The sequence below is a fragment of the Stegostoma tigrinum genome, chromosome 14 (assembly GCF_030684315.1).
Source record: "Stegostoma tigrinum isolate sSteTig4 chromosome 14, sSteTig4.hap1, whole genome shotgun sequence".
Taxonomy (NCBI): Eukaryota; Metazoa; Chordata; class Chondrichthyes; order Orectolobiformes; family Stegostomatidae; genus Stegostoma; species Stegostoma tigrinum.
Window position 1 is genome coordinate 61,385,607 of NC_081367.1, and position 72,089 is coordinate 61,457,695.

A 72,089-nucleotide genomic window follows, 5' to 3' on the forward strand; every position below is an offset into this window, starting at 1 on the left:
TGTGATATAAATCTATTTATAGGTTTTTGCAAATTGTCATTACATGGAATAATATAAAAACAGATTGTTGCTTTCAAAAGAAGCAGTTGTTTCGAATGTTCACAATGCACTTTTTTTTATTGCTTTTATCGTTGTTTCTTGATGCTTCCGTACTTCTGAAGAATGAACCAATCTGCAGGCCATGGGAAAATGATGACTTGGTTGGATTGTTCAGGGGAGGTGACATACTTATTGGCGGAGTTTTTAGTGTGCATACCATTGTTGATCATCCAGATCTTTCCTTTCAACGCCAACCTGAAGTTGGAAAGTGCAGAAAGTCAGTGAAAACTTTTATTGTTCTTGAGCATGAAAAACGTTGCCGATTAATGTTGAGAAAAATGCGCTCTGTTAGCAATCGAATAGTCGTACACCATTACATCAGCCTTTCAATATGAAAAGTAGGCTTGTTATTTTGTTGCATCACAACTGATCCTGTTATTTTATAAGATAATAAAATGTGAGGCTGGATGAACACAGCAGGCCAAGCAGCATCTCAGGAGCACAAAAGCTGACATTTCGGGCCTAGACCTAGACCTAGGCCCGAAACGTCAGCTTTTGTGCTCCTGAGATGCTGCTTGGCCTGCTGTGTTCATCCAGCCTCACATTTTATTATCTTGGAATTCTCCAGCATCTGCAGTTCCCATTATCTCTGTTATTTTATAATCCTAATTTTGAGGTCTATATATTTATTGCACATTGTTCAGAGAACTAAGGAAGACTTGATTTAAAGGAAAAGTGGTTTAATTGTAGCCCATTGCAGCAACTGAAATTTGAACTGAAATAAAGCAGACAATTGCAAGTGCTGCAGATCTGAAAGAAAAAATAAACAGAAATTGCTGGCGAAGCGGAGGTAGGTCTGTCAGGAACTTTGGAGAGAAGGCAGAGTTAACTTTTCTGGACCAGTGACTCCAGACACAGAATGAAATGTTACCAGACCCAAAACCGTTCACTGCGTTTTTGCCAGATCTATCGGACCTGCTAAGTTTCACCAGAAATTTCTGATTTAGCTTTGAAATTACAACTGATCTGCAACATGTTAATGGTTATGCTCATTCAAAATACACAGGGTTAAAATCGGGACCTGTCGAGTCGTCATGTTTTTAACTAATTAACACTCTCTTTAATTAAATTGCAAGCATGAATGTTCACCTGATTTAGTAATTTCAATAATCCATAAACGTGAGTCCCATTTGTCAACTGTTATTAAGCGATTGGTTGTTGCATACTAAACTCAGACGGGCAAGAACGACAGGGAGAATTGTTTTATTTCGTGAACAATCTCCCCTGAAGATGTGCTGTGAGCGACAGTAATGCCCTTGCCAATTAAGTATCTTCCCCTGGGTTTGCTCAAATCATATTTCAATTTGATTGTAACAAGATTGCCGTGTTTGATACAAGGTATTGATATTGCTTAATGTTATTATAAAGGCAACTTCGTCCAAGAGACGATAAATATAAAATGTTCGTAGGAAGGATGATTTAATAGGATCCCGACAGTTTGGGAGCAATGTGGAAACATTTCGCTCATCGAGTCCACCCTGTTCCTTCGAAGACAAGCCCACAATCCCTACGCTGTGAAACTATAACCCTGCATTCCCCATGGCTAATCTACCCAGCCTCCACATCCTTGCACACTATGGGCAATTTAGCATGGCCAATTCACCTATGTTGCACATTTTTGGAGTGTGTGAGGAAACTGGAGCAGCCGGAAGAAATCCATGCAGACACGGGCGAATGTGCAAACATCACATATGCAGTTGCCCGAAGGTAGAAGTGAACTCCGGTCCCCTGGGCTGTGAAGTTGCAGTACCAATGGCAATGAAATAAAACTATATATTTTTAATGCTTTGAACAACGTTATAAAAGGAACAATCAACGCAAATTAATGTGTAAATCAGTTAATCCATCATCATGACAAATATTTGCTCAAATTTGTGAGAAAACATTGCTTTTGAAAGTCGTTCACGATCAAGGAATGGCATTTTATTGAGTAATTTATTGCCGTACATTTTAAGGGGCATTGAACGAAACTTTTAATGAAATAGTAACATTTTGAATGAAATGTTTTTAAAATATTACATTTTTCTCGAAGTGCATGAACAGTTTGAATGCTTTAATTCTCACATTTGATAATGGCGATAATGTTATCAAGCCTGTGAAATTATTTAACAGATCTATCTCTCTAAAAAAAAATTATCGTCACACGGATGTTTTTATTTTCTGCAGTTTTTGGGTCAGAGGTTTCCGTTTTGTGCTGACAATGATTTTCGCCATTGAAGAAATCAACAAGAACCCGAAGCTGCTTCCTAACTTTACGCTGGGATACCGGATTTATGATACTTGTGCCATGCTACCCTTCACTCTGAAAGCAAGTTTTGAGTTTCTAAACAGAGAAGAAGATACGTCTTCCAATTGCCGAAGGTCCTCTACAGTATCTGCCATTGTTGGTGAGTCTGGAACTTCGCAGTCTACAGCAATGGCCACGCTATTTGGTCCATTCAGCATTCCCATGGTAAGAAAAAAAATGTCAATTTTCTGTGATTATAAAGTGTGAAGCTGGATGAACACAGCAGGCCAAGCAGCATCTTAGGAGCACAAAAGCTGACGTTTCAGGCCGAGACCCTTCCTCAGAAAAGTGGGATAGGGAGAGGGTGGTGAAACAAATAGGGAGAGAGGGAGAGGCAGACCGAAGATGGAGAAAGGAGAAGATAGGTGGAGCGGAGAGTGTAAGTGGGGAGGTAGGGAGGGCATATGTCAGTCCGGGGAGGACGGACAGATCAAGGGGACCGTATGAGTCTAGTAGGTAGGAAATGGAGATGTGGCTTGAAGTGGGAGGAGGGGACAGGTGAGAGGAGGAACAGGTTAGGGAGGCGGGGGCGAGCTGGGCTGGTTTTGGGATGCAGTGGGATAGGGGAGATTTTGGTGCTTGTGAAATCCACATTGATACCAATGGGCTGCAGGCTTCCCAAGCACAGTATGAGTCGCTGTTCCTGCAACCTTCGGGTGGCATCATTATGGCACTGCAGGAGACCCAGGATGCACATGTCGTCAAAAGAATTGGGGGAGGGAGGTTTAAATGGTTCACAACTGGGAGATGCAGTTGTTTTGGTCTTTTTTTGTTTCAGGTCTCCAGCATCCGCAGTGCTTTGCTATGTTTTATGTTAGGAGCATAGAGACATCGGTGCAAATGTGCACAGATCAATGGAGGTGCCAGAAGAAGTGAAGAGAACATTTTATAAAACACATAATGTTCTCAGCTCCATTATTAGGGATACAGAGCATAAGAGCAAGAAGTTAATGTCGAACTTGTACAAGACACTTGTGGGATGGAGTATTGTGTACAGTTATGGGCATAACATTATGGGAAAGTTGTGAATGCATTGAAGGGAGTGCAGAAGCTGTTGAAGTAAATGTTTCCAGAAATTAGAAGCTTTAGTTATTGACTTGAAGAGATTGGGACTTTTGAAAGGAGATTTGATAATGGTTTTCATAATCATGAGGGCTGCATAGATGAGGTAGAGAAAATCTGCTTTTGCTCATAAAACATACAAAAATGAGTGAGAAATTACAGATTGACAGAACGATGATACAATGGCCTTAAGAGTTGTAATTTGTTCTTGTATTTGTTGAAAAGAGGTCATGAGACAAAAATGCAGAGCTGAAGCCAATAAAGGAAACAGCTGTGGAAACTTGTTTTTTAATTTTAATTGGAAAGAATAAAAAAAAAGCCTGCATGGGTGGAGTCTCGCGCCCATAGAAAGAATTTCTACTTAGCTTTCAGGAACAGCTGCTGCTGTTTTGGAGTTGGGATTGAATGCTGCAGTACACCCTCCCCTGCCACAGACTGTCTCAGAGGGTCCTCTTGATGTTACTTTTTTTAACTCCTGGGCTGCTGGAATTTCTCGACAGCCAATCTATTTTACTGGACTTGCTTTTCCCAAGGTCGTGTCTGTTGGATGCTGATGCATCAGAACACTTAGTGTTCAATAGATAAATAAACTATTATTTCGGTAAGGTTTCCATCAGAGCTAAGTTATTTCATTTTCTTCTTCCTTTTCTTGAATATTGATGAGAGTGTATGAACAGAGTTGTGTTTTTCTTCAAGACGGCTGGTTTGCTAAAATTGAAGAACACCCAGAACATAACCGGGTGCGTTTAAAATACGAAAAAGTTGCGATCTATGCGATCTTCAGAATATACTTTGAGGAGGTTTGGTCTTGTGCAAAGCAGAATTAGCCTGCAACAGAAGCAAAGATGTTTTGACCAAAATCTTTGTCGCACAACGAATGCAAAGGATATGGAATGCACTGCCCAGAAAAGTGGATGAGCTCGGCTCAATTGAGGCATTCAAAGGCCTATTTGATTAATATTTTCAGAGAAATAGAAGTTTGAGTAAAAAATAAGCTAGTAAAGATATTCTTTTTATGAGACTGTGGAGGTTCAGTGGGCTGAATGTCCCTCTACATTGCTGCAACTCTCCTCTGATTTGGTGACTTTGCTCCTTCCAGGGTTGAATCTGAATAAGTAGCACGTGTATTATGAGTATAATTAGTTAATTCATTTTCGGGCCAATTATTTAACATGAATTTCGAGAGTTCGCTGAGGAAAATATGACATACTTAAAATTTCATTTCCTTCAGGTCAGTTACTTTTCCACCTGCGCATGCCTGAGTAACAGGAAGGAATATCCATCGTTTTTCAGAACGATACCGAGTGACAAATTTCAGGCAAGAGCCTTAGCCCAACTGGTAAAGTACTTTGGTTGGACGTGGATCGGGACAATCAGGAATGATGATGATTATGGCAACTTTGGGATGCAAGCTTTCACCGAAACTGTCCAACAATTGGGCGTTTGCATTGCTTTCTCCGAGTCTATTCACAAAACCTACCACAGAGACAAGCTACTTCGAATCCTAGATACTGTTCGTAAATCTTCAACCAAGGTTATTGTGGCGTTCATTGCTGTTGTGGAAATGAAAACTTTAGTGAATGAGTTTGCACGACAGAATGTGACTGATATACAATGGATTGGAAGTGAGGCTTGGGTATCTTCACAATTTTTATCCCAGGAAAATAGTAGGCAGCTTGTGTCTGGCGCAATCGGTGTTGCAATTCGCCAGGTAGATATACCAGGACTAAGAGAATTTCTCATCGACGTCCATCCTTCCATGTATCCCAGCAACCGTTTAGTGAAAGAATTTTGGGAATCAACTTTTGGGTGTACACTGAGGGGCACAGGTAACACAACAGATGATGTGTCCTCCACTATGATGAAGGAATGCACTGGAAAAGAGAGTTTGTGGATGACGCGCAATGAACTTACTGATGTATCTCAGTACCGGGTTACTTACAATGTATATAAAGCTACATACGCGATAGCCCACGCTCTTCATGACATGTTGTTGTGTAAAACGAGCAAAAATCGATTTCTCCAAAAAGGTTGTGCAAATATCTCAAGTTTTCAACCCTTGCAGGTAATATGTTAATGTTGCTTCAGCTGCATCAAATTGAAAACTGTATTAAATAGTACGGTTTTTCTTCCCAGCTTATTTTAACGTCTGAATTCTTTGCTCTATTTTAAAGCTTCTGCATTACATGAAAACGGTGAATTTCACGACCAAGATTGGTGAAAATATATATTTTGATGATAATGGAGATCCAGTGGCCACCTATGACATCGTAAACTGGCAACAGAATGCAGCTGGTGGCGTGGACATTGTCGTTGTTGGGGTCTATGACGGCTCAGCCCCTCCAGGACAAGAAATTGTGATCAAGGATGAATTGATTTTATGGAGTGGAGGGCAGATGACGGTAGGCACAGTAGGAACGCATTCATTTCATAAGCCCTGTGGATGTGAAATATCATCCACACATCTTCCGGAGTGTAATGTGTTTGCGTCAATAGCCTGCTTTGGCGGATAAATTTCATTTTACAAGGAAAGCATATTTCGAAATATTTCAAGGGCATAAGATGGCCGCGTTTAGCAGTTGTGCCATGGGTAACTTGCCTTTCTGAAGCTAATCATATAGTTTAAGTGCGGAGAAGTTATCCTGGAGCAGCACAAAATACTATTTCGATCATAGCTAAAGCAGTGGTCTCTCATCCACATTGGAGGAAGGATATGATTACACTTGAGAGTGAGCAGAGGAGATCAATCTGGACGTTTCCTGAGCTGGAGATCTTTACTTATGAAGAGAGAATGGACAGACTAGCATTGTTTTCCTTAGAACTGAGGGGGCAGTGGGGAATGAGGGGTTGGGAGGGGGCGGCGGCGGGAAAATGATTGAGATAATAACATAATAAGGGGCCCATGCTTGTGAGACATTAAAGAATGTTCACTCTTCGTGGAGGGATGAATAACCAGGGAACAAAAATTTAAGATAATTGACAAGGAGGTCAGAGGGGATCTGACGACTTTTGTTTCACCGTGATGATGTTAGGAAGCTGGAGCACACTGCCTGCAACGTCAGTAGAGGAAGAGGGAGAAACCCTAATTACATTTCGGAAGTATTTAAATATGCACTCGTGAACGCAAAGCAAACAGGACGACGTGGCAAATGCTGGAAAGTGGCAGTAGAATCTCGAGGTGTCAGTGATTGGCCAGCGCAGATTCGATGGACTGAATAGCCTTCATCATCTTGGACAAGTTGTAATTCCTCGTCTCAGATGTTCAGTTTTTTTTTATCGTCTTCTGATTTTCCCACATCATTTGTGAATTAAAGACTTTCTCCATAATACAAAAGTAATAATGATCTCTCTGCACTGAGAGCACCTTAACCAGAACAGAACAGTCAAACGATGAAGTGATTTGGTCTGAATTTTGCTGTTTGCGAACGATAAGGTGCTTGGAGATGCGAAATAAATCAAACGTTTTCGAAGCAGCATTGACGGTCGCAGCTGAAACTGCAACGATTGAACCTCCAAAATAACTCGTGCAGAGAAAGTATTTATTATGTTGCTTAACATTTTTTAATGAAATGCACGACGAAATTGTGTTTCTTCAAAGCAGTGAGTTTTTTTTACACAGTTTTTGTTCTTCTGAACCTATCAATCATTACATCACCATTCAATGATGTTCACTTCTTCTCCAAGCTTCCATTTTTTTCTTTTGCACTCGTTTAAAGGTACTTTTTTTTGGAAACTGCACCTCAAGCTTTTGCAAGTGTCCGAATCTCATCTTCTGAAACTGACCAAGAGTGTTGTGCCTCTTACTCTCTGTCTCACCAACCTCATTTCTTTTCGTTTCTTGTCAGTTAGAACAGAGGATGTGAGGTGGAGGATTTCGCAATTACAAGAAATGATTACAACCTGATTGACTGTAAATGAGTATTGTTGAAGTTAAATGAATGAGGGCAGAATGCTGTGGGGCAGTGGTTGTGTCCCTAACTCTGAGCCAGAAGGTCTGTCTTCCAGTCCCAGTTATTCCAGAGGTATACCGTAAAATATCTACACAGTTGATTTTAAATATATAAACACATGGATGCAATGCTGAATCAAAATTAGCTATTCGAATATACGGTAGAAAATTGTGCACAGTTTACCGAACATTGTTTTGTAAAGATATCAAAGGAAGATACTTCGCCAGAATGACACAATTACATCGTAATGTCACGAAGCAGCTCAACTAGTGGTAGAAAGGCAGAAGACGCTCGAACATTCAACAGCTCTGACAACATCTGCGCAGCTGGGCCTAGAATTAATGTTTCGAGTGGAATATAAGTTGTCATGAAAATGGAGACGAGCAGTCGGAGTCGATTAAAATGTCAGCTCAATTCCTCCCTCCATAAAGTTTGTCAGGTGTCTGTAGCAATTTTTGTATTTATTTGAGATTTACCACACCTGCAGTAGCATGTTATGGGTCCCATAATGAGTTAAAAATACAATTATTTTCAGCACAAATGAGCTGACAGGGTTTGAAAATAGACTTGCAAGCTCGCTCAGCTAAACTATATTGGCAAGCGCGTATATTGTGGCAGATGGCCTGATAAAAAAAAAACTGCTGACAAGTTTAAAGGCCAGCGTCTCTGTTTGTAAATATTTGTGCCACGCTAATTCAGTTACCGAGTTTAAATTCCTCCACTGCCTGCCCACAGAAGGGTTTTCACTCGATACCTTTGCAATTCTTTGAAAGCTCCTAATAGCAAATTCAACGCACTTTTCTACATGATAAGGCATGTAAACACAGCTGAAGTCGTCCCTTTTTACATTCTAATCTTGCAGGTCTGGTAATGTTTAGTTAAATCACTCTGTGCAAGGCCAATGAAAGCATCGTGAGGTGCTTGTTTGCATGGGATGCGAGAAGTTAGCTAAAAATGTTCTTGTGAGAAACATTCTCACCAATACATTCTAAATTTCTAGATCTCACAGTGAATGTTTCATTAAACGTTTGAAAATGTATGAGCATCAACACTATCTCGAAAGTTTTAATTCGGTTTGGTGAACTGAATATTTTGTTATCGGGATACAGGGACAGGAGTTAGGCTTCCAGACACTCGAGTGTGTTCCACCAGCTAATCAGATCATGGCTGATGTGTGGTGTAACTTGCTACTCATAATTTTGCCCCGTATGCCTGAATAAATTTTCTGAACAAATGTAGATTTATCTCAAGTTTAAAGTGGATAGCTTCTAATAAATGTATGACCAGAGATGCTAAATAGATCACCAATGTCATGTTTCACCTATTCATTAAAAAAAGTCGAGTATCACATAGTAAATGAAAGAAATGACTTTTCTTTAACTTTATAATTAGGTTCCAAGAGGAATTTGCTCGGAAAGCTGTCCCAGAGGGACGAGGAAAGGAACAAGGAAAGGACAACCCCTTTGCTGCTTTGACTGCATAAAATGCGCTAATGGTGAAATTAGCAACGTCACTGGTAAGGAGCAACAAGAAAGATTGACTCATGGAATTGGTTGCTGAGAGAGGATTTCAGTACTTTAAAAGAGCTTTGTAGAATGCAAAGAAACGCTATGAATTGAATTATTTAGCAGAAACAGAAACGCTATGAATTGATTTATTTAGCATAAACACAGCAGTGTTTGTTTGAACTAAATTCATTTTTCCGTTCATTTTTATTTCATTCCGTTTAGATTCACCAGATTGCATTAAATGCCCTTGGGAGTTTCGGTCGAACTGGAGACGAGATGAATGCATATTAAAGGACATTGAGTTTCTTTCTTTTGGCGATCTGATGGGGATTATTTTGGTGACTTTGGCATTTCTCGGAACCTGCATCACAATCGGCGTATTTGTTTTGTTTTATGTTCACAGGAATACTCCAATTGTCAAAGCCAACAACTCGGAGTTGAGCTTTTTGCTGCTTTGCGCATTGACTCTGTGTTTTCTGTGCTCAGTGACATTCCTTGGAGAACCTTCCAGCTGGTCTTGTATATTGCGTCACACAGCATTTGGTGTCATTTTTGTTCTTTGCATTTCGTGTGTTTTGAGTAAAACAGTTGTTGTGGTGATGGCGTTTCATGCGGTCCTTCCCAGCAATAATATGATGAGATGGTTTGGCCCTACACAGCAGCGTCTGTCTGTGTGTGTCCTTACACTGGTACAATGTTTAACATGTGCAGTCTGGCTAAGAATGTCGCCTCCACATCCTTCAAAGAACAGTAATTATAGCAGCGAAATAATTGTTTTTGAATGCAATGTCGGTTCGCCCGTAGTCTTTTATTGTATCCTGGGTTATATTGGATTTCTGTCTTGTGTGTGTTTTGTGGTTGCTTTTCTAGCACGACAACTTCCAAACAATTTCAATGAAGCTAAACACATCACTTTTAGTATGCTTATCTTTTGTGCCGTGTGGATAACTTTTATTCCAGCGTATATCAGCTCCCCTGGTAAATATGCTGCAGCTGTGGAAGTCTTTGCAATTTTAGCATCGAGTTATGGCCTAGTTTTCTGTATTTTTGCTCCCAAATGTTACATTATCCTGTTGAGAAAAGACAGAAATACAAAGAAGCACATGATGGTTAAATGATTTCCAAGGATCATTAGTGGTTCCACCCAAGATTTGTAATTTCGCATCAGTAAATCAGAGTTTTTCGTTGCTCGTGTCTACTTTTATACTAGTTTAATGTCACGAATTTTAACACTAAAATGACCTGCATAATCCCTGGAAAATGTGGATCTTCTGACAAACGGTGAAATGAATTCTCAATATTTTGATTTCATGCATTAAAATCAGTTCATCAGATTGGAAATGCTCTCAGATCTTTCGCAGTGGAAATGAGCTTGGGACTGCAGCAGAGGGAGACGTGTGGGAAGCAGGATAGGGCCCAGATGGGAGACAATCACAGGGGTGGGTAATGCTGAACAGGACATGACTTATTCAATGTTAAATTTTGAGGCAAATGTTTCTTTTAAAAGAAATAAATGTAAGGTGTTGAAAATAAGTGGCCTTGAAGAATTTTGTTTTGCTGCCATTTCATTTCTATTCAAAACTGTTTTGTACCAGACAATATCTCTTTGCTTCTAGTTAAAGACCAGGATACCTCTTTAAAGCAGCATTATTTTTTCGTTAAAAATGTTTAGTTTTGCATTCTCAAGTTGTCTGATGATTTTTGATTGCAAACATAAATCTTTCTGTTCAGTATGATCTTAGATGGAAAATAATGTTTTTGCAATAGTGTACCGGAAGTGGTTTTGTGACTCCATATGTCACTTCAATCAGAATGTTGCCGTTCAAGAACGACTCTAAGGAGCTGATCGCAACCAACGAGGTTGACATTGTACAAAGGCAGTACTTGCGTTCTCGAATTTCAGTGTTTGGAGTCAGCCCTTAGCTGATATTCTCTTTGGTCGCTCAGCCACACTTTAAATCTGCAGTTGTAATGTTCATAGGTGAGAACAGAAATATCCAAACGTCCCGTGGAAGATAAAACTCTCAATCCGCTTCACTGATTATTTGTCCATTATCACATTTCAGTTTTGCAGATCTCACCCTGCAAAATGCCTGCCCTGTTTCCAACTTGAGAATATTGTCTAAACTTAAGTTTTAATTCACGTTTGCTACATTTGGTTTACATTTTCAGTACGTGTTAAGATGCGATTTGTTTCTCTTGCATAAGATTCGGTACTTCAGAAAGTCAGATGCGAGTAAAATGTATCGCATGTAGGCTGCAGCGATCGGAACATCATTGGCTGTCAAATATTCCTGGGCCTCTTGTGGTGGAGTTGTAATACTCCACATGTGGGCCAGGAGGTGTGTGTTCAAGTCTCACCTGTTCCAGATGTGTGCATTGATATCTCTGAACAGGTTAATTCAAAAATATCTTCAAACAGTCCTGGAGGTTGACAAGACAATCAAACGTAAACATGGAGTGGAGAGTTCAAATTTCAGCTAGTTGAGTGTTGCTATGTCTCAGATAGATATAAGACAATTGGGGGTCTTGCGACACAGTGGTATTTGCTTACCATCATATCAAATGGTCGAGGTTCAATTTCAGTTGTGTCGTAGAAAATCTGAACAAGTTGATTAAAATAAGTATAAAGGTAAGTTGAATCAGAGATAATGGGAACTGCAGATGCTGGAGAATCCGAGATAACAAAGTGTGGAGCTGGATGAACACAGCAGGCCAAGCAGCATTTCTTCTCCCAAGATGCCTCTTGGCCTGCTGTGTTCATCCTGCTCCACACTTTGTTATAAAGTTAAGTTGATTTGTTTGGAGCCAATGACTCTGTGGTACTATGGCTGGAGTAGCAATCCAAGCATTTATTTTTGCATCAAAACATTAACTCGAATTTCTTTCACACATGCTGCCTGACCCGTCAAGCTTTCCCAACAATTCTGTTTTCGTTTCTGATTTGCCAGTGTCACAGTTGTTTTTTTTCTGATTTTACTAAGAAAATGTGACAGGTCTGTGTGTTCCCCCACAGTCAATGCTGAAATTTAAATTGAACAAAACCTAGAATTAATAGTTGAATAATTAAATCACCTGGTTCACAAATGACTTTATGGAAAGGAAACTGTTGAGCAAGATATGGTTTATTCTTTACTTCACTTTGAAATGTCTCGGCAAACCATTCATTCACATCCATCAAAGATATAAAGGAATTACATCGCATATACCACCTTGCATCCACAAAAGCACCAAATAAGACAGTATCAAGAATTGTACTGCTTTCCCCTTGCTTACTTCTGGGGATGAAGCCCAACATTGCATCAGGTGACTCACAAACTAGCCCAGTGGAAGCCTATATAATTGGGCTCACAGATTCAATCATCAGACAGTTTCCTAAAAGTGCCACTACTGTTCTGGAGATAACAAAGTATGGAGCTGGATGAACACAGCAGGCCAAGCAGCATGTTCGGAGCACAAAAGCTGACGTTTTGGGCCTCGACTCTTCATCAGAAAAGGGGAATGGGACATGATTCTGAAATAAATAGCGACAGAGGGGGAGGTGGATCGAAGGTGGATAGAGGAGAAGATTGGTGGAGAGGAGACAGACAATTTAAAGGGTCGGGGATGGAGCCTGTAAAGGTCAGTACAGGTCGGGAGGGAGAGAGGCGATTGGTCAGTCCGGGGTGGGGGAGGATGGACAGGTCGAGTGGGCGGGATGAGGTTACAAGGTAGGAAATGGAGGAGCTGCTTGAGGTGGGAGGAGGGGATAGGTGAGAAGACGAACAGGTTAGGGAAACAGGGAAAAGCTGGGCTGGTTTTGGGATGCAGGTGAGTGGGAGAGGAGATTTTGAAGCTTATGAAATCGACATTGCTACGATTGGGCTATAGCATTCCAAAGCGGAATATGAGTTGCTGTTCCTGCAACCATTGTGTGGCAACATTATGGCACTGCAGGAGGTCCAGGATGGACATGTCATCCAAGGAATGCAAGGGGGAGTTGAAATGGTTCGCCACTGGGAGGTGCTGTTGTTTGTTGCGAACCAAGTGAAGGTGTTCTGCAAAGGGGCCCCCAAGCCTCCATTTGGTTTCCCCAATGTAGAAGAAGCAGCAATGGGTACATCAGATGCAGTATACCACGTTGGCTGATGTGCAGGTGAACAACTGCTTGATGTGGAAAGTCATCTTTCGGCCTGGGACGTCGGTTAGGGAGGAGGTGTGGGAGCAAGTTTAGCACTTCCTGCAGTTGTAGGGGAAAGTGCCGGGTGTGGTGGAATTGGAGGGGAGTGTGGAGCGGACAAGAGAGTCCCAGAAAGAGCAGTCGCTCTGGAAAGCAGACAAGGTGGGGATGAAAAAATATCTTTGGTGGAGGGGTCAGATTGTAGATGGTGGAAGTGTCAGAGGATTATGGGTTTTATCCGGATGTTGGTGAGGACGAGGGGGATTATCTTTTGGTGGTTATAGCAGGGATGGAGTGTGATGGATGAGTTGCTGTAAATGCGGGAGACATGGTCAAAGGCGTTCTCGACCACTGGCGGTTGGGGGGGGGGGTGGTGGTGGGGAAGTTATGGTCCTTCAAGAACAAGGACATCCGGGATGTATGGGAGTGAAATGCCTCATCTTGGGAGCAGATGCGGCAGAGGAAAAGGAATTGGGAATAGGGAATGGAATTTGTGCAGGAAGCTGAGTGGTAGGAAGCGTATCCTAGGTTTCTGTGGGAGTCGGTGGGCTTGAAATTGACATCGGTTTCGGGGTGGTTGCCTGAGATGGAGACAGAGCGGTCCAGCAAGGGGAGGGATGCGTTGGAGATGGCCCAGGTGAACGTAAGGTTGGGGTGGAAGGTTTTGGTGAATTGGATGATCTGTTTGAGCTCTTCTTGGGATCATGAGGTGGTGCCAATACAGCCATCAATATATCAGAGGAAGAGGTGGGCTTTAGGGCCAGTCTAGGCACTGAAGAGGGACTAATCCACGTAACCTACAAAGCGGCAGGCATAGCTTGGGCACATGTGGGTACCCATGCCATTCCCTTTGTCTGTAGGACTGACCTATCCCCTCCCTACCTCCCCACCTATACTCACCTCTACAGGCTCTATCCCCGCCCCTTTAACTTGTCTGTCTTCTCTCCACCTATCTTCTCCTCTCTCCACTTTCGATCTGCCTCACCCTCTCTCCCTATTTATTTCAGAACCCTCTCCCCATTCCCCTTTTCTGATGAAGGTGCTAAGCCTGAAACATCAAATTTTGTGCTCCTAAGATGCTGTTTGGCCTGCTGTGTTCATTCACCTCCACACTTTGTTATTTCAGATTCTCCAGCATCTGCATTTCCCATTATATTTGATACAACTTTAACATCACTGTTCTGGAGTATGTCATAATCTAATAGGTAGACAGAGTCAGCAGAGATGGTGACACACGGGTGTACAGTCGGGACAGTGTTGGCGTGGAAGGCCTGAACGTTAACTCCGTACCTCATAACATTGTATGTATTAGGATAAATATACTGAAAAATATCTTCTGCGGATTTAAACACATGTCCAACTGCACGTTGAGTAAAAGGGAGGCGCGGGAGTGATCAGCACCCCCTTAATGATCAGCATGGCCATCTATGTGGGTCCATAGGAGATTGGGGATATATTTTAATGAATATTTATCCTCATAAATTTCAACGAAATAAGGGAAACAAGTGCAAATGTTTTAGACTGCAACACATTATCAGAGAGAAGGTGTTTGCAGCCTTGAAGTGCCATCGGCTGGATAAATCTCCTGGGCCTGATCAAGTCCATCCTTGGGCCTTGTGGAAGACTGGGGAAAAAAAAACATTGCAGAGGCCCTTGGAGAGATTTTTGCTTCATCTTTAGCCACTGATGAAGGTCCAGAATTTGGCAGGTGGCTAATGTTGTTCCAGTATTTAAGAAAGGTAGCAAAGACAAGTGAGGCAACTACAGGCCAGTGAGCCTGACATCAATGGTAGGCAAATTATTGGACAGGATACTGAGGGACAGGGTCAGTCAACATTTCTAAGGTTTGAGAGTAGATTAATCATTCGGGTTGTGGATGAGTGGTTGGTCAGCTCGCCGAGCTGGTTTGTTGTTCTGCAGGTGTGTCAATACCCTGCTGGGTAACATCATCAATGCAGCCACCAATAAAGCAACTTGTATTTTCCCACCTGTTATTTAAAATCTGGTGTCCATTGAGCTGGAATTTCTCGCTTCCGGCTTTACTTCACAACGGAGCAGAGATGGGGTCAAGTTCTTTGTGATTATTGATGGCTTTCTTTGTGGACTACCAGGCTTCTCGGAATTCTCGTGCTTGTCTCTGTTTTGCTTGTCCCAGGATCTTGGTGCTGTCCCAAGTGAGTCGGTGTTTCTCCTTAACCAAGTGGACAGAGATTCGTGAGTGATAACGAGAACTGCAGATGCTGGAGAATCCAAGATAATAAAATGTGAGGCTGGATGAACACAGCAGGCCAAGCAGCATCTCAGGAGCACAAAAGCTGACGTTTCGGGCCTAGACCCTTCATCAGAGAGGGGGATGGGGTGAGGGTTCTGGAATAAATAGGGAGAGAGGAGGAGGCAGACCGAAGATGGAGAGAAAAGAAGATAGGTGGAGAGGAGAGTGTAGGTGGGGAGATAGGGAGGGGATAGGTCAGTCCAGGGAAGACGGACAGGTCAAGGAGGTGGAATGAGGTTAGTAGGTAGGAGATGGAGGTGCGGCTTAGGGTGGGAGGAAGGGATGGGTGAGAGGAAGAACAGGTTAGGGAGGCAGAGACAGGTTGGACTGGTTTTGGGATGCAGTGGGTGTCGGGGAAGAGCTGGGCTGGTTGTGTGGTGCAGTGGGGGGAGGGGAAGAACTGGGCTGGTTTTGGGATGCGGTGGGGGAAGGGGAGATTTTGAAGCTGGTGAAGTCCACATTGATACCATTGGGCTGCAGGGTTCCCAAGCAGAATATGAGTTACTGTTCCTGCAACCTTCGGGTAGCATCATTGTGGCACTGCAGGAGGGCCATGATGGACATGCCATCTAAAGAATGGGAGGGGGAGTGGAAATGGTTTGCGACTGGGAGGTGCAGTTGTTTATTGCAAACCGAGCAGAGGTGTTCTGCAAAGCGGTCCCCAAGCCTCCGCTTGGCTTCCCCAATGTAGAGGAAGCCACACTGAATACACTGGATGTAGTATACCTCATTGGCAGATGTGCAGGTGAACCTCTGCTTAATATGGAAAGTCATCTTGGGGCCTGGAATAGGGGTGAGGGAGGAGGTGTGGGGGTAAGTGTAGCATTTTCTGTGGTTGCGGGGAAGGTGCCGGGTGTGGTGGGGTTGGAGGGCAGTGTGGAGCGAACAAGGGAGTCATGGAGAGAGTGGTCTCTCCGGAAAGCAGACGAGGGTGGGGATGGAAAAATGTCTTGGGTGGTGTGGTCGGATTGTAGATGGCGGAAGTGTCGAAGGATGATGCGTTGTATCCGGAGGTTGGTGGGGTGGTGTGTGAGAACGATGGGGATCATCTTTGGGCGGTTGTGGCGGGGGTGGGGTGTGACGGATGTGTTGCGGGAAATGCAGGAGACGCGAGGCACATCCCAGATGTCCCAGTTTTTCAAGGACCGCAACTATCCCCCCACAGTTGTCGATAACGCCCTTGACCACGTCTCCCGCATTTCCCGCAACGCATCCGTCACACCCCGCCCCCGCCACAGCCGCCCAAAGACGATCCCCATCGTTCTCACACACCACCCCACCAACCTCCGGATACAACGCATCATCCTTCGACAGTTCCGCCATCTACAATCCGACCCCACCACCCAAGAAATTCTTCCATCCCCACCCTTGTCTGCTTTCCGGAGAGACCACTCTCTCCGTGACTCCCTTGTTCGCTCCACACTGTCCTCCAACCCCACCACACCTGGCACCTTCCCCGCAACCACAGAAAATGCTACACTTGCCCCCACACCTCCTCCCTCACCCCTATCCCAGGCCCCAAGATGACTTTCCATATTAAGCAGAGGTTCATCTGCACATCTGCCTATGTGGTATACTGCATCCACTGTACCCAGTGTGGCTTCCTCTACATTGGGGAAACCAAACGGAGGCTTGGGGACCGCTTTGCAGAACATCTCTGCTCGGTTCGCAATAAACAACTGCACCTCCCAGTCGCAAACCATTTCCACTCCCCATCCCATTCTTTAGATGACATGTCCATCATGGGCCTCCTGCAGTGCCACAATGATGCCACACGAAGGTTGCAGGAACAGCAACTCATATTGCGGTTGGGAACCCTGCAGCCCATTGGTATCAATGTGGACTTCACCAGCTTCAAAATCTCCCCTTCCCCCACCTCATCCCAAAACCAGCCCAGTTCTTCCCCTCCCCCCACTGCACCACACAACCAGCCCAGCTCTTCCCCTCCACCCACTGCATCCCAAAACCAGTCCAACCTGTCTCTGCCTCCATAACCTGTTCTTCCTCTCACCCATCCCTTCCTCCCACACTAAGCCGCACCTCCATCTCCTACCTACTAACCTCATTCCACCTCCTTGACCTGTCCGTCTTCCCTCGACTGACCTATCCCCTCCCTACCTCCCCACCTATACTCTCCTCCCCACCTACCTTCTTTTCTCTCCATCTTCGGTCTGCCTCCCCCTCTCTCCCGATTTATTCCAGAGCCCTCACCCCATCCCCCTTTTCTGATGAAGGGCCGAGGCCCGAAACGTCAGCTTTTGTGCTCCTGAGATGCTGCTTGGCCTGCTGTGTTCATCCAGCCTCACATTTTATTTTCAGAGATTAGTGAGTATTGGTCATGTCCTTTTGTAGCAAATTGCTGTTCGTGTACCCTTGTTGTTAATTTCTTTCCTTTTTGTAAGATGTCGTGTTTGTCACAGTCTCTGCAGGGAATCTTGGATTTGACATTGGTGAAGTCCGTAGTGGGTCGTGGGTCATTGGTTTGGGTGAGCAGTTGTTGTAAGGTTGATGTGGGTTTGTGTGCTACTCTGACGCCCAGTGGTTGTCGGAGTCTTGTGGTCTGTTCAGATGTGTTCCTGATGGAAGGAAGGGTGATACATGTTTTGGGGCTTGTATTATTTTCCAGGTGTCACTGGTGGAATAGCCAACTTCTGACCCAGTTTTTCGGGTATCTATTATCTTTGCATACCTGGAAGAGGTACTCTTCTTCCTCTTGGTGCAGCTCTTTGCTGCGTGCAGTGTGGTATTGCCCTTTTAAATAATGTTCTCACGCAATTTTGTTTGTGTGTTCGGGTGGTTGCTGTCGAAATTCAGTACTTGGTCAGTGTGTGTTGCTTTCCTGTGTGCCTTTGTTCGGAATTTTCCATTTGTCCTGTGTTCCACCATGACGTCCAGGAATGGGAGATGTTTGTTCTGCACCTCTTCCCCGTTGAATCTGATTCTGGTGAAGGTGTTGTTTATTAGTTCATATGTTTCATCCAGTTTGGTCCATTTAAAGATGACGAAGTATCTTCCAGGTAGCGTATGCATAGTTTTGGTTGGATCAGCGGATGGGTTGTACTTTCAAGTCTCTGCATCTCTGCTTCGGCTATTCACCCAGATATAGGTGATCCCATGGGTGTCCTGTTGCTCCAAACATATATTTGGCAGTTAAAGGTAGCGTGGATGGTGCAGCACAGGGCCAGTACCTTCATCTTGTTGTGGAGATGATGTCATGAGGGACTTGTTCTTGATTTACCCGAACCTAAGACACACTACCCACTACTACTGAAGGAATGACAATGTTTTTCCTAGTCAGGATGGTCAGTGACTTGGAGGGGAACTTGGAGGTGGTGGTATTCACACATGCATGTTGCCCTTGACCTTCCAGACGGAAGTAGTCGTGAGTTTAGAATGTGCTGTCTAAGGTTCTTTGGAGTATTTCTGCATTGTATATTGTCGATATTGTGCACTGCTGCCACTGACCGTCGGTGGTGGATGGAGTGAATGCTTGTGGATATAGTGCCAATCAAGCTGGCAGTTTTGTCCTGGATGGTGTCAAGCTTCTTGAGTGCTGTTGGGGCTGCAGTCATCCAGGCAAGTGGGGAGTATTCCATCACACTCCTGACTTGTGCCTTGTAGATGGCAGTCAGGCATTGAGGAGTCAGGAGGTGAGTTACTCGCAACAGTTTCCGAGCTTCTCACTTGCTTGTGTGGCCACTGTGTTAATGTGGCGAGTCCATTTGAGTTTCCCAACAATGGCAACCCCCAGGATGGTGATTGTGTGGGATTCAGCAATAGCAACACCTTTGGATGTCATGGGACAGTGGTTAGATTGTGTCTTGTTGGTAATGGCTAGAGCCTGACATTTGTGTGGTGTGCATGCCACTGGCCACTTGTCAGCCCACGCCTGGGTACTTTCAAGATCTTTTTGCATTTGAACATGTACAGCTTCAGTATCTGAGGAGTTACTAATGGTGCTGAGCATTGTGCAATCACCGCGTCTTCTGACCTTATGAGCCCCACTGCTGGCATTCTGATGGATGATTGGCCTCCTACAACCATGACCATCTTCCTATGTGCCAGGGGTGATTCCAAACACTGAAGTGTTTGCATCTTATATCCATTGATTTCAGTTTTGCTCGGGCTCCTGATGCCACACTCAGTCAAGTGTAGCCTTGATATCAAAGGCTGTCACTCACACCTCTCCTCTGAAATTCAGCTCTTTTGTCCATGTTTGAAACAAGGTTGTGAAGAGATCAGGTGCTGAGTGGCCTTGGCGGAACACAAACTGGGTGTCACTGAACAGGTTTTTGCTGTGCAGGTGCTGCTTGATCGCACTGTTAATGACATCTTCCATCAGTTTACTGATGATCGAGAGTAGACTGACGAGGTGGTAATTGGCTGGGTGAGTTTGTCCTGCTTTTTGTGTACAGGACAAACTCGGGAATTTATCCAGATTGTCAGTTAGATATTAGTGTTGTTACTATACTGGAGCAGCTTAGCTCAGGGAGAGGCAAGATCTGGAACACAAGTTTTCAGTACTATTGTCGGAATGTTGTCAGGGCCTGTGACCTTTGCAGTATCCAGCGTCTCCTGTTGTTTCTTGATATCACGTGGAGTGAATCGAATTGACTGAAGACGGGTATGTGTAATTCTGGGGAATACTGGAGGAGGTTCAGATGGATCATAAACTTGGTACTTCTGGCTGAAGATTGCTGCAAATGCTTCAGCCTTATCTTTTGCACTGGTGTGCTGGCCTCTTTCATCATTGAGGATGGGGATATTTGTGGAGCCTTCTCCTGGATGTGGCAGGACTGCAGAGCTTATTGGTGATCCATTGGTTGTGGGGTTGCTTAGCTCTGACTATCACTTGCTGCTTTCCCTGTTTGGCATGCATATTGTCTTGTCTGGTGGTATCACCAGGTTGATACCTCCTCTTCAGGCATGCCCGGTGCTACTCCAGGCATACCCTCCTGCAATCTCCTTTGAACCAGGGTTGATCTCCTACCTTGTAGGTCATCGTTGAGTGGGGGATATGCTTGGCCATGAGGTTACAGACTGCACTGGAGTACAATTCTTCTGCTGTTGACGGCCCCAGTGCCTTGTGGATGCCCTGTCTTGAGTTGCTAGAACTGTGTGAAGTCTGTCCCATTTAATATGGTGATAATGCCACACCACAGGATGGAGGTTGTTCTCAATGTAAAGGCAGGGCTTTGTTCCCACAAAAGTTATATAATAGTCGCTCTTACTGATACTGTCATGGATAGATACAAGTGCATCTGGCAGATTAGTAATGAGATATTATTGGGATAACAGCCCATTGATTATCTATATTCTCTATCAATTAATGTTTTTTATGTGCTTACACAGAGGTATGCAGACGCTGCCTTATGACTTCCTGCCTGATTAGAATTAGGTGTAAAACTTTGTAATTCCTTACCTTCCTACACAGGGGTTTGTGGAAACTGTCTCAAATAAGATTAGGTGGGCAGTGTTTGAAAAGGTGTGAGACTTCTGAGATCCTGTAAAGAATGTAACTTCTGTTTCTGCTAAAGGGGCCTGGGCATATCGTGGAAAATTACCAGGAGACAGAAAGAGTTCTTCAAGGAGGCAAAACTTTATTTGCAAGTAAAGGCTGTGATGATCAGAAAGTGGTTTTCCAATTGCCCCTGACCCTCGGGGTTTGTCATGTTATATACTTTTTCAGTTGCTCTGTTCCTCTAAGGTTATCAGCATGGCTAATTTTGTCACATTGGGTTATTTATCTAAAAGCATGCAATAAAACAATCGTGTTAGTCCATGCTATCTCTCTGAAGTTATCATCTTCTGAGTCATGTCCGCCACAATGGCCTTCTACCCTACCCCTAGTCTATTATACCATAACACTATGGCCTTCAACGATCACTTAATTTGACTACATTATACTATACACCACTATATGAATAGCTACGATTATGTGATCACGTGGTTTAACTGTCCTCCTAGTTATGTTATGCCACTATTACTTTAACAGTTGAAACAATATGGCTAACAATTGATATTACACAGCTACTCGACTTAATCAATGACACCTGCTGGCCTGTGTCCGGCCTGGTGTTTGATCTGGGCTATCAGAACGCTTCTCTGCTGTTGCCCTTTGATCTACTATAACCTGGCAACTAGCTGCTACTGCCCTTTGATCTATGTTATGCCAGCACTTTGCTGCTACTGCCCTTTGATCTGTACTAGCCTTGCAACTAGTTGCTACTGTCTTTTGATCTATACTAACATGCTGGTGTGTTACTTTACTTCTCATACATGCATGCCGGTCTGCTAGCAATTGCTGACCTGTTGAGCTATTTGAAATTTGTTATGCTACTTTATTTTCCATCAGCACTGACTTCTGTTCAAGCCAGCTTCAGCTGCTTGAAATTACATTCTGTCATTTGAAATTGCCTCCTGCCATTAGCAGTCACTTCAAGAACGACCGATACTGTTCCTCCTCTCTTTATGCTTTCAATGTAGGAAGTGTTTGTGTATCATGTCATTTTCCAATGCAGTGATTGTTTCATGTATCATGCCATTGTGAGATGCAAAATTGCTTTGTGTATTATGCACTCGATTAGCTATAAAAAGGGGGCACTGTCCATGGCTCAGGGAAAATCACTGACAAGACTCTGCACTCTGTGCTGGGGTGTGTACAATGATCCTCCACAGCTTGTAAGATAACATAGTGTGAAGCTGGATGAACACAGCAGGCCAAGCAGCATCTCAGGAGCACAAAAGCTGATGTTTCAGGCCTAGGCCCTTCATCAGAGAGGGGGATGGGGAGAGGGTTCTGGAATAAATCGGGAGAGAGGGGGAGGCAGACAGAAGATGGAGAGAAAAGAAGGTAGATGGAGAGGAGAGTATAGGTGGGGAGGTAGGGAGGAGATAGGTCAGTCCAGGGAAGGCGGACAGGTCAAGGAGGCGTGATGACGTTAGTAGGTGGGAAATGGAGGTGCAGCTTGAGGTGGGAGGACGGGATAGGTGAGAGGAAGAACAGGTTAGGGAAGCAGGCTGGGCTGGTTTTGGGATGTGGTGGGGGGGAGGGGACGAGCTGGGCTGGTTTGGGATGCAGTGGGGGAAGGGGAGATTTTAAGCTTGTGAAGTCCACATTGATACCATTGGGCTTCAGGGTTCCCAAGCGGAATATGAGTTGGTGTTCCTGCAATCTTCGGGTGGCATCAGTGTGGCACTGCAGAAGGCCCATGATGGACATGTCGTCGGAGGAATGGGAGGGGGAGTTAAAATGGTTCGCGACTGGGAGGTGCAGTTGTCAGCTCGTCGCCTCCTCCCACTGCATCCCAAAACCAGACCAGCCTGTCCCCACCTCCCTAACCTGTTCTTCCTCTCACCTATCCATTCCTCCCACGTCAAGCTGCACCTCCATTTCCTAGCTGCTAACCTCATCCCGCCTCCTTGACCTGTCCGTCTTCGCTGGACCGACCTATCCCCTCCCTACCTCCCCCCCGTGCTCTCCTCTCGACCTATCTTCTTTTCTCTCCATCTTCGGCCCACCTCCCCCTCTCTCCCTATTTATTCTAGAACCCTCACCCCATCCCCCTCTCTGATGAAGGGTCTAGGCCCGAATCGTCAGCTTTTGTTCTCCTGAAATGCTGTTTGGCCTGCTGTGTTCATCCAGCTTCACACTTTGTTATCTTGGATTCTCCAGCATCTGCAGTTCCCATTATTTCTTCTCCACAGCTTGCAGTTCCTTTGCAATAAAGGATTTGCGTTTTTCTGAACAGGTCAGTGTCTTGTTATTGCAGCAAATCCATGAGGGTCTCTGAAAACAAACCTAACAGTAACGATAAGTTCAAGTATGTTTTTCTCTCTTGTTGCCTCCTTTACCACCTTCTACAGACCAGGTTTAGTAGCTACGTCCTTTAAGTCTGGTCCAGCTTGATCAATTTTTCTGCGCATAGAAGATCATAGATCATCAAAGACTGATGCTGAGCCAGTCTTGGTAGTGGACATTGAAATCCACCAACTGGAATACAGTTTGTGCGCTGTGCAATCCAAAGTGCTTCCTCTGAGCATTGTTCAACATTGAAGAGTACTGTTTCATCAGGTGAGGGAGCGCGGCATGTGGTAATCAGCAGGACGTTTCCTTGCCCATTTTAAACCTGAAACCATGAGAACTTATGGAGTCCTGAGTCAACGTGGAGGACTTCTAGAGCAATACACCCCCTAATGTATACCACTGTGCCACCCCCCTCTGCTGGTTCTGTCCTGCTGGTGGGACAGGCCACATCGAGAGATGGTGATGGTGGTGTCTGGGACATTGTTGTCTCTTTGGTATGATTCTGTGTGTGCGACTATATCAGGCTGTTGCTTAACTAGGCTATGAGACAGCTCTCCCAATTTTGGTGCTAACCCCAGATGTTAGCAAAGAGCATTTCTCATGGTCGACAGGGTTGTTTCTGCTGTTTTTCTTTTCTGGTGCCTCGGCTGACGCCAGGTGATTTGTTTCGTTTCATTGCTTTGAGTCTTTGTAGCGATTGGTACATCTGAGTGGCTTGCTAAACCATTTCTGGGGGCAGGTGAGAATCAACCACATTGTTGTAGGTCTGGAGTCACATGTAGGCCAGACCAGGTGAGGGTGGCAGATTTCCTCCCTTGATGTGCATTAATGAACCTGATGAGTTTTTACCAACAATTGGCAATGATTTCATGGTGATCAGTGGATTCTTGGTTCCAGGCTTTTATTTTGAATTCCAATTCTACTATCTGCCATGGCAGGATTCGAACCTGGGACTCCAAACCAGTAGCTGGGTTTCAGTATTCATAGCCTTCTGAAAATATCACAAGGCCATTGCCTACCCTATAATCTACAATTTTGAATCTACAAAACCTCTGTGCCACCAACAAGGTACAAGTCAGGAGTAGAATACAATACTGCTCACTTGCTTGCATGAATGCACCTGCAAATACATGCAAGCAGCTTGACGCCAGTTAGAAGAAAGCATCTGGTTTGATTGTAACAACATCCAGAAATGTTCCGCCCTCCATTACCAATATACTGTAGCCGCATTTACAAGGTGCAGTGCGGGAATCCACGAAGGCTTGTTAAAGAGCAGTTGCCAAATTTGCAACTACAACCATCCAGAATGACAAAGTTAGCAGATATATGGGAACACAGTGCAATATGTCTCGAGGGAGCCACCCTCCTATTGCAAGTTTTTTTTTAACATCACATTAATCTATTGATAGCGGATTCACATATTGTCATTATGCAATCAGATTAATTGTCGGAAACCTCATCTGATTCATTAATGTCCTTCAAGGAACATGAAATCAGAACTGGGTGCTGTATGAAACAAGAGGCAATTTAGCCGTTAAAATGCATTACGGTCTGCCATGCGTCTTAAAATTACTTCTCCTTACTTCTGCATTGATGAAAAATGATGCACACAATCGGGGAATGATGACGTGTTTGGCTTGACTGAAGAAGGTGACATTATTCATGACGAAGTTTTCAGGAAGCACATGATTTTCGGTAGTTTGCACGTTTCCCTTCAAAGGCAATCAGAAACGCTATAATGCAATAGGTTCCAAGAGTTGTGATGTTTACTACCATTTCATATTTTGCGCAATGATACAGACAGTCGTCTTGACCGTGTTTTGCAACGTTCAATCGCTGGATAAACAGTCGATGAGGTTGATAAACATGACGCTATTATGATGTTTGTAACTTTAAGGCATCCATTGAGTGTTACTTGGAAGCTTATCGAATCGGGTGTAACATCCAAACAGTTTAGGAACAATCCGCGAGCCAGCCTTTTTAAGGCCGAACTAACGCGGTTAACGGGTTCAGTTGCAAGGAGTTACTTTCCGACCGGACGGCATGCTGAAGCAACTTTGAATTAAATTACACGCACTACTGTTGCAATAGCTTATTTATAGCAAGTGGGACACAAGGGCCTCGTTGATTTAGGCTTTTAGAAGTTATATCTCTTAACGGAAGACAGACATAAACAACTCCCAGATTTGCATTTTTTTCCAACAGAGCTCACTTGAGATTGCATTATCAGCGATCTTGATGCGTATTTCCAAACTAAGCATCTTTGCACCAGCTTTCAAGATTGTTACTGTGCAAATTCTAAGGAATTCGATGTTTTTGTCCCAACCATATTAAAACCATAAGCAAATTAAAACACTGCGGCGGATGTCACTCAATCCTCCATCGGTAAAGACGCTTTTAATGTTTATGAAGGTAAATATAGTTATTGTCTCAAAGACGATATTTGTCAGGCTACCGTGGACAAATGCAGTGCTTAATAAATAGTGAATTGTTATTCAATTGAACCATACGCTCCAATATCGAATTACACATTTTGACACTGCTCTCAAGTAGTCAAGATACATTCGCAGCGCATCAATTCATTCAAATATACAGAGACAACGTTTGAAGCAACTGTCGTTCTCGCATTATCCATGGCATTCGTTTTACGTGTATGTACCTGTATCTGTATAATTGGCTGCGACACTTCTATGTGTTAGGTACGGTCCTTCCGAAAAATGCTTCATATTTGGAAGCTGCACTGCGGGAACAGCAGGACACAGCCAATGCAAGATGACGGAAGCATTCAGCGCGCCAGGCATTGGAAGGAATTCATGTCACATTCAGACAAGAACATGTTTGCTTTCTAGGAGTTTTAATCGTGTGAAATGTGCGAAGTGAGGTGGCAAGTACTGCTGTGCAGGGTGTGCACTGGATTGGAAACTAATGCGTGAGACACACGGAGGGAGGAGTCAAACGTGATTCCCGAGGGCCTTGGGCGGCACGGACGCTCAGTGGTCAGCACTGCCGCCTCACAGCTCTCCGGCACCGCGTTTGATTATAGCCTCGGGCCACAGTCTCTGGGCAGCTCGCAAATTCTCCCTCAGAAATAGTAGGAATTGTCGATGCTGTAGTTTGAGATAACAAGGTGTAGAGTTGGATAGACACAGCACGTCAGGCATCATCAAAGGACCAGGAAAGCTGACGTTTCCCGTTTGGACCCTTCTTCAGAAACCTTCTTCAGATTTCTGAGGAAGGACCCAGACCCGAAACGTCAGCTTTCCTGTTACTATGATTTTGCATGGCCTGCTGTGTTCACCCAGTTCTCCACTTTGTTATCGCAAATTGTCCTCGCGTCGGCGTGGGTCTCTTTCGGGTGCTGCGGTTTCTTCCCACAGTGCAAAGGAGTGTCGGGTAGATGATTGGCTGTATTAAATTACAGGAGAAATGTGAGAAGGCCGTCAGTCTTGCTGTGCCATTCCATGAGATTATGGCTGACTTTTTCGTGGACTCATCACCTAACCGCAACCCTTAATTCCTTTACTGTTCAAAAATCTATCCATCGTAGCTGTAAAAACATTCAACGGGACAGCTTGAGCTGCTTCACTGGGCAGGGAATTCCACAGATTCACAGTCCTTTGAGTGAAGAAGTTCCTTCTCAACACAGTCCGAAATTTGCTCCCCCAATCTTGTGGCTTTGTCTCCAGTTCTCTGTTCACCCGCTCGGGGAGAAAACCTCCTTACTCGTACCTTAGTATGCCCTTCATAATGTACGTGTTTCTATAAACACCCCCAATCTTGAAAATTCCAGTAAGGAGAGCCCCAATATACTCAGTCTCTCCTCGTAAGCCAATGGTCTGAACTCCAGAATCAACCTAATGTATCTCTTCTGCACCCCCTCCTATGCCAGGACATCTCTTCTCAAGTGAGGAGACGAAATCTGAAAATAATATGCCAAGTGTGGCCTACACAGCACCCTAAACAGCTGCAGCACAACCTGCCTATTTTTAAAATTCCATCCTTCTCGCGATGAAGCACAATATCCTCTTTGCCTTCTTCATTACTTGATGCACCCCGAAAGCAAATTTTCATGGTTCATGCACTCCAGTATTGGCTAGGGTTATGCCTGCTAGGTGGCTTAGCAGTGTGAAATGGAGATTTTGCAGAAATTTGATGTTTCTGGGTGGGACATTCTTCAGATTGTAGGAGTGAACTGAACGGGCTGAATGGCCTGCTTTCATCCTGTAGGGCTTCTGTGATCTGAATTGTATCGACACTAAAAGAGAAGGGAGGGACAGAGATAAATTGTCCACTCCTTAAATTCTTTCCAAGGTTAAAATGGACCGTGAAACACTATTTCAAACTGACCAGCAATAAAATAACATGGTGAGGATCCAATCTTTTGAATGGAGGACATTTTCATAGAAAAATTCACAGGATATTGCATTCCTCACTGGCCAGCATTTGTTCTGAACTGCTCATAGGTTAGCTCAGAATTAGTCACATTGCAGTGGGTTTGGAGTTATGTGTCAGCCAGACCAGGTCAGGGGGCATTTTCTTTCCTTGAAGAGCATTAATGGATCAAATGTTCTATAATTGAAACATCTAAAATAATCAGAGGGTTAGTAGGGTGGATAGGGAGAGCCTTTTTCCTAGGATGGTGACGGCGAGCACGAGGGGGCATAGCTTTAAATTGAGGGGTGAAAGATTTAGGACAGATGTCAGAGGTGGTTTCTTTACTCAGAGAGTAGTAAGGGAGTGGAACACTTTGCCTGCAACGGCAGTAGATTCGCCAACTTTAGGTACATTTAAGTCGTCATTGGATAAGCATATGGATGTATATGGAATTGTGTAGGTTAGATGGACTTCAGATCGGTATGACAGGTCGGCACAACATCGAGGGACGAAGGACCTGTAATGTTCTGTGTTCGAAATGGGGTTTTCCGACAACCAACACTGGCTTCATAACCATTATTTGACTGTTTAATCCATAGCTTTTATGTATTGAATTCAAGTTCATTATCTGCCTTGGCAGGATTTGAACATAGCTTCCCAGAACATGATCTAGTTATCTTGATCAACAGCCTAACGACAAAACCATTAATTTTAGAACAGCAAAACTAAATGGGCTGGAAGAGAAACTTTAAAAAAAAACAAGAAAGCAAGAGGCAGAGATGAACAGAGGACCAAAGGTAGAAGTGATTTTCAATCCAAATATCTTCAAACCGAAGGTATTCCAGTATGTCTGTTTACAATAAAAGAGAAACGAACCTGAATAAAATTCACTTTTGTGCCCTGTGGACTTAAAAGATTGCTAATTAGACAACTTTGTTTTCAATATTACCACTAGTTTTGCCAAAGTGGTCTGATAATCCGTATGGGGAATTGTCACAGTCAGCTTAGCAACACTGCTGTGAATGAGGAGCACAGTATCATTCCTGGATTTTCAATAACAGATACGAGTTTCTGAGGAAGGGTCACGGGATCAAAAGGTTAACTGTGTTTTTTTGCCCTTCACAGATGCTGGCATACTGCAACTTTGTTTTTGTCCCTTGTGAGCATTGTACAGAAATGAGATTTCTGAGCAAACGCAGAATTTTTTTTTCAGATTTCTAGCATCCATAGCATTTTACTTCAATTCCTTTTTGTTGTCATTAACAGACTCCTGTTAATCGAAAATTCTTTTTAATGCAATTGTATTTACCTGATAATATCCTACTGCGCTGGAGATAAAATGGGGAGGCATTGTTCGAATAGTGCAAAGCTAAATTAGTAATCATGAACTCCAGGTTGTCAGGTTCGTTTTCGGAGACCCTCACGGACTTAATGCAAATAACAAGACACTGACCTGTTTAGAAAAAACACATATCCTATATTACAGAGCAAGTACAAGCTGAGGAGAATCACTGTACTCAACCCGGCACAGAGTGCAGCGTCTCGTAAGTAATTCTCCCCGAACAGCGGACAGTCCCCGCTTTTTATACTCTACTAAGTACATAATACATAAAGCAATTTCACATCTCACAATGACGTGATACATGAAACAGTTATTACAACAGACAAAGACAGGATAAAAAACAATTATTACCAGAAGAACACAAAAGACCAGAGTATAGTATCGATCGTTTTAAAGTGACTGCTAATGGCAGGAGGTGATTTCAAGTTGCTAACGAGACAGATTGTGATTTCAGGTTCCCGATGTATCTGGCTGGGAAAAAAAAATCAGTGCTCTGGCTCCTTTGCTAGAGACAGAAGTCACGTCCTTCAGAAGTCTCACACCTTTACAATGTTCCTCACTTAACCTTACTTGAGACAGTTTCCACATACCCTTGTGCAAGAAGAGAAAGATTTGCACAGTTTAACTCTAATTCTATTCAGACAGTAAGCTTAAGGCTGTGTCTGCATGCCAATGTGTGGGAAAATAAGGAGTTACAAAGTTTTACATCTAATTTGTAGTTGGGCAGGAAGTTTTAAGGCAATGTCTGCATACCTATGTGTAGGCAGATAAAGAGTATTAATATATAGAAGTATAGAAATCAATGGGATATTATCCCCATAGCATCTCCATGTAATGTTCTCGGGACCATGTATTCGAATTCCACAATGGAAAATTTCAAATCCCCCAAAATATCTGATGATGAACAGGGAAAAACAACAAACACCCATCTGCTTCACTAATGTGCGTTAAATGAAGAAAACTGCAACTCTTTTACTCAAAAAAAGGATTGAACTGTGGATGTTGCAAATCAGGAGCAAAAGAAGAAGTTGCTGGAAAAGCTCAGCAGGTCTGGCAGCATCAGTGAAGAAACAAAAGATCAGAGTTAACGGGATAATAAAATGTGCGGCTGGATGAACACAGCAGGCCAAGCAGCATCTCAGGAGCGCAAAAGCTGACGTTTCGGACCTAGACCCTTCGTCAGAGAGGGGGATGGGGAGAGGGAACTGGAATAAATAGGGAGAGAGGGGGAGGCGGACCGAAGATGGAGAGTAAAGAAGATAGGTGGAGACAGTATAGGTGGGGAGGTAGGGAGGGGATAGGTCAGTCCAGGGAAGACGGACAGGTCAAGAAGGTGGGATGAGGTTAGTAGGTAGATGGGGGTGCGGCTTGGGGTGGGAGGAAGGGATGGGTGAGAGGAAGAACCGGTTAGGGAAGCAGACACAGGTTGGACTGGTTTTGGGATGCAGTGGGTGGGGGGGAAGAGCTGGGCTGGGTGTGTGGTGCAGTGGGGGGAGGGGACGAACTGGGCTGGTTTAGGGATGCAGTAGGGGAAGGGGAGATTTTGAAACTGGTGAAGTCCACATTGATACCCTTAGGCTGCAGGGATCCCAGGCGGAACATGAGTTGCTGTTCCTGCAACCTTCGGGTGGCATCATTGTGGCACTGCAGGAGGCCCATGATGGACATGTCGTCTAAAGAATGGGAGGGGGAGTGGAAATGGTTTGCGACTGGGAGGTGCAGTTGTTTGTTGTGAACTGAGCGGAGGTATTCTGCAAAGCGGTCTCCAAGCCTCCGCTTGGTTTCCCCAATGTAGAGGAAGCCACACCGTGTACAGTGGAAGCAGTACACCACATTGGCAGATGTGCAGGTGAACCTCTGCTTAATGTGGAATGTCAACTTGGGGCCTGGGATAGGGGTGAGGGAGGAGGTGTGGGGGCAAGTGTAGCATTTCCTGCGGTTGCAGGGCAAGGTGCCGGGTGTGGTGGGGTTGGAGGACAGTGTGGAGCGAACAAGGGAGTTGGAACCCCGCCCACGGCCGACGCCGACGGAACCCCGCCCATGGCCGACGGAACCCCGCCCACAGCCGACGCCGACGGAACCCCGCCCATGGCCGACGACCTCATCGCTCCGCCCACAACCTCCACAGCCAGCAACCCCAGAGAAGACAGCCACACTGAACCCTGCCGCATCTTCAAAATCCCCCCAGACCTTCCACTGACTGAGGACGAACGGTCAGTCCTTAGTAAGGGGCTCACCTTTGTCCGCCTACAACCACACATCAACGAATACCAGTCACGATTGGACATAGAGCAGTTTTTTCCGCCGTCTTCGCCTCCATGCCTACTTCTTCAACCGGGAGCCTAACCCTCCCTCCACTGACCCCTTCACCCGCTTCCAACACAAGTCCTCCTCCTGGACACCACCCCCAGGCCTCCTGCCCTCCCTCGACCTCTTCACCTACAACTGCCGTCGAGACATTAACCGCCTCAAACTCTCCACCCTCTCACCAACTCCAACCTCTCCCCCGCAGAACGGGCAGTCCTCCGCTCCCTCCGCTCCAACCCCAACCTCACCATCAAACTCGCAGACAAAGGTGGCGCAGTGGTAGTATGGCGCACTGACCTCTACATCGCCGAGGCCAGACGCCAACTCTCCGACACCACCTCCTACCACCCCCTCAATCATGACCCCACACCCAAGCACAAACCATCATCTCCAACACCATTCATGACCTCATCACCTCAGGGGACCTCCCACCCACAGCCTCCAACCTCATTGTTCCCCAACCCCGCATGGCCCGTTTCTATCTCCTTCCCAAAATCCACAAACCTGCCTGCCCTCGTCGACCCATCGTCTCAGCCTGCTCCCGCCCCACCGAACTCATCTCCACCTATCTGGACTCCATTTTCTCCCCTTTGGTCCAGGAACTCCCCACCTATGTCCGTGACACTACACACGCCCTCCACCTCCTCCAGGACTTCCAATTCCCTGGCCCCCAACACCTCATCTTCACCATGGACGTCCAGACCCTATACACCTGCATTCCGCATGCAGATGGCCTCAAGGCCCTCCGCTTCTTCCGGTCCCGCAGGCCCGACCAGTGTCCCTCCACCCACACCCTCATCCGCCTAGCTGAACTCGTCCTCACCCTCAACAACTTCTCTTTTGACTCCTCCCACTTACTACAGACTAAGGGGGTGGCCATGGGCACCCGCATGGGCCCCAGCTATGCCTGCCTCTTTGTAGGTTACGTGGAACAGTCCCTCTTCCGCACCTACACAGGCCCCAAACCCCACCTCTTCCTCCGGTACATTGATGACAGTATCGGCGCAGCCTCTTGCTCCCCAGAGGAGCTCGAACAGTTCATGCACTTCACCAACACCTTCCACCCCAACCTTCAGTTCACCGAGGCCATCTCCAGCACATCCCTCACCTTCCTGGACCTCTCAGTCTCCAACTCAGGCAACCAGCTTGTAACTGATGTCCATTTCAAGCCCACCGACTCTCACAGCTACCTAGAATACACCTCCACCCACCCACCCTCCTGCAAAAATTCCATCCCCTATTCCCAATTCCTCCGCCTCCGCCGCATCTGCTCCCACGATAAGACATTCCACTCCTGCACATCCCAGATGTCCAAGTTCTTCAAGGGCGGCAACTTTCCCCCCACAGTGATCGAGAACACCCTTGACCGCATCTCCCATATTTCCCACAACACATCCCTCACACCCCGCCCTCGCCACAACCACCCAAAGACGATCCCCCTCGTTCTCACACACCACCCTACCAACCTCCGGATACAACGCATCATCCTCCGACACTTCCGCCATTTACAATCCGACCCCACCACCCAAGACATTTTTCCATCCCCACCCCTGTCTGCTTTCCGGAGAGGCCACTCTCTCCGTGACTCCCTTGTTCGCTCCACACTGCCCTCCAACCCCACCACACCTGGCACCTTCCCCTGCAACCGCAGGAAATGCTACACTTGCCCCCACACCTCCTCCCTCACCCCTATCCCAGGCCCCAAGATGACATTCCACATTAAGCAGAGGTTCACCTGCACATCTGCCAATGTGGTGTACTGCATCCACTGTACCCGGTGTGACTTCCTCTACATTGGGGAAGCCAAGCGGAGGCTTGGAGACCGCTTTGCAGAACACCTCCGCTCAGTTCGCAACAAACAACTGCACCTCCCAGTCGGAAACCATTTCCACTCCCCCTCCCATTCTTTAGATGGCATGTCCATCATGGGCCTCCTGCAGTGCCACAATGATGCCACCCGAAGGTTGCAGGAACAGCAACTCATATTCCGCCTGGGAACCCTGCAGCCTAATGGTATCAATGTGGACTTCACCAGCTTCAAAATCTCCCCTTCCCCAACTGTATCCCTAAACCAGCCCAGTTAGTCCCCTCCCCCCACTGCACCACACAACCAGCCCAGCTCTTCCCCCCACACCCACTGCATCCCAAAACCAGTCCAACCTGTCTCTGCCTCCCTAACCTGTTCTTCCTCTCACCCATCCCTTCCTCCCACCCCAAGCCGCACCCCCATCGACCTACTAACCTCATCCCACCTCCTTGACCTGTCCGTCTTCCCTGGACTGACCTATCCCCTCCCTACCTCCCCACCGATATTCTCTCCACCTATCTTCTCTACTCTGCATCTTCGGTCTGCCTCCCCCTCTCTCCCTATTTATTCCAGTTCCCTCTCCCCATCCCCCACTCTGATGAAGGGTCTAGGCCAGAAATGTCAGCTTTTGTGCTCCTGAGATGCTGCTTGGCCTGCTGTGTTCATCCAGCCTCACATTTTATTATCTTGGAATTCTCCAACATCTGCAGTTCCCATTATCTCTGATACCAGCAGAGTTAACGTTTCGGATGTGGTGACCCTTCCTCAGATCCTTGCCTACCTAAATTATGAGTAAATGCAAAGAAAACGCAGACAGATTTATTTTATCTGCTAAGAATAAAGGCGCCACGTAGCTGTTACTTTGCAATTCAGTCACGAAAGAGTGAACATCCAATGGCTGTTTTGTGTAGAAAGGACTGGTCTGAAAGTGAACCTGACAGAGGATTTTAACAGGATTGGGCTGAACAAAATGTGTCCGTTTGTGGAACCAGAAGGAGGCATGCAAGGGATATCGTTATAAATAAGTCCTAGAAAGACTTCTTCTGAATTTCTTTTTTTAAAAGAATTGGAATTCCATGCTGCATGAAATGGTCAATCTGAATAGTATCCTTGCATTTAAGGGGAAGCTGGTTAAGTATGAGTGGAAGAAGGAATGAACTATGTTTTTCGGCTTTCGATCTCGAAATGTGGGTCTCCTGTGAGTACAGAAGTGAGGCAGACCTGTTGAACAGAATGAACTGTTTTTCTGCTGTAAAATCCTGTAAAACATGAATTCTTCAGTTTAAGACATCTGAAATAAAATGAAATCGGCGATGTTCTGTTTTGTCTGTACGCAAATTAAAACATGTTGGCACGGTATTAAGGATATAAATTCATGAATAATTAACTTGTCTGATCGTGATTTCTGTCGAAAGCCATCTTGTTCCACTTTTAAATTTGCTGTTCGTCGTGCTCTCCCTTGTGTAAAATCGCACGTGCTGTATTTTTGTTTTCATTTCTCCTTAGCCCACTTGAGGAACAAATTTGAACGAAAAAAATTTGAAGAGGCTTATTGAGTAAAGAACATATTAGCTTGAATGTGGGTTGGTGTGTCACGCCTTAATTCTGCGTGCACTGCAGCGTTCACAGCAATGGAAGCAATGAAGAACATATATATTGCCAATCTTTGAGCTATAGAAGCGGTACGCAGAGAAAATAATGGCTCGAGCTGCAGCCTTTTAAACCATTGATGCAATTAATCTTACTCCTCTGCATTTCCTTTCAAAGTCTTTCGACATTTCCTGTCGAGTAGGTATTAAATTATCATCTCCATGGCAGGGAGATCTGTCTACCTATTCCTTTCCAGTAACTGGAGCCACACACCGCACTTTCACTCTCGTAAGTGTCTTCTGAACTTCCTCCACGCTTAGAAACACTCATCAGGTTCTTTCCGAAGCTTTGGAGACGAAGAAATCGAATGCCCCAGTGTTAAATATTCCTTACGATTCTCTGTAACGTTTACAAATTTTCATAGCTTCAGCACGGTCCAACTATTTTCATCTCTTTCTGAAAGTGCATAAAGAATAATCAGCGTCCAATGGGAACATATGCTATGCTCCACTTTTAATTTCCACTGGTCAGCTACTTTCCCATCTGTGTATGCCCGAGTGACAGATTCCCAGAACCATACTGAATGACAATTGGAATAGCCTGAATCGATCTCCTATGTTGCTTGGCCTGCTGTGTTCATCCAGCTCCACACTTTGTTATCTTAAAAAAAAACGCTTTCTTTGGATATGGATCAGTAACAATGGTCTTTGGGTAACTTTGGGATGTAAACTTTTGCTGAAACTTTCTAGCAATTGGGCGTTTGCATTGCTTTCTCTGAGTCTATGCACAGAACCTGACTCAGAGACAAGCTATATGGAATCGTAGATACTGTCTGGAAGTCTTCACCCAAGTTGTTGTAGTGTACATTACGCCTGAGGAAATGAGCATTTTATTTGGAAAGATTGCCCAACTTGATTGCCTACACGGTTCAACCCCAGGAAGAAAGCAGGCGGTGTGTCTCTGGCACACTTGTAGTTGCAATTCACCAAGTAACTATACCAGGGCTGAAAGAATATTACATGGACGTCCATTCATTCAGGTATCCAGGCAACGGTTTGCAGAAAGTTTGGGAATAAAAATTCGGCTGTGCACTGAGGGGCACAGGTAACACAACAGATCAAGCTCCACCCATCCGTCCCACCTGCCCCAGCAGAAAGTGTTTGCAGATTGCGCATAACGGTCTTGCTGACGTTACACTACTGCGGGTAACTTGCGATGTATATAACGCTATAAATACCAACGCACATGCTGTTCATGACATGTTCTCGTGTAAAAGTGGCAAAGGGCCATTTTCTGAAAATATTTTTGCAAATATTTCAAGTTTCCACCCTGGCAATTAGACCATTTCAAATGTTTAAATCTCATTCTTTCATGGGACATGGAAGTCTTTGGCAGGTCCAGATTGTGCGTGAAATATTTCAAGAAGCTGGACCTTTTCACAATGACTTCAAATTGTGCATGTCGGGCAGACGGCGATATAACAGCAGGCCTCCTTACCGAAATTAACATTATTAAACTAAATGGATTTTTCAACAATTGACAATGGTTTCACAGTCACCATTACCAAATATAATTTTAAAATTCATATTTCGTAACTGAATCTAAATCCCATCAACTGCCGTGATATTTCGGCTGGGTCTCTAATTTACGAGCTCAGTGACTTTCCTATTAAGGTCCAGTCTTCCCATCTCAAGGGGCCCATTCTTAATGTATGTACATTTGTAAACCAATTTCATGGAAGACGTTTCTAAGACCAAGTGCATACGTTTACGATAAGGAGCAAACGGTTTGGAGGAGAACTGAGGAAAATTGTTTTCACTGAGAGGGCGGTAGAACATGGAACATACTGCTTGAGAGGGCGATACTCTTGCAAAATTTCGGACATTTTGGGATGGCCACTTAAAAGTGCTAGAGATTATTAGGCTATGGGCCAAGTGGGGGTAAGTGGGATTATTGCAGTCTGGTGTTTATTGGTTCGCATAGACATTGTAAGTTCTTTTTCGACCCTTCATCAATCATTGACTATAATTCCTTTAAATCTACCCAGATTCCTCCTTAAGCTTCTATATTTTCAGACAATGAAAATTTACTTCAAATACACTCCCAAAAAGTACGATACCTCCTTTGGTAGCGTTCTGGTAACTTGGGCTGCCCTGATACCGAAAGCAATCTGCCATGACAAAACTGCAGAGCCAATGGTGAATAAAATTACTCCAGATGTGGTCGAAGAATGGCTTTGAGTAATTGTTGGACAATGACCTCCATGTTTTGTCTTAATTCTCAAGATGTAAAGGCTAAAAATTTAATTTTGTATGATTTCATTTTCCTGAATAAAGCTTACCGACATGGTGAAAAAGAACTGCTCACCCCTTAAGGCGAACGTCCATGTAGGACTTAGTGATAATATTATCATGGAATCCATGCAGCATGGAAACAGGCCCTTCGGCCCAACAAGTCCACACTGACTCTTGGAATATCTCACCCAGGCCCGACCCTTATAAACCATGGGCAAATTATCATGGGAAACCCACCGAAGCTGCACATGTTGGAAACTGGTGTACCCGGATGAAACTCACGCAGATACGGGGAGAATGTGCAAGCTCCACGCCGACAATCGCCCGACGGTTGAATCGAACACGATTCTCTGGCGCTGTGCCACCGTGCCGCCCATTGTAGCATCTTAAAAATGCCAAACACCCGGCTCATGTTCTCAGGACTAACCATACCAGATAATGAATTTTGAATTCCAAAAAGTTGAAATTAAAATGTAGCGCACTAGCGATGCTTGTAAAAACACAGCTGCTTCAGGAATATTCTGTCAGAAAGGAAATCTCTTATCGTTATTTGTCCTGTTCAAAAAAAAAGCCTGGGAAACCTCAAATAAAGTCAACCAGGGATCAGTAACAAATCGTAGACTTGTCCACACTTGTAAGGCGGCTCCCTGGTTCAGTGGTGACCACTGCAATCGCGCAGTGCCAGAGACCTGGGTTCAATTCCAGCCTCAGGTAACTGTCTGTGTGGAGTTTGCACATTCTCCCCGTGTCTGTGCGGGTTTCCTCCGCGTGCTCCAGTTTCCTCCCATAGTCCGAGGATGTGCAGACTAGGTGGATCAGCCATGCTAAATTGCCCACAGTGTTCAGGGGTGTGTGGGTTATAGGGGGATGAGTCTGAGTGGGATGCTCCAAGGGGCAGTGTGGATTTGTTGGGCTAAAGGGCCTGTTTCCACATTGTAGGAAATCTAATCTAAGCAAATCAATCTTGGATTGACTTTAATGGGCTCAGTTGGCCTGACTGCATCAAGCAGTCGCTAAATATCCATTCCAACAATTTCCCAAAATTAGATTAACAGGTTATCATGTTAATATTATAATTGCAACAAGGGAGCAAACAGAGACGTTTAAGAGGTGAGCAATTTGCCGTTTCCTGGGTCTGCTGTTCATGAAGAAACATTTCAAATGTTGAATATCAGTTAGTAAATAAAGGAAATAAGATTTCTTCTCTCGACCAGTTTCTAAGGGGTTTGTTTCAGAAGTTGCCCCAATGGAACGAGGAAAAGACAACCCCTTTGCTGCTTTGACTGCATAAAATGCGCTGATGGTGAAATAAGCAACATCACTAGTCAGGGCTAACAGGAGGGTTGATTGCTGTTATTGTTTGCTTGCTGGTAGAAGATTTCTGTATCTTAGCAGTCCTTTGTAGTTTTGCTGGATTCACAGAACATTTCTCCATGAATAACGAATAGAATGTAGAGGCAATGTGCGTAACAGAAATGTTAGCAGCTGAATTATTAAGTATTAAGACAGTGATGAGTTTCTTTATTAAAAAAAGAAACCATATTCATTTTCCAATGCATTTTGATTTTCCTCCATTTAGATTCATCAGATTGCATAAAACATCCGTGGGAGTACTGGTTGAATTGGAAGCAAGATAAATGCATTTTAAAGGACAATGAGTTTCTTTCTCTTGGCGCTCTAATGGGGATTATTTTGGTGACGATGGCATTTCTTGGAGCTTCCATCACAAACAGTACATTTGCGTTATTTTATGTTCCCAGTCATACCTGAACCGTTAAAGCCAACAACTCCGAAGAGAGATAACAAAGTATGATGCTGGATGGACATAGCAGGCCAAGCAGCATCTCAGGAGCACAAAAGCTGACGGTTCGGGCTTAGATGATTCATCAGAAAAGGGGAATGGGGAGACGGTTCTGAAATAAATAGGGAGAGAGGGGGAGGCGGACCGAAGATGGATAGAGGAGAAGATAGGTGGAGAGAAGAGTATAGGTGGGGAGGTAGGGAGGGGATAGGTCAGTCCAGGGAGGATGGACAGGTCAAGGAGGCGGGATGAGGTTAATAGGTGGTAAATGGAGGTGTGGCGTGAGGTGGGAGGAGGGGATAGGTGAGAGGAAGAACAGGTTAGGGAGGCAGGGACAAGCTGGACATTTTTTTTGCTTCGTTTTACATTAGCTCTGTGTTTCCTGTGTTCGATGATATTGCTTGAAGAATCTTCCACCTGGTCTTGAAAATTATGCCACTTAGCATTTAGTGTCATTTTTTGTTCTTTGTATTCGTGTGTTTTGAGTAAAACAGTTGTTAAGGTGATGGCATGTAATGCAGTCCTTCCCAGCAATAACATGATGAGGTGATTTAGACTAACACGGCCATCTATCTGTGTGTGCCCTTACACTGGTGCAATGTTTATTATGCTCAGTCTGGCTAAGAACATCACGTCCTCCGCTTTTAAAGAACAGTGAGTACTTTAGTAAAATAATTGTAGGTTCCCTGATAGCCTTTTATTGTGTACTGAGTTATATTGGGTTTCTGTCCAATGTGTGTTTTGTTACTGCTCCTCGAGCATAAAATGTATACATTCTGTATTGAAGCAATGTAATATTACATATACTATACTGCCTACATGAATCAAAATCCATTTATCAACATTGAATTGCTGATGTGTTCCTTCGTTATTGGAATTATCACAGGTCAGGTATTGCAAGAAAACATCTCTGAAACAGTGCAAGGCACTTACGGGACCAATTCCCTTAAAAAGGCATTGAATAGATCAAAAATTCCTTCTCATATTCCAGGCACACCAAGCTGAGAAGGAAGCATCACTTTTCTTTTATAGATGAAGTTGATGTGCTGTGAAATGATACTGTGTCATGTCCCAAATTTGTCTTGTCTCCACCGCTGAATGTTATGTAATTGGAGAAAGACTGCAGGAAGCTGCAGAACACGCAGATGAGGAGTTCCTGTACATGAATCACAGAAAGCTGTCATTCAAGTTCAGTGTACACGACCACTTTTGGAGGATTGCATGCAACTCTGGTCTCGTTCCCACAGGATGCATGTTGTGAAACTAGAAAGTGTTCAGAAAAGATCTACGAGAGTGTTGCCAGGGTTAGAGGGTTCAAGGTAGAAGGAGAGGTTGAACAGTCCGCCACTATTTTCCCTGGCGTTTTGGTGGCTGAAAGGTGACCTTTTGGAGCATTATAAAGAAATGGCTGGGAGAGTTGTCGGGGTGTGGGTGGGGTTTGGAAGGCGGCACATGGATTGGATAAATTGGCAAGATCTTTTTCCTAGGGTGTGCGAGTTTAAAACAAGAGGGTAAATGTTTAATGTGAGAGGAAACACTTTAAAAAAGACCTAAGGTGCAATTTTTTCACATAGAGGGTGGTGCATATTTGAATTGAAGTGCCAGAGGAAGTGGTAAAAGCTGGTAATGGATGTGTATGTTCAGAAGGATATGGGCTAAATGCTGGCAAATGGGGCTAGATTAAGAGAGTGTAGTGCTGCATTAAAATAACAGACCAAGCAGCATCAGAGGAACAGGAATACGGCTGTTTCAGGCCTAGACACTTTTTTAGAAATCAAGGAGATATATCACGCTGATGTCGGGTATGGAAGGACTGCCTTATGAGGAGAGATTGAGTCGGTTAGGCCTGTGCTCATTGGAATTTATAAGTGTTGGAGATGACCTAATTGAAGCATACAAGATTCTTAGGTGATTTGACAGTGTAGATCAGGAGAGGTCATTTCCGGTTCTTTCTGAAGTAGTTTCTTCTTTCAGATATCAGTGGCTCTGTGGAATTCTTTATGCAATTGGCTGAGCATTCAAAATGTCCAATGTTGAGGTCGGTAGGTTATTTTATGGAATAAGTCAATTTAGAGTGATAGTGAAAACGCAGGGAAGTGCCATTGAGGATTATCGGTTCTACCATGATGTCATTGAATGACAAAGCGGACTCATTGGGCTGATTGGCCTTCATATCCGCCAATCTCATGTGGTTTTATTTGATTTTTATCACAAATCTGTAAGTCAACTTAATACTTTTCCAATATATGGCGTCAATTTGAAAACCCAAATATATCAACGTCATTTGTTGAACTGAAGTTAATTCCTCAATGTGGATAATATTTGAAGGTAGCAACAAATGCATGAAATATCGACAGCTACCTCCCTCAGCACCCTATGACATTGAGTAGAAGTTCCTGACTATTTTTCATATTTCAGTGCATTTAATGTTTACACTACAATCTTCATAATGATACTAATTTCACTCAACTCCTCATTCTGTGTAATTATTTGGATCTCTAATTATGGGAAATTTATTGATCTTCCTCAATGAGAGAAAAAAATAAAAACTCCTAAAAGTAATCATTTAACCTTTTGGCTAAATTCTGGTCCTCCTTATAAATTCTGCTAACTCTGAACACAATGGACCCACATTGTTCTCAGTGAAGTGATTACTTTTTGCATACCTGGAGGTGCATTTCCAAAGCATTGTCCTATATGTTTACAATCATATTCTGCTTTCCTTTTCCAAAATACATTCAGAGCAAAATCTTTTCAACTTGGTAATGTACGTGCTATTTACAACGAAAACATGTCTGAATTATTGAGTTTCAGTATTTGATGAAGTCAGGTAGAAGCATGAAATGGGCAGTACAGTCAATGTATAAGTTAGCTTTCCAAATATGCTTGATAAATCAGTTATTAGCAAAACAAGATCTTGTAATCTTAAAGGAAGATTTCCTCTATTGATAATAAAATGTTTAGGAGACTGAGTGCAAAAATCAGTGAAGAAAGACATGGTTTAAACCTGAATATCTGCTTTGTCCTGCTCAAGTTGCAGTGCAACAACCTAGAAAATGTCTGGATAGACATAGCAGTCTGTAACATCCAGGCTACATTTCAAAGAAGAATGCCCTGCAAGTCGCAGTGGTATGTCATGTGGTCATAGCCAATACCTTGCACCTTTGCCACCAACACACCATTGGAGTTGGCATATGTTGCACAATATTCCAATGAATGTGAATCTTTTTGGGAATAGGTTAATGGCAATGACCTAAAGCTGTTCAAATGCAGTTGATAATAGAATTCCCATGTCTCAGAGTTAGATCAAAGAACATTACCGTACAGGAACAGGGCCTTCAGCCCTTCAAGCCTGCACTGACATGCTGCACATCACAATGAAAACCCATTAACCTTTTGAGGACCGTATCTCTCTATTCTCATTATATTCATGTATTTGTCAAGACACCTTTCAAAAGTCAGATCTTGCCGGCGCTAGGATCACCACAGGTTTGGTTTGACTGTGCACCATACACTTGCCGCTGCTTGGCGACAATCTCCTCACAGCCGTAGCAACGATAGCAGCCGGTCGAAGGAGAGGGCTCCGGTGGACGGGAAGATGGATCCCCAGCAGCTGGAAGATGCTGCAGTGGCGTATTTTGTTGTTTGCTGACATACACTCTTGAAACCAGCAACAACAACAAAAAATAACCATGTCTACCAAAGCAGAGCAGTCCAGCCTAGGAGAAGGGCCACTCTGACACCAAACCCGGGTTGAGAGAACTCATCAGCCTTGGCAGGCAGTCCCTCGAGAAGAAGGAAAATTCTGAATTTCAACCTACAGCCTCGCAGCCGCCACAGTCATCTCAGCTTGCTGTGCCACTGTGTAACGTCCCCTGGCCTAAAGAGTGGCATCGGTTCGCGCGCACCAACTGGGACCATAAAACTACGTAGCGCAGGTGGGAAGAAAAGTCCTACAGCGATGGAGGAGGGGCGTACCGGCAGGTGTTATATGACACTGGAAGTCGCAGTCTCAACTCTGCATGTAGGTGGCTCAGACCAATGGGTCATCTGTCTGTTGACCCGAGGCAACAACAGCATTTGGCAACTCTCTGAGTGACCAAGCAGCCCGCTTCAGGGACAGCACTGCTTGCTCCGAACAGAGATGGACCTAGAAAAGGCAGTTTAACGAAAGCTTGCCTTACCATCACCTGATTGGTTCACCGCAGCCAACGGGCATCTCCCTCAAGCGGTAAGAACAAACAGATTAAATCTAAACACTCAACAAACCTCAAGCTAGCCTGCTGGAATGTACGCACAATGCAAGACTCGCCAGCAAATGAACGCCCGCAAAGACGATCGGCCCTCATCACATGCAAACTGTTCCGGCTGAACATCAATATCGCTTTTCTAAGTGAAGTCCGTTTCGCAGACTAAGGATCGTGCGCCAGAGGGATAGATTGGATGTCCTACAGACCAGGGCTATGCCGAGTGTGGACTGCTACACAGGCCATAGGCTGGTATGGATGAAAGTAAGACTAGTAGTCAAGCCAGTGACCAAGAAGAGGGGACCATGTTCCAAGAAAATCCACGTAAGCAAGCTCTGCAATCTTCATGACGAATTCCAGTCCAAGCTAGAGGAGAGGCTGAAATCCAAGGACTCATTGGACACAGATGGCAACACAGGAAAGACGTGGGATCACCTGAAGTCTGCAATGCGAGATACAGCTGTTCCGAAAGCTGGATACACTTCTAGGAGGAACTGGTTTGACGAAAATGACACTGAGATACAGACTCTCCTCCAGAAAAAACGCTCTGCCCATCAGACCTTGCTCTCCAGATCTGACGACAAAACAGCCAAAGCAGAATACGGATCTGCATGCAGTACCGTGCAAGCCACCCTCAGCACAATGCAAAATGACTGGTGCTCAAAACGGGCAGAACAAACACAGCAGTATGCAGACACTGGCAACACCAAAGCTTTTCATGAGTCTCTGCGCACGATGTATGGACCGACCCGCCAACTTCAGGCCCCTTTGTGCTCTGCTGACGGTGCCAGTGTGTTGACTGACAACGAAGCCATTGTGGAGCGATGGACAGAACACTATGAGAACCAATTTGCGGACAATCTCCAAGTACAAACAGCGTCCATCGAGAGAATCCCACAGCAGGACATCAGATCCGAACTCGATCATCCACCAACACTGGATGAGGTTCAATCCGCCATCTCTAAGCTGAAACTCCACAAAGCCCCCGGTATTGTCGGAATCCCTGCAGAAGTATACAAATTAGGAGGAGCTTCACTCCTGAACGAACTCACCAACCTATTTGCACTCTGTTGGGAACAAGGTGAGGTGTCATCTGATCTACATGACTCTTGATAGTCTCCCTGTATCAGAATGAGGATGAGAAATCGGACTGTTCGAACTACAGAGGTGCCACCCTGCTGTCTACGGCCGGGAAGATTCTCTCCAGAATCCTCTTGGACAGATTGATCCCCACCATTGCGGAGGACAACCTGACAGAAAGTCAATGTGGTGTTAGAGCGAACAGAGGCACATCCGACATGATCTTTGCACTACGCCAACTTCAGGAGAAATGCTGTGAGCAGAATGTTGGACTATACGTGGCATTCATTGACCTCATTAAAGCCTTCGATACTGTCAACCGTGACGTTCTATGCAAAATCCTGAGGAAGCTCGGATGTGCTCCTAAGTTCTTAACCATCCTGCAGCAACCTTATGAAGGCCAGAGCGGCAAGGTGAAATACAACGGCGACCTATCATACCCGTTCCCCATCAGCAATGGCGTGAAGTAGGGCTGTGTCTTGGCACCAACGCCCTTTGCCATCTTCTTCAACATGATGCTGCAGGAAGCGAAGGAGGGCATCATGAACAGCATCTACATTTGCTTCCTCCCAGACGGCAATATCTTCAATCTGCGCCGCTTCCTCAATTGCACGAAGACAACATGGCAGCCCATCATGCAGCTGCTGTATGTGGACGACTGTGCCGTACTCATACACACAGAAGATGCCCTACAGACTGCAGAGACGTGCTTCTATGAAGCTGCAAAGGCTTTCAAACTACAGCCTCGCTGTACCAGAAGCCACAATGCAGCGCATACAACCCACCTCGAATCTCGATTGACGGCCACCCCCTCAACACAGTCGAACACTTCATGTACCTGGGAAGCATAATCTCCAATGATGCTACAGTCACAGGAGATGTCACCAATCACCTTTCAAAAGCAAGTAGCGCCTTCGGGTGACTGCGGAAGCGTGGATGGGGAAATCACTCGATAAGCATGTCAGCGAACATTCAGATTTAGAAGGCCGCGGCCATCACCACACTGCTCTATGGATCCGAGGCCTGGGTTCTGTATCAGAAACTGGTGCGGCTGCTGGAACGATTCCACCAACGTTGCCTGTGCTATATATTGGGCATAAAATGGCAGGACCACGTCTCTAACAATGAAGTGCTGGAAAAGGCCTGGCTCCCCAGCATCGAAGCAACTTCGATGGCCGGGTCATGTATCGCGCATGGACAACACCACAAGACAGTGTTCTTCGGGGAACTCTGCGATGGCAAAAGAAACCGCGGTGCTCCGTGCAAGTGCTACAAGGACCAACTGAACCAACAGCTGTCTTAGGCCGGCATCGCCTCAACGGAATGGCAAAAGCTGGCCTCTGACAGGGACGCATGGCGGAAGAAAACGATGACGGTGATGGAGCAGTTCGAATGTTCAAGAAGAGCGGCTGCAGAGGACAGATGGAAACGCAGGAAGGAACCCTCATCTCAAGCCCTGCTGTCCGGAGCATTCCCCTGCCCTCACTGCCCCAGGATTTGTAGGTCCAGGATAGGACTTTACAGCCACCAATGGTTGTGCCAATGAAATTGCTGATGAATCTCTTCCCAACTGATCTTCTAAGAATCTTCCATCATCTTTTAAAAGCCACGATCTTATGGGCCTCCTCTACCTCTACCGACAATGAGCCCCAGGCACCCTCCATCCTCGGTGTAAAGATTTTACCTTGTACATCACCCGTAAATATATGCTCCCTCACAACTGACTCTTCCACCCTGGGAAAAAAATGTTTCTGATTGCCCACTTTGTTCATGACCTTCATAATCTTGCAGATCTCTCTCAGGCTGCCCTTCCACCTCTGTTGTTCCAACAAGAAAAAGACAAGTTTTTCCAACGTCTCCTCATACCTACTGCCTTCCTTACCAGGCAACATCCTGGTAAATCCTTTCATACCGTCCAGATAGTGTGGCGACCAGTAATGCGGTAGAAATAAGATTTTATAAAGCTGCATCAGTATCTGCCATTTTTTAAACTCAATAGTCTGGCCATGAAGGCAAAATGCCGTATGACATGTTGATGACTTTCTTGACCAGTGTTGCCACATTAAGTGACCTGTGTACCTGTATAACCAGAACCCACTGCCTATCAATATTCATTCGCGTTCTATCAATGACTGTATATCATGAAAAGTTATTCGCCAACAGGATTAAAGTAAGCCCCAAGGCTTTTTATGCAAATATAAAGAGCAAGAGGGTAGTCAGGCAGATGGTCGTTCTAGTCAAGCACAAGGAAGAGAATAAATGTGTGGAAATGGATGAAATGGGCAAGGTATTAAATGAGTACTTTACATCAGTATTCACCATAGAAAAGGGCTTGGTGGATGCTGAGTCTGGGGAGGGGTATGTAGATAGTTTGGATCATATTGAGATCAAAAGGCAGGAGGTCATGGGGCATCTTGAAAGACATTAAGATCAGCAAGCCCCGAGGGCCTGATAGGATATGTCTCAGAATATTGAGAGACAAACGAGGAAGTTGCTGGGGCCTTGAGAGAAATATTTGTATCCTCAGTGGTTACAGGGGAGGTCGCAGACGATTGGAGAATATCCAATATTGTTCCTTTGTTTTAGAAGGCTGGCAGGGAAAATCCAGCTAAATACAGGCCAGTGAGCCTTATGTCAGTGGTAGGAAATTATTGGACAGGACTCTTTGAGATAGAATTTACTCCCAATTAGAAATAAGGGCACATATTAGCAAGAGGCAACATGGTCTGGTGAAGCGGAGGTCATGTACCACTAAATTTGTTGAATTTTTTGAGGAAGGGACGACGATGAGGGCTGAGCAGTGGATGTTTTCTACATAGACCTCAGTAAAGCTTTTGAAAAAGTCCCTCATGGCAGGGTGATACAGAAGATAAAGTTGCACGGGGTCAGAGGTGAGTTTACAAGATCGGTAAAAAGAACTGGCTTGGTCATAGATGACAGAGGGTAGCAGTGGAAGGGTATGTTTCTGGCTAGAGGATTGTGACTAATAGCGTTCCTCAGGATCAATGTTGGGACCTTTACTATTCGTAATATTTATAATTGATTTGGAGGAGGATGTAACTGTTGTGATTCGTGAGTTTGTGAATCACACAAAGGTTGGTGGAATTGCAGAGAACAATAAGGATCATCAAAGGATACAGCAGGATATAAATCCATTGGTGACTTGGGCAACGAGATGGTGGATGACGTTTAATCCAGAAAATCAAATGCATTTTGGAAGATGACCGCTTTTAGCCTTCCTGACTCCTGTTAAGATTTTTTTTTGACTTTCACAGAAGCCCAACAGTGTGCAAACAGGCCATTCTGCCCATCACGTCCACACTGCCCCTTGAGAGCATCCCTCCCCAACTCACACCCACATCCCTGCATTTCCCCATGTCTAACCCACCTAAACTTAACATCCCTGGACACTACCGACAATTTAGTTTGGCCAATCCACCGATGCTGCATATCTTTGGACTGTGGAAGGAAACCCATGCTGACACGGGGAGAATGTATAAACTCCACACAGTTGTCACCCTAGAGTGGGCTCGAATCTAGGTCCCTGGTGCTCTCTGCCAGCATTGCTCACCATTGAGCCACCATGCCAACTTTCTTTTTCAGCATCTGCTGTCTGTAAACTGGCTTCTGCATTTCTTTCCGAAGTGACTTTTATCACTGTTTAATGAATTGGAATGGAGGTAGTGAAAGGCTCTCCGTGTGCGTACATGTCTTTATTTTAAGAGTGAAAGGTTATCTGGATGGAATAGACTGTGCGGATTTATGGGCTTCTGAATGTATTCGGCATCTGCATTGGTAAACACTTTCCTTCGGGTGATTTCCTTCAGCTGATTGTGAAAGAACAGTGAATAATATATATAGTTGATGCCAAACCATATCTGAATATCTTTGATAATTCACCACTCAGACAGTTTGCCTCAGTACCTCCTAAAGCATTTTAAATTTCTGCAAATTACCATAACAAATGGGTGACTTCCCCATGAATCTGCTGGTACAAATACTGAACACTTCCATGCTGCACGCAAAAAAAGGTACAGTTTGATCCACGTGCTGTGTTCAGTTAGTTATCTCCCACATGGCAAGAGTTACGTACAACATTTAACTCCCTTTCGTCTTTTGCTGGATTTGAGGACACCCTTGTATAGTTGTCACTGAGCACTGCCTTCAGCAGTGCATGAGGAGCCTCAGTTCAGGGAACTCATAAGCTTCCAAGGCAGTGCTCAGTGAATCTATCTCCCCAGCATGACTGGTAGTCTTCATCATTCAGCCAGCAACACCAAAAACATGTGCATTGATCATTTGATCAGAGATAATGGGAACTGCAGATACTGGAGAGTCCAAGATAATAAAGTGTGAAGCTGGATGAATACAGCAGGCCAAGCAGCATCTCAGGAGCACAAAAGCTGATGTTTCGGGCCTAGGCCCTTCATCAGAGATCATTTTATTGCTCTCTGTGAAAGTTTGTTTGCACATTGCCGCTGCTCATCTATTCAACAATGCTGATTGCAGTACAAAGTAAACAAGATTTGCATTAAAATTCCCAGTAGTCCCCCTTTGCTTTGTGCTCACAGCCTCCCAGTTTGATGAATGCTTCCTTTTTCTTCTTGATTTGGCTCAAATTATCTCCCATTATCCAAGGGTCCCTAAACTTGTAATACTTATCTTTCATTCTTGAAGGAGTGTGCCTTTCCAGAGTTCCCAACAACTTAGAGTTGAAAGCATCCCACGCACCAGATGTTCAATTACCCTCAGAAATCTACCTCCAATCTACATTCTTCAGTTCCTGCTTAACATTGTTGTAATTAGCATTCTCCCAATTTAATAAATTCACCTCACAAACACACTTAGCTTTATCCACCAGTACCTTAAAGCTTTCTGAATTGTATCATTAGTCCTGAGCTGCTCCCCTATTGAGACGTTGACTACATGGCCTGGCTCATTCTCCAATACGAGGTCCAGTATGGCCCATTTCATAGTTGGGAGATCTACAGAGTATTTTAAGAAGAACTCCTGGACAGTCCTCACAGACTCTGCCCCTCCATGCGCCAAACACGAAGTGAGTCCCAGTGAATTCATGGGAAATTAAAGCCACCCATGACAACAACCCTATTACTTTTACATCTGGCCAAAATCTGCCTACATACCTGTTCTCAATCTCCTGCTGGCTGTTGGTAGCTTATAGTAAATCCCACACATTTTGATTGCACCCTTCCTGTTCCTGACTTCTACCCATGTTGCCTTCCTGTATGGGCCATCCAGGGTGCCCTTCTGCAGTACAGTTGTGCTAATATCCTTAAAAAGTAGTGCAACTCCTCCAGCCGTTTTACATCACCCTCTATCCCGCCTGAAACATTTGTATCATGGAACATTAGGCTGTCAATCCTGTCCCTCTCTTAACCAAGTCTCTGTTATAGCAACAACAGAAGAGCTCCAAGTATTAATCCAAGGCCCAAGTTCATCTGGCTTCCCTATTTCACTTCTTGCATTGAAACAGATGCATTTCAGTTCACCAGTCCCGCTTTGATCAGCAACCACTCTCTCCTGACTCTTACTCTGAGTCTTACTGAGCCTATACTCTCATTCCCTTCCAGACAATTCACTTTTGATTTGGTTCCTAGTCTCCTGCCAAGCTAATTTAAATCCTCCTGAGTGACACAGCAAGCCTCCCAGCCGGAACATTTGTACTCCTCCAATTCAGTTGCAGCCCGTCCTTCTTGTACATGTTGCACCTGCCCTGGAAGAGATCCCAATAGCCCAGATGTCTGAAATCTTCCCTCCTGCACCATCTCTTTAGCCACATGTTGAGTTGTCCTATCCTTCCATTTCTAGCATCTCTGGCATGTGGCACAGGGAGTCATCCCGAGATTACAACCTTGACGGTTTACCTATGTCATGACTACCAATATATACCATGACCACTGGCTGTTGACCCTCTTACTTCAGAATTCTTTTTGCCTGTTTACTGAAATCCTGGATCCTGGCACCAGGAAGGAAACACCACCCCGAAGTCAATTTTACGTCCACAGAATCCTCCAACTGTTTCCCCAACTGCTGAATACCCACAACTGCTCGAGTGCTCCTTGTCCTTCAATTCTTACAAGCAGAGCCAGCTGTGGTGTCACCAGTCTAACTGCTGCTGCTGTTATCTTCTGATAAGTCATCTCCCACAACTGTACCCAAAATGGTACACTCCTTCAATAGGCATCCGATCACAGGGGATTCCTGCACAGGGTGCTTGCCCCTTCTGACAGTTATCCAACTATCCACCTGCACATTGGGTGTCACCACATCTCTAAAACTACTGTCGAAAACTTTCTGCCATCCTCATGCTCCTATGTGCATCCAATTGCTGTTTTTTCTTACAGCACAGAAGGAGGCCTCTGAACCTATTGTGCCTGAAATGATTCTAATACTCGTGCCAATCTCCAGCAGCCTCCCCATATCCTTGAACACTATTTCTATCCAAATAACCATTTGCTGCTCTCTTGACCGTGTCAAATTGAACTTAACTCCTTGATATTTCCCGTCAATACTTTCAATGTCATTTGTACTTGCTGTGCAAAGCAGGACTTTTCTCACATCACTCTTGCACCTTTGGCAGATCACTTTCAGTCTGATTTATTTTTCTTTTATGTTTGGAATTAGGTTTTACCTATCTCATATATCCTGCCCGCTCATGATTTAAAACCACGATAAATTCGTCCTAACTTCTTCAATCTATTGTCACATCCAAACTTGTAATTCATGGAACCTTCCTTTACAGTCGCTTATGCACTCTCTCCAATGCTGTCATACCTTTCCAATTTTTTTTTTACCCAGAACTGTGCGCAATATTCTTTTTGGGATCCACGAGTGACTTGTTCAATTTCATCATCATCTACTTCTCCTTTTACTCCCTGCAGCAATTAATAAATTGGAGAACGCTACATATTTTATTAACTATCTTCACCTGTCCTGCCACTTGAAGTGATACGTGACATGTACACGTGGGTACCTCTGCCCTTGACCTCCCTTTGGAATTTTGCCCTCTTTCTGGTATTGTCTTTCACTGCTCTTTGGACCAAAGTTCATTCTATTACATTCACTTCATTGAATCTTATCAGGCAGCTCTCTACCAATTCCAATAAGTTGTCGATGTTCTTTTGGTGTTCCACATTTTCTTTTTACAGTTTACAAGCTTTCCAAGTTCAGTTCAATTTGCAAGCTGTAAAATTGATTGCTGAACACCAAGATCTAAAAAGGAACATAAGAACATAAGAACTAGAGCAGGAATAGGCCATCTGGCCCCTCGAGCCTGACACACCACTTAATAAGATCATGGCTGATCTTTTTGCGACTCATCTCCACTTATGCGCCCACTCCCCACACCTTTAATACCTTCACTGTTCACAAAGTTATCTACCCTTGCCTGAAAAACATTCAGTGAGGTCGCTTCAACCATTTCACTCGGCAGAGAATTCCCCAGATTCACAACCTTTTGGGTGAAGAATTTCCTCCTGACCTCAGTCCGACATCTGCTTCCCTGTATTTTGAGGTGATGCCCTCAAGTCCTAGTTTCACCTGCTAGCAGAACCAACCTCCTTGCCTCCACCTTATCTTTTCTTTTGACAATCTTCCATGGTTTGATAAGACCTCCCCTCATTCTTCTGAATTCCAATGAGTATAATCCCGGTCTACGCAGTCTCTCCTCATAATCCAACCCTCTCAATTTTGAATCAACCGAGTGAATCTACTCTGCACCCCCTCCAGTGCTCGTATATCCCTTCTCAAGTAAGGAGACCAAAACTGCACACAGTGCTCCAGGTGTGGCCTCACTAGGACCTTATATATCTGCAGCATATCCTCCCTGTTTTTAAACTCCATCCCTCTTGAGTTGGCAGACAAAATGCCATTTGTCTTTTTAATTATCTGCCACACCTGCAATCACACTTTTTGTGATTCGTACACAAGGACAACAAGTCCCTCTGTACTTTTTTCACCATTTCAAACATTGTCTATTTTGCTGTTATTCCGACCAAAATAGACGATCTTATACTTATCAACATCTGCCAGACCTTTGCCCACTCACTTAGACGATCGATATCCCTCTGCAGACTTTCAGTGCCTTCTGCACACTTTGCTCTACCACTCATCTTAGTGTTACCTGCACATTTTTACACACCACACCTAGTCCCCAACTCCAAATCATTTCTGCAATTTGCATCCATTTGCAGACCCAGCACTTATCGCTGAGGCAACCATTAGCCACTGACCTCCAAGCAGAAAAACGCCCATTTACCCCTAACCTTTGCTTTTTACTGGTGAACCATCCTCTATCCATGCTCATACGTTACCTGTAATACTGTGCAACCTTATCTGATGTAATACCCTTTGGCGTGGGAACTTGTCAAATGCCTTCTGGAAATCCAGACACACTACATCCAGGTTCCCCATTGTCCAGCATGCAAGTAATATCCTCAAAGAACTCCCCCAACTTAGTTAAACATGACCTACCCTTCATGAACCCATGCTTTGTATTCCCAATGGAACAATTTATATACAGATGTCTTCATATTTCTTCCTTAATGATAGATTCAAGCATTTTCCCCACTACTGAAGTGAAGCTAACTGGCTGATAGTTACCTGTTTTTTTGTACTGCATTGTTTTTTTTAATAGTGGCTGCTTTCCAATCTGCTGCAACAACCCCAGAGTCTGGTGAGTTTTGGTAAATAATTACTAGTGCATTTGGTTTTCCCCCATCACCTCTTTTAGTACGCTGGGATGCATTACATCAGGGCCAGGAAACCTGTCTACCTTTCGTCCCATTAGCTTTCCCAGCACTGCCTCCTAAGTGATAATGATAGATTTTAGGTCCTCACCTGCTACTACCTTCTTGCCTCAATGATAATGGGAACTGCAGATGCTGGAGAATCCAAGATATCAAAGTGTGAAGCTGGATGAACACAGAAGGCCAAGCAGCATCTCAGGAGCACAAAAACAGACATTTCGGGCCTAGACCCTCCATCAGAGAGGGGGATGGGGAGAGGGTTCTGGAATAAATAGGGAGAGAGGGGGAGGCGGACCGAAGATGGAGAGAAAAGAAGATAGGTGGAGAGGAGAGTACAGGTGGGGAGGTAGGGAGGGGATAGGTCAGTCCAGGGAAGGTGGACAAATCAAGGAGGTGGGGTGAGGTTAGTAGATAGGAAATGGAGGTGCGGCTTGAGGTGGGAGGAAGGGATGGGTGAGAGGAAGAACAGGTTAGGGAGGCAGAGACAGGCTGGGCTGGTTTTGGGATGCAGTCGGGGGAGGGTACGGGTTGGGCTGGTTTTGTGATGCAGTGGGGGGAGAGGTAGAACTGGGCTGGTTTTGGGATGTGGTGGGGGAAGGGGAGATTTCAAAGTTTATGATGTCCACATTGATACCATTGGGCTGCAGGGTTCCCAAACGGAATATGAGTTGCTGTTCCTGCAACCTTTGGGTGGCATCAGTGTGGCACTGCAGGAGGCCCATGATGGACATGTCATCTAAAGAATGGGAAGGGGAGTTAAAATGGTTCACGACTGGGAGGTGCAGTTGTTTATTGCGAACCGAGTGGAGGTGTTCTGCAAAGTGGTCACCAAGCCTCCGCTTGGATTCCCCAAAGTCGAGGAAACCACACCAGGTACAATGGACAACACGATACCTCATTGGCAGATGTGCAGGTGAACCTCTGCTTAATATGGAAATTCACCTTGGGGCCTGGGATGGGGGTGAACAAGGAGGTGTGGGGGCATGTGTAGCACATCCTGCGGTTGCAGGGGAAGGTGCCGGGTGTGGTGGGGTTGGAGGGGAGTGTGGAGCGGACAAGGGAGTCTCGGAGAGAGTCGTCTCTACAGACGGCAGACAAGGGTGGGGATGGGAAAATATCTTGGGTGATAGGGTTGGATTGTAGATGGCGGAAGTGTCGGAGGATGATGTGTTGTATCCGGAGGCTGGTGGGATGGTATGTGAGAATGAGGGGGATCCTCTTGGGGCGGTTGTGGTGGGGGCGGGGTGTGAGCAATGTGTTGTGGGAAATGCGGGTGATGCGGTCAAGGGTGTTCTCGACCACTGCAGGGGGAAAGTTGCGGTCCTTGAAGAACGTGGGCATCTGGGACGTGCGAGAGTGGAATGCCTCATCCTGGGAGCAGATGCGGCAGAGATGCAGGAATTGGGAATAGGGGATGGAATTTTTGCAGGAGTGTGGGTAGGAGAAGGTGTATTCTAAGTAGCGGTGGGCTTGAAATGGACATCACTTTCTAGCTGGTTACCTGAGATGGAGACTGAGTGGTCCAGGAAAGTGAGGGATGTGTTGGAGATGGCCTAAATGAACTGGAGATTGGGGTGGAAGGTGTTGGTGAAGTGGATGACCTACCTTCCCCTGCAACCGCAGGAAGTGCTACCCTTGCCCCCCACACCTCCTCCCTCACCTCCATCCCAGGCCCCAAGATGACTTTCGATATTAAGCAAATGTTCACCTGCACACCTGCCAATGTAGTATACTGTATCCATTGTACCTGGTGTGGCTTGCTCTACATTGGGGAAACCAAGCGGAGGCTTGGGGACTGCTTTGCAGAACACCTCCGCTCGGTGCACAATAAACAACTGCACCTCCCAGTTGCGAACTATTTTAACTCCCCCTCCCATTCCTCAGACGACATGTCCATCATGGGCCTCCTGCAGTGCCACAATGATGCCACCCGAAGGTTGCAGGAACAGCAATTCATATTCCGCTTGGGAACACTGCAGCCCAATAGTATCAATGTGGACTTCTCAAGCTTCAAAATCTCCCCTTCCCCCACTGCATCCCAAAACCAGCCCAGTTCTTCCCCTCCCGCCACCGCATCCCAAAACCAGTCCAGCCTGTCTCCGCTTCCCTAACCTGTTCTTCCTCTCACCCATCGCTTCCTCCCACCTCAAGCCGCACCTCCATTTCCTACCCACTAACTCATCCCGCCTCCTTGACCTGTTCGTCTTCCCTGGACTGATCTATCCCCTCCCTACCCCCCAACTGTACTCTCCTCCCCACCTATCTTGTTTACTTTCCATCTTCGGTCCGCTTCCCCGTCTCTCCCTATTTATTCCAGTTCCCTCTCCCCAACCCATCTCCGATGAAGGGTCTAGGCCTGAAACATCAGCTTTTGTGCTCCTGAGATGCTGCTTGGCCTGCTGTGTTCATCTAGCTTCACACTTTACTACCTTCTTGCCATTAGTTGTTGGCATGTTATTTGTATCTTCCACTGTGAAGACTGTCACAAAATTACTGTTTAATGTCTTGGCTATTTTCTCATTCCCAGTTATTAAATTGTCTTCTCATCCTCTAAAGGATCAATGTTTTCCTTTGTATCTCTTTTACAATTTACATATTTATGGAAACGTCGGTTGCTTATTTTTATATTTTGAGCTAGTTTACTCTTATAATCTTTCTTACTTTTCTTTATAACGTTTTTTGTGGCTTTCTGCTGGCTCTTAAAAATTTCCCAGTCTACTAGTTTTCCACTACTCTTTGCTTTTTTGTAAGTTTTTTTTTCAATCTGATACTTTCCTTTATTTCCTTAGGTATCCATGGTTGACTATTTCTTTTCCTGCAGTTCTTCCTTATCTCTGGGATATGCTTCTGCTGAGCAGTGTGAAAAATTGTTTTGGAAGTCCTCCACTTTTCCTCAATTGACCTACCTGAAAGTGTTTGCTTCCATTCTTCCTTCACTAACTCCTCCCTCATTCCTTCATCATCTGCTTGGTTTACGCACTGGACATAGGTACTGGATTTAAACTTCTTACACTCCATTCGTCTTTTAAATTCAACCATACTCTGATCACTCCTTTGGAGAGCATCCCTCACCATGAGATCATTAACTATTCCTGTCTCATTTCGCAGGAAAATCATTGATGTATATCAGGATAAGGAAGCGGCCTAGTACTGATATCTGATGAACTCCATTCAAAATCTTTCACCTGCCTGAAAGATAGTTGACCATTACCTGCCTTCATGCAATTCATGTCTGCATGTGTGTGTGTTAAGCTTGCACATTGTCTCCCCTCATACATGTGTTTCCACCGAGTACTTCACTTTCCTCCCACAGCCCACGAATGTGCAGACAAAATAGATTTGGCAGTGCACATGTGGTGTTCAGGTGATAGTTTGGGGTGGGCTGGGTTTGTGTGGGATTCTGTTCAGAGTGTCGGTGCAGACCAGATGGACTGACGTCTCCTTCTGCGCCATAAGGATTCTCAGCCCATGATTTCATCTTCATTGGAAACAATAACTACAGCACAATTTATGATCAAATATCAGCTCAAAATATGTGAAAATGGTCACGACTTTCAAAACAGATTATAATCTCGTTCAATAAATTCAAAGTATACCACATCAAATAGAAGATCTGATTTACAGGCAGCCTGTATTGATTTTATGTTCATCTCATCAACTCACACCGTTGCCCAGGATTTTTTGAAATATATCATATTTAGTCTGCTCCAGTTGGGGATATTGAAAGATGTTTACCCTGATACGACTCAAAGGTGATCCTTGCACTTGAGCCAAAAAAACCTGAGAATTTGTGGCATTTTAAAATTCAGCTAATTTTGACAAAGATTTGTTCAGAAAAAAGTAAAAATTATATGAGTTCAAACTAGGTCACTGCACAAAACATCAACTGAAAATTTCAAAACTTAAATGAAAATAAATAGATTTCTGAGAGTACATATGAATTCTCTGGCTGTAAGAAGTGAGAGTATAACGACGCATTTTAATGTGACATTAATATTAATAAGTATTTTTGGAACGTTCTCATTGGAGATGACATTTAAGAATATATGTATATAATTTGTACCAAATATTAGGTCTGGTGAAGATGATGATTCTTAAGAGAGTAGTATTAGTAAAGGTATACTACTGGCAAAATTACTGGAATCAACATTGAATAAAAATTCAGACATCCTTAACTACACCCTAAAAGGGGATGCTGCAGATGCATTACTTTTGATTTCATGCTGTCTCCTAGATATGGCAACAGTTAAAGGGATAGAACATAAGTTGAAAATTATTTGGTATTCAAGGAAGGATTTCAAGAGAAATCAAATTCCAGCAAAATACCATTTATCATGGCATTGATGGTGAATGTATTAGTATTAAGAATATGACAATAAACCTCTTTCAAAATCAAAATCTAACTTGCCAGGTGCAACGTGGATTTATGAAAGGAAAACAATGTTTGATGAATTGGTTCCAATGTCTTGACATTGACCTTAATGGCATCAATAAGGGGAACCAGTAGATGTGGTACATTTCCAAAAGAAGATGGTTTGAAGCTTGGATGACAACTTTCAGACGTTGGTATTCATGGGTTTAGAAAGAGGGATTTTTTTTTGTTCCAGAGCATCTTGCAGATAGACTACACCACTGGCATCGTGCAACATTAAAACTGGAATTCAGGTTTCGTTTTCTTCATGTATTTCACAAGTCAGCTGTGTTTGTCCAAGATGTTGTTGACGTGCTTTTGGCAATGCACTGTACAGTGAAGTGAGCACAGCTCATTAGATTTCAGAAGTGCATCCCACAGCTGGTGAAAAGTTTCGAGGAAACTAAGAAGTAAGCACTTCCATTCAGAAAATCCAGCCTTTGCGGCGATAACATTTCAATGGCATCCCCAGGCCAATGGCATCAAGGAGGATGTTGAAAGTGGAGAATTTGACATTAATATCATAAACTAATGGGAAGCAATCATGATAGAGCTCTGTTTCGTTGAAGATGGTGATTGTTTTGTCCCTGTGTGATTTGCATGCTGATTGCCACTTTGCCATCCCAAGACTACAAACTATCCATGGCTTTTCTGGACACGAGCACAAACTGCTCCATTATGTGTGTCATTGAAATTGGGAGTGAACTCAATGCCACTTTTCCACTTCTGACCTTCTGATGAAGAAATTTCCTTGTTAAAGTGGTTGAAGACTAATGGACTGAGATCAGGGCTCAGGGAAACGACTGAACATCTGTTTTGCCCCCAAGAAAATTGTCACAAGGACAGGTCTAGACAATGAATAGGTTTTCCATGGATTCAATTTTATTTAAGTTTCTTAAGGCTGCTCTCCATCAAACACGGCCTTCCTCAATATTAACTTGTTCTAAAATTCAAATTGTTGACCATCTTTGGACTAAATTAGCAATGGGAGCCAGTGTCAAGCCGAGACAGAACACAAAGATACATTAAAAATTGTTGCGTCCAAAAATGGGAAGAAGATCCATGAAAAGGCACAGTGAACCATTTTAAGTTAAGGAGTTAAACCTTGCTGTCAAATTCCACATGATATTAAATGTGAATAATATAGATGGTCAATTTGAAAACAAAATTTCTAAGGCATGATTTTCCTGTGATCTGCAAACTAGGCACAGAACTGGATGTAGAAGCTACAACTGCAATCATTGACTTTTCAGCCTGGTCTTCATTTCAGCAAGTCCCATGCCACTGATTGCTGACAATGTTCCCTTCACGTTCGTTGACAGCACTGTTGTCTTACTTTCAATTTGGTCACCGTTATTCTACTCTGTCATTCAGTATGATAGATTATCTGTCAACAGCACACTATCCTTTTTAGTCATAACCCTTGTCTCATTTGTGGATTGAAAATCAATCAATCTTGCCATTGAATATATTTGAAGAGTCAATATTTACTGTGCTCTGGGAAAAAAAAAAGTTCTGAAGATCACGACCCTCTGAGAGAAGAAATTTTTCCTCAACTTCGCCTGAAGTGGAAGCCATGGTTTTTTTTTGAAATGATGACATTTTTAAATCGATCCTACTAAAGATTGAAGTTAAACTAATCCACGACAGAATCTACTTGACATTTTTGTCAAACCAATCAACCCACCTACATCACTTCGTAGGTGTGTTGTCGTGACATTTTACTCCTCAAAAATTCTTTCCTGTCGTCCTATCATCAGCAAATTTGTCTGGGGTATGCTTTGTGCCCTTCAAATAAACCATTAATAGATGTTGCAAATACCCGTTGGACTGTCATTGCTGCATCCCATTAGTTACACTTTTTAAACTTGGAGATGGCCTGTCAGTCATGACTGATGTTAGTCAGCCAAAATTCTATTCATTTTAATACATCATTCCAATCTCATACCTTGTGCAGTAACGTTTATATATGTCACCCTATTTAATGCATTTTGGGAATCCACATGCATCACTTCACCCTGTTTCAGTTCTAATGAGCATTCCTTCAGAGGTCTGATGAATTTATGGAACAAAATACAGTGTTGAAAAGGTCTGATATCCGTACTTCCCGTGAGATGAAGTGAAACTTTATTTATTGTAATAAAGTTTAGTTGCGACAATTTATCTGTCAACCAACTCCAGCTAAAACTGAGAGGCTTTCCTCTGCTGTCTAGTAAACTGACAGCGAAAGAAAGACAAGGACTACGACATGGAAGGCGTAAATTTATTTAATGGAAATGCAATACAACACGTAGAATCATCACTACAGCAAAATTATCACCCCACAGCCAAGTGCCAAGGTAACATTCCTCTATCCTAGGATTGGCAATCCTCAAAGGACTGTTCAACTTCCCTCCTGGAACACTCACTTCCCAGAAGATTGCGATATAAACAGGCCTGCAGACATGTCCTTATCCAGGATTGTTGACTTCTTCCCCACTCCTAATTCAGTTCAAAGGAACTGAGTGTTTTGGATAAGTACAACTCCCAACGAAAGCACCTCCACTCGCCCGTGAAGATATTATACCTGTTTAAATATTTAATCATATCGTGTTTAATCATGGATTCTGAAATTTTGCCCATGATGAATATCAACACACCTGATATCGTTATTTAGAACGAAAATGACTGATATCCGTGAATTTATTGCAATTGGAAAAACATCACACTTACTTTGGAATAATATGCTGAAAACAGCAATTTGTAATCTGTGTTGATTTCAAGTAAGAAGACAGAAAACTATGCGTGCTGTATGTGATAGTCTGCCTGAAGAACAACCACTTCAGGAATGGCTTGGTAAATTTGGTGCTGAACGTGACGAACTCACAACGCCACAGTATGAATTACAACAGGTCAGTGAGAAAATGTGCCTGTAAAACATATGGTTCATATTACTTAAATTCGCGTAAAATGTCTGGGGGAAGAAAGTTATCCGTGAGTACCTTTGGAATGTGAAAATAAAACTAAATCTGAAAAAAAACTGTGCATTCAATTTTCCCATTGTGCCAAAATGATGAACTCAAAGATTCCAAGACTTTCCCTCTTTCCACCATCAAAATCACCCTTCACTCTCACGACCATCACCACTCTGAACGTCAACTTAGCACAGTGACGGCACTTTTACGAATGTCTTTTGTGAAAGCATTTCAGGTGATCCATTTTCGACTTTTGAAGAGGCCAGGTTTTGGAATGAATTATTTATTGATAGATAAAACAAGTTTCAAAAAGAAGCTCCACACAATGAAGAATTTCAAGTCAATATGACGAAACTAAAAGTGACCTAGATCTAAATTTAAAAAAAAAAATCAGTCATACCCGATTTTCAATTCTGATTAAATAAAAATCGTGGGAGAGGTATGAAATGGCCAAAATTATCAGCTCGACTTCAAAACTGCAAGTCCTGCTGGTCATTGTGGCTTTGTTGGATTGTGTACAATGTCTGCTGGGAAAACATTCAGCTTTATGGCTGTCCATGTGGAATTCCCATTTGCTATCTTTAGGACAAAATCATCATCTACTGAAATATCCTGGTCTCATTTATGAACATTTTCAAAACTCTTTTTGGAAGCCACTGAGCCCATTATGCTCCTCTTTGAATTGTTTTCTTTTTTCAGAAAAATAATATAACATTTTGGGGCAAAAATGCAAATAAGTAGGCCAAAGCTGGAGGTCAAAATAGCAAATACTTCAACTGCCACAGCATATTTCCCCGGTGAACTTACGTAAGCTGGAATGAAAGTTACCCAAACTGCACAAAAGATAAGCATACTAAACGTTATGTGTTTAGCTTCATTGAAATTATTTGGAAGTTTTCGAGCTAGAAAAGCTACCACAAAACACACGTAAGACAGAAAGCCAATATAACCGAGTACACAACAGAAAGCTAACAAAGATCCTACATTGCATTCAAAGAGAATTATCTCATTGGAGTGAATGGTGTTTTTCAAAGGATAAGGTGGAAATGCAATTAACCAGGCAGTACATATTACACATGGTGCCAGGGTAAGGATGTAAACCATCAGCTGTTGTTGTCTTGGTCCAAACCATTTCATCATATTATTGTTAGGAAACTTTGCTTTGAATGCCATCACCACGACAATCGTTTTACTCAATACACAAGATATGCAAAGAACAAAGCTAATACCAAACGCCACATGGCTGAGCATACAAGACCAAACTGAAGGTTCACCAATGAATGTAATTGAACACAGAAAACAAATTGTCAGGGCAAAAAGAAGAAGGAAGCTGAGCTCAGAATTATTAGCTTTAACAATCGGAGTGTGCCTATGGGCGTAGAATATTGCGAATACGCCAAGAGTGTTGCAGGCTCCAAACAACGCCAGTGTCACCAAAATTATTCCCATTGTCTCGAAAAAGGAAAGAAGCACGATATCCTTTGGAACACATTGATCCCGTCTCTCATTAGATTTGAATCTCAGTGGACATGTAATGCAATGAACGGAATCTAAAATCAACACAAGACTTTGTCATTATATGAGGAATCTCAATGCCTGAGCAATGCAGACATCAAATGTAAGCAACAATGCCTTTGCAATGGTGTTTTCTTACCAGTTGTGTTACTAAATTCACCTTGCGCACATGGTATGCAATCAAAACAGCAAGTGGGCTGTCCTTTTCTATTTGCTTTCCTTGTTGCCTGATGGCAACTTTCAGAGCAAAGAGGTTGAGGAACCTGATTATGAATATGAATACAATGATGGAAAAATATTAGTAATCCATATGGCAAATGTACAACATTCAGCCTGCAATACAGCAAGTAAAAAAATGATTTCGCTTACCATTCGTGAGAATTGGCCTTATGGAAATATATAACGGTTTGTGGCCTCAACATGTCACAGTTGGAACATAGAACATTACAACGCAGAACACGCCCTTTGGCCCTCAATGTTGCACCAGCCTGTGAACTAATCTAAGCCCATCCCACTACACTATCCCATCATCATCTCTATGCTTATCCAAGGGCTGTTTAAATGCCCCCAGTGTGGCTGAGTTCACTACATTGGCAGGCAGTGCGTTCCCCGCCCTTAGCACTTTCTGAGTAAGGCTCGAAGGCACCGTTAAGTGCTTGGAATAGATTTGAAGTTGCAGAAACAGGATTTTTTTGGATGAAATCAGGTTGTGATAGTAGCACTCATGGTGTTTTCTCGGAGCTGCCTTATTTATCAATAATAAAAGGAAATAGGGAAAAAAACAAATAAAATGGGATGCAATGAGCATTAATGCCATTTAATGGATAAAATGAAAATCAGATGCAGAAATATAAACATTTTTCTTCATTCATCCACAGGATGTGGTGGTTATTGGTCAGTCCAGCCTTTATTTCCCATCTCCAGTTTGTCACTGAGAGATAGGAGGAACTGCAGATGCTGGACAATCTGAGATAACAAGGTGCAGAGCTGGATGAACACAGCATGTGAAGCAGCTTCAGAGGAGCAGGAAGGCTGATGTTTCAGGCCTCGACCAGAAAGGTCTAAACCTGAAACATCGCCTTCCTGCTCCTCTGATGCTGCTTGGCCTGCTCTGTTCATCCAGCTGGACACCTTGCTATTCCAGTTGGTCATTGTCTGCCTTCCTGAAGTTGAAATCCTTTTGCTGTAGAGATGCCCAATATTGTCATATGCGAGATGCTGAGATATATTTCCAAATCAATATGGTGAGTGGCTGACCGGGGAACATGCAGGTGATTGTGCTCCCATGGATTTATTGCTAACGTTCTTCCAAATGGAAGTGAGCATGGACTTAGAAGGTGCTGTCTAAGGAACATTGTTGAATTATTGCTGAGTATCTTGCAGCTGCTGCTCCTGAGAAGATGCAGTCGAGAAAATGAATTATTGTGAATGTGCTGCCAATTAAGTAGGCCACTTTTTCCTGAGGTGGTGTCAAGCTTCTTCAGATTTATTGGAACTGCATCTATATGGGCAAGAGGGAAGATGTTATCACAGCCGTGATTTATGCCTTGAAGGTACGTTTCTGTTCTGGAGAGCTGATAGGTAAGCTAACTATTGCAGGTTTCCGAGCATCTGACATGCTTTTGTAGCCACCAAACTTACATTAGTCTGGTTCAGTTTCTTCGTTCAGTGTATTTTAACGTATGGTTAAGTTCATAATTCATTGTTAAACCATACTTGTTTTGCAAAATTTAATTACATCAGTTATGTTCACAGAAAATCTGTTGTTCAAGTGGCTGCAAATAAAATATCTCTCTGGTATTACATTCTGCATTCATCAAGCTAAACAATTTTGGAATTGTTGAGCAGATATGTTCTGTTTAACAATGCTTGATTGGTTGCAGTTATCCTTCATATCAGGAAATGGGCATCAGCCGGGAGGGCGTATATTTGATACAGCAGCCATCAGTTTACTTTTCCGTTTCAGAGAAGAGAAATTGAAATTATAGAAAGGCAGTATTTAAAAATCTTACCGCCTTCTGCTCTCCATTCCAAACAATTGCCCCTTCTTTTATCGAAACTTCTTCCCCAGTGCGAGCTGATCCATCATAGAGCCCAACATTTACAATATCAATGCCACTGACGGCATTTGGCTGCCAGTTTACAACGTCATATGTCGGGACAGGGTCTCCGTTTTCATCAAAATAAACCTTTTCGCCAATCTTGGTTATGAAATTCACTGTTCTCATGTAATGTAGTAACTTTAAACAAAAACAAAATGGGAGCTCGTTTACATTAATGGGAAATATTCAACTGTGAATTTGGCCACATCTGATTTGAATATAAATGCATTCATCAAATCACGTAAAGTGTTCCTCACCTGCCACGGTTGAAAATTTGAAACATTTGCACAACTGCCATTGGAGAAAGGTCCTTCCCCACCTTTGCATGACGCCATATTGTGCAGTGCATGTGCTATAGCATAAGTTGCTTTGTACAGATTGTAAGTGACTCTGAATTGCAACACATCAGTAAATTCGTTCTGGACATTCTGTAGATTTTCTCTCCCTATACATTCCTTAAGCTCCGATTCAGTTTTTTGAGAATCTGTTTTGTTTCCACCAGTTAGGGTGCAGCGGAAACAACGTTCCCAAAGCGCTTTCACCAAATGGTTGCCTGGATATAAGGATGGATGAACTTTCATGAGAAATTCCCTCAACCCTGGAATGCTTACTTTGCGAATTGCAACTCCAATTGTACCAGAAGCAATCTTTTTACTTTCCTCTGGAGGAAGAAGCAATGTGGAAACCCACAATTCAGATCCAATCCATTGTATGTCGCTGACATTTTGTCTTATCATTTCTTTTAGAAGAATAGCCATGCTTAATTGTCCCACAAAGGCAACGACGACTTTTGTCGTGGAAGTTTTTATGGTGTAAGGTACTTTCAGTAATTTCTCTTGATCCTGTGACATATGAAATGACTCAGAAAAAGCTATACAAACGCCTAATTGCTGGACTGCTTCTTCAAATGCTTGCATTCCAAAGTTTCCATCGTCATTTTCACTCTTAATTGTCCCGATCCAGGTCCATCCGAAATGCTTCACCAGCTGGGCTAATGCTCGAGCCTGATAGTAATCACTTGGTATTGTTCTAAAAAAAAAATGATGGATATTCTTTTCTATTGCTCAGGCATGCACAGGTAGAAAAGTAGCTAACCTGTCAAAATTAAAGCAAAAGCTTTGCATTTAAAGTATAATTTGTAGTTGTTCATGATGTCAAGGCAAAAGCATCAGTGTATAAGTGCAATGATTCAAAACTGTGTGGTGCTTACAGGAGTGGCTCTTTTTAAAAACAGTATAAACTACTTATTTAATAATTTCAAATGTGCCAATGCAACTTTCACTCCACTTTAGGGTGGCCGTGGCATCAGGGTCACATCGCAATGGGCGCCAGAGTTTTAAAACCAGGCAGGAAAACACACTGATGCATCATCAGAGGTTGCGCTGGGGATGTTACCAAGCATGGTAATGAAATGTCTGCGGAACAACAAACCAGCTTGGTGAGCAAACCAACCTCAATACCCACAAGCTGAACTTCAGGTTTACTCCAAATCCTTAGAGAGATGAAATGGCTAAAGAATTGTCCAGTGAGGCTTTTTGGGTGGAGTGAAGAAATAAGAGGATGATGGCGACATTACTGAAGGTTCCAAAATAGTCAACGGGAATTAGAGGAACAAATATGCAGTGCGATTGCAGAGACTTGCAGGAGAAATCGGATTGTCATAGTCGGGGATATTAATTTTACTAATAAAAGCTGGTACCTACATAGCGTTCAGGGTTTAGGAAGGGTGAAATTTGTTAAATGTATTCAGAAAATGTTTCTCAAGCAGTGTGTAAAAAGCTTTACTTGGGCAGGGGCAATACTCAAACTTTTCTTGGGAAATAAGGCAGGACAGTTGACTGAAGTGACAGTGGAGGAGGACATTGGGATCAGTTACCATAGTTCTTTTAATTTTAAAGTAGTTATGGAGAAGGTACGCAGGTTCAAGTCTTAAATTGGGCAATGCAATTCTTTTTTGGAATTAGACACGAGCTTGTCAGGGTCAATTGGCGTAATATGTTTTCCAACAAGTGGGAAGTCTTTAAAAGTGTGGTAACTCGAGCTCAAGATCTATGTGTTCCTGAGAGGGTGAAGGGCAATGTAGGCAAGAGTAGGGAACCTTGACAACAAAATGTTATGAGGCCTTGATCAGAAAATAGGAGGAGGTATAGCTCAGGATCAGTCAACTGGGATCAAGGAATCCCTTGTGGTATGTAGGGGATGCAAGCGTTTACTGAAGAAGGAAACCAGGAGGGTGAAATGGGGCACGAAGCAGCTTTGGCTGAGAAGGTTATAGTGAACACAATCTTGAATTACTGATATTTCTGAAGTTTATTAAAGAAAGCAGTATAACGAGAGTGAGTTTTGGACCTCTCAAGGACCAAAGTGGGCATATATGCATGGAAGGGAAGTTTTGGAAAGTGGGCTGAGGATCGGTCTATAATTCCTTGGTGTGCCTTTGCAGTATTTCTTGATGAAGGTCATAACATTTGCGACTCTCCAGCCTCTGTGTCCTCGCCCGTGGCTAATGATGATGCAAAAATATCAGCCAGTGACCCCATAATTTCTTCTCTAGCCTCTTGCAGGTTTCTTTGTCACTGAGTTATTGCGTCATACAGCCATCGCGTAACACAGCATGGCAACAGGCTTTTCAGCTGAAATTGGTCCAATTTGACCATGGTGCCCACTCAATTGCTTCCAGTTCCAGCATTTGGTCCATGTCCTTCTGAACTCTTCTCATCCATTGTTTCTCCAGATGTTCCTTTTGTAAATGTTGCTAGTGTATCTGCCTCAACCACATTCTCTGGCAGCCCATTCCATACATAAACCACTCTCTGTGTGAACAAATCAGCCCCCGGGTCCTTCTTAAATCTTTCCCCCCTCAATTTAAATGAATGCCAAATGGTTTCCATTCCCTATCCCTGGCGAATACATAATACACATTTATTCTATCTTTGCCTCTCATGGCTTTATACATGTCAAGAAGGGCACCTCTCTTTCTCCTGTGTTCCAAGGAATAAAGTCCTGTTCTGGCCAATCTCTCCCTATAACCGTGGACTACTGGTTGTGTCAACTTCCTTGTCAATCTTCTTTGAGCACTTTCCAGTTTAACTATATCTTTCCTATAACATGGCGCCCAAACTGTGCACAATACACCAAGTGCAGCCTCACCAATGATTTTATACAAATGTAACATGATGTTCAAACCTATACACAACACCTCGATCGATGATGGCCAGCGTGCTAAATACCTTTTTCACCACACTGTCCACCTGTGACACTACTTTCAATGAGCAAGGTACTTGCTCCCCCAGGTCCCTCTGTTCCACGACATTCCTCAGGTGGTTACCATTTACTGTTTAAATCCAACCTTGGTTTGACTTTCTAAAGTGCAACATCTCACACTGACCTGCATTTGCCAATCCTGAGGTCACTTCCTCATCTTATCAAGGTCCCTCTGTAAGTTTTGATAATGTTCCTTGCTATCAATGGTGCATCCTAACTTTATCATTCTCATACTTACGAAACATGCCTTGCACATTCACATACAGATCATTTATGTAAGCATCGTTTGTGAAAGGTCCCAGCACCAACCCCATAGCACACCAATAATCACAGGTCTCCAGTCCCAGAAACTACCTTCAACCATGACTCTCAGCTTCCTGCAGGGTTTGCATTGCATCCTTTAGCATTATGTTTATGGTGTGGTTTGCTGCTGGATCGGCTGGATCACATTCATCTGTTATGTTGCTTCCTTTCAATTTTACAAGCCTTTGGTTTCAAAAGTTCAAAGAATAGAGCTCTGGGTTATCAAATTGCTAACTCTTGGAACCATTTTTGAATGTTTGCTTTCTCATAGTTTATTCCATCCATCTTCAAGTTTCTGAAATGAGACTTTCAAAATGGTATCTTCAAGGAAGAGGAAAGAAAGCCTTCTTATAAAGCTATAGCTATGCAGAGCCAAAGAACAATCAACAGTAATTGTACTGGACCATCTCACGGTCCCGAATGTGCATTCTAATTGGCATGCAAATGAAGACTTCAGCGATTTTTATATTAACAACACAGGTTCCAATTCTTTTTTTCTTAGTCAATGGATTACATGACAAAAATAACATCAGATCATGTCCTGGGCCCTGGTGAGACTGCACCTGGAGTATTGTGTGCAGTTTTGGTCTCCAAATTTGAGGAAGGACATTCTTGCTGTTGAGGGAGTGCGGCGTAGGTTCATGAGGTCAATTCGCAGAATGGCGGGACTATCATATGTTGAATGATTGGAGCGACTGGGCTTGTATACACTTGAGTTTAGGAGGATGAGAAGTTATCTGATTGAGACATATAAGATTAATAAGGGATTAGACACTCTGGAGGCAGGAAGCATGTTTCCGCTGATGGGTGAGTCCAGAACCAGAGGGCACAGCTTAAAAATAAGGAGTAGGCCATTTAGAACAGAGTTGAGGAAAAGCTTCTTCACCCAGAGAGTGGTGGATATATGGAATTCTCTGCCCCAGAAGGCAGTGGAGGCCAACTCTCCGGATACTTTCAAGAAAGAGATGGATAGAGCTCTTAAAGATAGTGGAATCAAGGGTTATGGGGATAAGGCAGGAAGAGGATACTGATTCTGGCTGATCAGCCATGATCATATGAATGGTGGCGCTGGCTCGACGGGTTGAATGGCCTACTGCTGCCCCTATTGTCTATTGTCTATTGTTAATATACTGTTGATCCAAGCTTACACACATTATATGACGCAGTTATTAAAAGCCATGTCTTACCATAGGAATTCTGAAGGCACCGATAGAAGGTGCTATTGCTAAAGACCTCGTGGATCCAGAATCAGCAACAATCGCCGAAACAATGGAGGAGCTTTTGCAGTTATTAGAGGATGTACTTTCCTCGGGTTTGTTCATAAACGCCATAGCTGCTTTTAGCGATAATTGGGTCAACTAGCAAGAATCGTACAGGCGGTATCCCAATGTGACACCGGGAAGGAGGGCTGTATCGTTATTTATTTCCTCAATTGCAAAAATCATCGCCAGAGCAAAACGGAAAGCTGTAAACTGAAAGCTGCAGATAAAGTGAAGAAACATGATTTAAAAAAAATAAACACACAAAACTACGGTAATATTTGTATCCGAGGGGGCCCCTACTTAAGTATTATTAACTATAGTTCAGCGGTAACACGCTGTCCCCAAATTTGGGAGATAATTGTTCTGTGCTCCAACGTAGATCCCTGAGCGCAAAATTTAAACTGACGTTAAAATAACCTGACAACATGCCAAATTTCAAATGAAACATTAAAGCGATCACCGACATTCCCTCGTGGGGAATAGGATTTCGAAGAACAGCAGGAGACCTCCCACAGTACCTTAACCAGCAATTATCTCTCATCCCAAAATCCTAAAAGAGGTTTCAGAGTGTTTATCACGACACGAATTGGGGAGCCTGTGGTGCACACATTGCTGTATTGCCACGTTACAACATTAAATAAATTGCAAAAGTACCTGAATTTTTATGAAACTATTTGGGACAATTTTGCAAAAGGAATTTGAACGAGGTTTTGTACCATAAATTCGGAAATTAATTCAGAATTTGATCATATAAGCCTGTAAGCAACATGAGGGAAAATGTTTTCAAATTTACTGAGCTAACCTAAGACATTTTGCCGGCTCCGGAAGACTGCTAAACGAGAGATGGCGATGCTCAACGCGGAAAGAATGCATCTCAAAAATTCCACCCAATATAATATCTCCATCCTTCTCCAAGCCCAGTAAAGCAAATCTACACCAACGTTGGCAAGCCTGCTCATTACTCGACCATGCCAAGGCAACAGCAGAATTCAATAAAATGAACCAATAATGCATCTTTTATTGGGTAAGTTATTGTCCACAGCTTGCAGTAGAATGACTGATTTTTCATAAGCTCGAGCTATTTCAGTGAAAAACGTCCTCATGAGAACCAAATAAATTTCAACCTCTGTTGAACGTCAACAAATTACTTGGCTAGTCCCTAAACAAAACACATCACCACTTTAGTCGACATGAGACTTATGAAGGAAATAATTGCAAACGAAGTCACCTGTGTACCTTCAATCCATGTGGGTCTGCAATTGTGGTACGCACTGCTGTCAGGGACTTGGTTCAAATCCTGCCTCCGGCACACATTTCCCGTGTTTGTGTGAGTTTCCTCTTTGTGCTCCAGTTTCCTGCCACTATCAAAAATGTGCAATTCGATAGATCCTCAGAACTTTGAAATGATCTCGAAGTGGGATTCAGGACCACACAACGAGTGCAGCACCTGAATTTACTAGCAACGGGATTACTAACATCACTTCCCTTCTGCAGAGCAATGTTAATTCGAGGCAAATCATTGTTCGTTGTGAATCACGCAAACTCACAAATTTACCAAAGGCTGCCACTTCTGAAATTGTCAACTGGCCGCCCTATTTCAAATTATTTAGAAGGAAATATATTTCAAACATCTGCAATAACAAAATGAGAAATTTCTGGAAAAGCTCAGCGAGTCTGGAAGAATCTTTGGGCAGAAGCCAGAGTTAAAGTTTCGTGTCAAGTGACCCTTCCTCAGATGCTGCTAGGCCTGCGGTGCTTTTCCAGCAATTTCTGCATTTTGTTTTATTGACAGCATTTGCAGTTGCTTTGTTTTTAACCAACATCTGCACGGGAGATGAAGAAACTTGTTAAATGCTGCTGCAATGCAGTGTCTTTGTGAGTATTGTGTTTCACTGACAATATTCCGCTTTCAGCCCTAAAATATCTATTTTATTGGAATGTCAGTGTCCATTGACCGCTATACAACTTAATTTGATTAGAAGGCAGCAATTGCTGAACAGTCCTGACAAATTTAAGTTCTTTATTTGAGCTGATAAAGTGCTTACTTTTATTTTTTCATCATTCTGTTCGGAGATGTTATCTTAGAGCGTGTGGGACGTGATGTCAGGCGTCCTGGTTCAGAAACAGTAAAACTACAGCACACGACAAGACCTACTGGAAAGTGCATGGTGCTGCTTGCTGACACATTAACTAATGAAATGCAGGGATGACATGAAAAAAGATCATATTCAAGGATTGAGATAACAAGGTCCCGGGTCCGGACCGTTCTTCGGAAAATGAAGAAGGGTCCAGGCCAGAAACGTTAGCTCCCGTGCTCCCCTGATGCTGCCTGGCCTGTTGTGTTCATCCAGCTTCACACCTTGTTATCTCGGATTCTCCAGCATCGGCAATTTCTACCGTATCTGAGTGTATATTCAAACATTAAACCCTTTTCAGTTTGCCCATTCATAGCTCCCATTATGGTGACAATGCGCAGTGAATCGGAATTGATAGGTCAACAAATCAACATCGCTGAAAGGAAACTTGTGGGTGCTGATATTTCCATATATCTGCTGTCTTTGTCCTTCCAGAGAGTCAATTGTCGTCGATTGAGTTATGGTGCTTCTTGTTCTGCGTTGCTGTTGCGCGCTGGTGAGAAGGGAAGTGCGTACTGAATGTGCTTGGTGGGATGTTAATCAAGGGGGTGGGGATGGATGGGTGCTGATATGCGGTCATCGCCGAGTGGTTAACGTGATGGATGAGAAATTATTTTGGATGTGACTTTATTGAATAAAATCCTGCTAATTGCATTTCTCATCCTTCCTGCTTTTTACTCAGTTTCTCTAATAGTTAGCAATGTTGAGCTGTTAACCAAAGTCTTGTTGCTCCAAAAACAAAGAGGGCTGACTGCTTCGCTGCTTCTAATCCACTCTCTTCAAACTTGTAAAAATGTATTTCAGCCGCCATTATCCCCAAACTGTTTCAGCTCTATTGTTATCAATTGATATGAGGCAAGCTGTTTCCTGCTGGCTTGCATCAAAACGCTTGAATGTTGCTGGAGCTGCAATAATCCAGGACAGTGGAGAAAATGACACTACGCTTCTGATTTGTGAATTGTAGATCGTGCAGTTGTTGTTTAGAGGCGATGAGCTACTTACAAAGGAATTACAAGCTTCTGAACTGCTCATGCTTTCATGTATCTGAAAACTGTGGCTCATTTTCATCTCTGGTCAATGGTTTGCTTCAGGCTCATTATTGTCAAGGATAGACCTAGCAATGATAAAATCATTGTCTGTCAAAGACAACTGATTGGGTTGTTTTTGGTTGTCTTGACTGTGGTCTTGGGCTTAACTGAAATTAATGTTACTTGCAATTTATTAGCCCACGCATTCGTGTTGTCCAGATCTTGCTGCATTTCAGCTTGAGATGTTTCAGTGCCTGACGAATTGTAGATAGTGTTTTGCATTATGCAATTATCAGAGGACATTCCCACTTCCGGACTTCTTATAGACAGAAGGTCAATGATACAGTAGGTGAAGATGATT

General features: G+C 43.8%; 2 protein-coding genes across 2 annotated transcripts; one reads left to right on the plus strand and one right to left on the minus strand.

Moving 5' to 3' along the window:
* Positions 1 to 2,284: 2,284 nt before the first annotated feature.
* LOC125457987 (extracellular calcium-sensing receptor-like) lies at positions 2,285 to 10,024 on the plus strand. The gene is made up of 5 exons (XM_048542822.2): positions 2,285 to 2,551; positions 4,680 to 5,513; positions 5,623 to 5,850; positions 8,791 to 8,914; positions 9,129 to 10,024. The coding sequence occupies exons 1-5, from the start codon at positions 2,300 to 2,302 to the stop codon at positions 10,022 to 10,024; spliced, it is 2,334 nt and encodes a 777-aa protein (XP_048398779.2). The 5' UTR covers positions 2,285 to 2,299.
* A 50,713-nt stretch (positions 10,025 to 60,737) lies between these two features.
* On the minus strand, positions 60,738 to 68,805 carry LOC125457783 (extracellular calcium-sensing receptor-like). The gene is given in 6 exon segments (XM_048542377.2): positions 60,738 to 61,669; positions 61,774 to 61,897; positions 63,647 to 63,874; positions 63,994 to 64,773; positions 64,775 to 64,831; positions 68,491 to 68,805. Coding segments are annotated over 6 exon segments (2,436 nt in total).
* Positions 68,806 to 72,089: the final 3,284 nt, after the last annotated feature.

What these genes read in the sequence shown, in the direction of transcription:
- LOC125457987 (XM_048542822.2), top strand. Translation starts at nt 2,300, where the DNA reads ATGATTTTCGCCATTGAAGAAATCAACAAGAACCCGAAGCTGCTTCCT. An exon ending in GTCCATTCAGCATTCCCATG is followed by an intron (nt 2,552 to 4,679) that starts GTAAGAAAAAAA and finishes CATTTCCTTCAG; the next exon opens with GTCAGTTACTTTTCCACCTG. An exon ending in CAAGTTTTCAACCCTTGCAG is followed by an intron (nt 5,514 to 5,622) that starts GTAATATGTTAA and finishes TCTATTTTAAAG; the next exon opens with CTTCTGCATTACATGAAAAC.